Source organism: Syzygium oleosum, unplaced genomic scaffold (assembly GCF_021117445.2).
Source record: "Syzygium oleosum isolate NSW1041296 unplaced genomic scaffold, Sole_v2.1 Sole_v2.20, whole genome shotgun sequence".
NCBI classification, from domain to species: domain Eukaryota; kingdom Viridiplantae; phylum Streptophyta; class Magnoliopsida; order Myrtales; family Myrtaceae; genus Syzygium; species Syzygium oleosum.
The window spans coordinates 6,983,161-7,055,249 of NW_026607504.1; the positions used below are offsets into that span (position 1 = coordinate 6,983,161).

The 72,089-nt window shown below is 40.9% G+C and overlaps 2 protein-coding genes, 1 long non-coding RNA gene and 2 pseudogenes across 3 annotated transcripts; 4 read left to right on the forward strand and 1 right to left on the reverse strand.

Annotated features, from left to right (window-relative positions):
• The first annotated feature begins 4,026 nt into the window (after window positions 1-4,026).
• On the forward strand, window positions 4,027-9,963 carry LOC115670377 (AAA-ATPase ASD, mitochondrial-like). The gene is made up of 3 exons (XM_056320472.1): window positions 4,027-4,610; window positions 4,903-6,048; window positions 9,869-9,963. The coding sequence occupies exons 1-2, from the start codon at window positions 4,186-4,188 to the stop codon at window positions 5,999-6,001; spliced, it is 1,524 nt and encodes a 507-aa protein (XP_056176447.1). The 5' UTR covers window positions 4,027-4,185; the 3' UTR covers window positions 6,002-6,048; window positions 9,869-9,963.
• Window positions 7,310-8,829, reverse strand: LOC130140617 (uncharacterized). Its single transcript, XR_008818626.1, has 2 exons — window positions 8,634-8,829; window positions 7,310-8,551 (listed from the first exon to the last, which is right to left on the reverse strand). It is a non-coding gene; the product is annotated as an uncharacterized LOC130140617 (long non-coding RNA).
• Window positions 9,964-14,162: 4,199 nt separating the features above from the next.
• Window positions 14,163-16,199, forward strand: LOC115670493 (AAA-ATPase ASD, mitochondrial-like). The gene is made up of 2 exons (XM_030591793.2): window positions 14,163-14,692; window positions 14,977-16,199. The coding sequence occupies exons 1-2, from the start codon at window positions 14,268-14,270 to the stop codon at window positions 16,103-16,105; spliced, it is 1,554 nt and encodes a 517-aa protein (XP_030447653.2). The 5' UTR covers window positions 14,163-14,267; the 3' UTR covers window positions 16,106-16,199.
• A 2,255-nt stretch (window positions 16,200-18,454) lies between these two features.
• LOC115670494 (AAA-ATPase ASD, mitochondrial-like) lies at window positions 18,455-20,241 on the forward strand (annotated as a pseudogene).
• A 46,951-nt stretch (window positions 20,242-67,192) lies between these two features.
• LOC115664791 (AAA-ATPase At3g28580-like) lies at window positions 67,193-68,856 on the forward strand (annotated as a pseudogene).
• The last annotated feature ends 3,233 nt before the right edge of the window (window positions 68,857-72,089 follow it).

Sequence of the window (72,089 nt, forward strand, 5' to 3'; positions counted from 1 at the left end):
ACCATCATTGGAAAGGGTAGGCGAGAATAGCCGGGGCCTCGATGAGGGCTAGTGACCCTCGTTGACCATAGGCGAGGGCCCCGCGACCATCGTGCAGCCGAGCCCCATCGCGTGATCGATGGGTAGTACACGTAGCTTATGAATATGAGAGCGGACCTAATCGAGAAAGGAAAACGATTAGTACACCAAAGGAGATTGTCCGAATTTACAATGAATTAGATGCAACCATCAAAGTATCATTGGGCGAAATTACACACATGCCATTGTAAGGAGTTTGGCTTCTTAGGGACCTTGTTTTTCAGATGCTCTATCGCTTTCCTCGGGAGATTCTTTACTTTGTTTTTATAGGTCCTTCGAAAATGAAAATCGTATTTGAAAACGGAAAATTTTATAAAATATATAATAATATACGTCACACTATGAAATCAGACGTATCATCAGACGTGTTGCGTTATGCAGTTTGATGCGTGTTCAATTCGACTTTGCCTTCTATCGTAAAATATTTGCAAACTCTGAGCTGGAGATGAACGATGATTGGCATGGAATTGGAGCTTTTCGCATCAATGATTCTGATTTCTTGTTATTTTCCGATTCTATCACCATCAAATGGTGGTCATGATCTGAACCCTTTCTGTTGGCTTATATGCACAAGACGAGTGGGAATGAAAGACTTCGAATGCATGTGCAGCGGAGTAGTTGGCAACCAAGAAAGGAAACAGAACAAAACAAAGAAAAAGAAAACGTCACTTTCTCAGTGTTGTCCTCCGAATCTTGCTTTCACCGGGTCGATTGGATGTCTGAAAATGCAAGAAAAGACGGAAAGGCAACGATGGGAGGCGTGTGTTGAAAATGCTGTCTTAAATAGGAAAAATATCACAAAAAATTTCAAATTATATCGCTTGTGATAAATTTACCTTGAATTTTTTTTGTGACGCGAAAAACCCCACGAGAGGAACACCTGAATTTGTCACGAAAAAAAATTCAAGGTAAATTTATCACAAGTGGCATACATGAAAAAAAATTCAGTGTAAATTTGTCACAAATGGCATAGTTTGAGGTTTTTCGTGAGATTTTCCCTCTTAAATAAAGAAAAGAAAGAAAATAGGATTGATTGTTCACAATTAAAAAAAAATGAGAGAAATTTCTTCAAAAAGTCCTAAACATGTTACATTTTTACTAATTGAGTCATAAACATTTTAATTTTGTCAATTGAGTCCATCGGATCAACTTTAACTGGATGTTGCTGACGTGGACACTAACCAACCCACGTGACACGGCCGACATTGACGTTGATAATTTTTAATAATATATTTATAAAATTTTAATTTAATTTTTTATTCTTTTCTTTTATTCTTTGTTTTTTTCCAAACCTCGCTGGCCATAGGCGAGAGGATCGCGGCCCTTGCTCACACCAGGCGATGGCCTACACCCCCTCGCCAGCCAACAAGCAAGGGCCGCAATGCCCTCACCCAGCCTGGGTGAGGGTCGCCAGCCAGGGTTTGGAAAAAGAAAAGGAAGGAACGAAAAGAAAAAAGAAAAAAAGAAAAAGATAAATTCAAAATTCAAAAAAAAATTAAAATATTATTAAAAATATTCACGTTAGCGACGGCCGTGCCACGTAGGACGGCATACGGCCAACGTCCACGTCAGTGATCTCCTACCAAAATTGGCCAAATGGACTCGATTAGCAAAACGTAAAAATTTTTAGGACTCAATTGGTAAAATTGAAAGTTTAGGAATGAATTTACAAAAGTGCAACAGATTTAGAACTTTTTAGATAATTTTCCCTAAAAAGAGAGAGAGAAGAGCAATTTAATGTAGGTAAGAGGAAGAGGCGGAGCACATTCCTTCAAAGAGGAGAAGAGTCTGTCCATATTGGACGAATTTTGTCAAAATTGACCGAAATTTCAATATGTTGGTTGTGAGCCCAAGATCTACAATTTGATCAATTTTGTTCGATGAAATCATTCTCCAAATTTTATTTCAATTTTCTCTTGCAGCGGTTAGATCTTTCTTATTGCCATTTTGCCTATGTGAAGAGCCTTTAGGTGTGTGATTAGAGATGAACTTATTGTATATCATGTTATTCTTGGTGATTAGTGGAAAATTCTGAGCAGCCCCATGTTTTTTCCCGCATTGAATTTTCCACGGATAATTTGTGGGTGTTGTTTCTCTCTTACTATAACTTTCAGCACTATATTTACTATTTTGGGATTGATAATGCTGGAATATTGTGACTGTATGCTATTGGTGTTAATTTGATATTGGTTGATTGAGTTTTGGAGAAGATGTCTGGATAGGTATAAGCAGAAACTGTTGTCCTTTCTTCGCAACAGAAAAGGACAAAGTTTAGCAGCTTTTCCGAACATTCATATTAATGAAAATTATATGGTCCTAGCTCAAATCAGATAGTCCGTGACGGTTGTGGGACGGACCCCTTTATGATTAGGCTAAAAATGGGTTGCTAGCGCTCATCGTTCTTATGCATCCTTTGTTATGCATCCTTTCACCTATGAAAAGAAGAAGATTACATGGCCAACAAGTAAGGCTGCGAATGACAATCATTCTATTTCAAAAATTAATTTCTGATCAGAAATTGACTTTTCTATTTCTGTTCTTGGACGAGTTTTTGAGCAAAAAAACACGTTTAATAATGATACAAAATTTATGTTTATGAAACAAATATTTGTTTGATAATGACACAAAATTTCTCCCTCTTGGTGGTCGGCGAGTAGACGGCAGGCGGATGGCAGGCAGCGGACGGGGGTAGCGAATGGCAAGTGGCGGACTGCGAGGGGTGGTGGCGGCGGACGATGACGTGGCCAGTGTGGAGGACGGTGGCAGGAGGCGGCCGGCGACAAGAGGAGGGCAGCGGTGAGAGGAGGGCGGTCAGTGGCGGGAGACGGTGGCCGGTGGACGGCGGATGGCGAATGGTAGGAGGCAACGGGAAGGAGGGCGGTCGACGGCGGGAGATGGTGGCTGGCGGCCGGCGGGGGGAGGCGGGAGGAGGGCGGCTAGCGATGGAAGATGGTGGCCGATGGACGGCGGCCGACAGCCCACAACGGCGGGAGATGGCGAATGGAGGGAGGTGACGACCGGTAAGTGGGCGGCGATAGGTAGCGGGTGGGCGACCGGCTAGTAGCGTAGACGAACGATGAGAAGAATTTTAACTTCTTAATTATGTTCCAGAAATAGAAAAGTAGAAAATTTTAACTTCTCATTTCTGTTCTAAATCTATTTCTGAAATAAAAAATTATTCCAGAAATAGAAAAATGAAATTGCGTTACCAAATGAATTTCTGTTTCAAACTCGTTTCTATAATAGAAAAATAGAAACATAATAGTTATTATTCGCAGCCTAAGCATGTGATCGCCTATGATAGTGAAGAGTTTGATTTAAGAAATTGTTTAGTCGAGCTGCGTGAGCCTGTGAAGAGTGCATGGATCCAACGAAAATGTTCCGTTTTTGGTACGGAAACTGGAAGAAGATTAAGTTCCGTGATTGATTCGAGCTCTGTATAAAATAAAAGGGTTAATACCACGAAAAACCCCAAACTAGTACACCTGTGACAATTTTATCCCAAACTATTTTTTTGACCATGAAAAACCCCAAATTGGTACACCTGTGATAAATTTACTCCAAACTAATTTTTTGACCACCAAAAACCCCGAACTGGTACATTTGTGATAAATTCACCCTCCATTAATTTTCATTAAATTGAATTAATACCACAAAAAATCATAAATTGGTACGTATGTAATAAACGGAGGGTAAAACATAAAATTGATATATCCGTCAATTATCGCGTGTCATTTAACAAAGTAATTTGACAGTAAAATTTAACGGAAATAAACTGTGGGTAAATTTGTCATTGGTATACCAGTTTGGGATTTTTGGTGGTCAAAAAATTAATTTAGAGTAAAATTGTCATATGCGTATGAGTTTGGAATTTTTCGCGGTATTAACTCAAAATAAAATAGAATAGCTTCCGTTAAAGTTATCATCAGACCAGACCAGACCGTTAGGCAAAAGAACCTCCACTTTCACGTGCTGAGCAAAAAGCTGCAAGGTCACTCCATGTGAGTACAAGCCTCCACCTAACATTGAAGCATAAATTAACAAAGCTGCACTTGGAACTTCCTCTCCATCTTCAGCCCTGAGAAAAGAAGAAGAAGAAGCGAAACCATGACGACCGCATCAGAAATGTGGAGTAACCTCGGCTCGGTCATGGCCGCGCTGGTGTTCGCATGGGCCATGTTCAAGCAATACTTCCCTTCCCAGCTCCGCACGCACATCGAGGCCTATGCTCACAAGGCCGTCGGTCATATCTACCCGTACATCCACATCAAGTTCCCGGAGTTCGCAGGCGAGCGGCTCGAGCGGTGCGAGGTCTTCACCGCGATCCAGAACTACCTTAGCGGGAGCGCCTCCGCCAGGGCCAGGCGGCTCAAGGCCGAGTCCATTAAGGACAGCCGGTCACTCGTCCTCAGCATGGACGAGAACGAGGAGGTCGTCGACGAATTTGAAGGGGTCAAGCTCTGGTGGTCGTCGAACCTGATTGTCTCCCAGAAGCCCACGTTTTCCTGGTTCTCATCGTCTGAAGATAGAAGGTACACAAACTTGTGCGCGCGCGTGTGTTGGAATTACCAGTTTATTAACATCTGTCTCGCTACACTTTGGTTATTGTTAACACGTTAATTTCAGCAAATCGAAAGTCGGGATCACATCTCTTCCGGGTACATGCTCGTCAACACGGTTGAATCTAATCAAAGATTGACAAATCCGTTCACTTTGTTCATGTAGCGAAATTAGCATTGTTTCTCTGATGATGAAATTCTTGCCTACGCTCACCCGACTCAGATCTAACAAGCAAAACCAATGGGTCATTGCTTTTGCCACCAGGTTCTATACGCTGACCTTCCACCGAAGCCAGCGGGAGTTGATCATGGGCTCTTACATAAAGCACGTCCTGGAAAAGGGGAAGGTGGTGGCTGCCGAAAACCGGAAGCGGAAGCTCTTCACGAACAACCCGAGCTCAAACTGGGGCCACTACAAGGGGGGCAAGTGGAGCCACGTGGCATTCAAGCACCCCTCGACCTTCGACACCCTGGCGATGGAGCCGAGCAAGAAGAGGCAGATCATGAACGACCTCCTCAAGTTCCGGCGAGGGAAGGAGTACTATGAGCGGATCGGCAAGGCGTGGAAGCGTGGCTACCTCCTCTATGGCCCGCCTGGGACTGGCAAGTCCACGATGATTGCTGCTATGGCCAACTTCCTCAACTATGACGTGTACGACCTAGAGCTGACGACGGTCAAGGACAACACGGAGCTGAGGAAGCTGCTGATCGAGACGTCCGAGAAGTCGATCATAGTGATAGAGGACATCGACTGCTCGCTCGACCTGACCGGCCAGAGGAAGACGAAGAAGCAAGAGAAAGACGATGATGAAGAGAAAGCAGATCCTGTCAAGAAAATGGCGAAAGGCGGGGAAGAGAGCAAGGTCACGCTCTCAGGGCTCCTGAACTTCATCGACGGGCTGTGGTCAGCGTGCGGGGACGAAAAGATCATCGTGTTCACGACGAATTTCGTTGAGAAGCTCGACCCAGCCCTAATCAGGAGAGGGAGGATGGACAAGCGCATCGAGATGTCGTATTGCTGCTTCGAGTCATTCAAGGTGCTCGCAAGGAATTACTTGGGCATCGAGTCGCACCCGCTGTTCACGAGGGTGAAGCTGTTGCTGGAGGAGACGGAGATGACTCCGGCAGACGTGGCGGAGAACTTGATGCTCAAGTCGGACGACGAGAACGAGGAGGCTTGCTTGGAGGGATTGATCAAAGCGCTCGAAAAGGCGAAAGAGGACGCCCGGAAGAAATCAGAAGAAGAAGCAGCTGCAGCAAGAGTGATAGCTGAGGAAGAAGGGTTACAGAAATTGAGTGAGAGAGAGCATGAAAATGGTGGGAGTGGATGTGCTAAAGAAGTGAAAGAGAATGGTGTAGTTTGACCAATATTCTAGCAACAAATCCAATAAATCTTAGTGTAGTCCTTGGTGTATTCACTACAAAAAAACATGTTTTTTGCGACGGATTTTGCGACGAAAAAATCGCAAAAATCCGTCGCAAATCATTTTTGCGACGAATTTAGCGACGGAAAAAATTCCGTCGCTACTAGGTCGTCGCAAATTTTTGCGACGGAAAAAAAATTCGTCGTAAATAATTCGTCGCAAATTAGCCACGAACACTATCCGTCGCAAAATTCGTCGCAAATAATTCGTAGCAAAATTCGTCGCAAATTTCATCGCAAAATCCGTCGCAAAAATCGTCGCAAAATTCGTTGCAAATAATTCGTCGCAAATTCCGTTGCAAATGTAGTCGCAAAATTCGTCGCAAATATCGACGCAAATTTCGTCACAAATTTAGTCGCAAAATTCGTCGCAAATTTGGTCGCTAATTATTCGTCACAAAATTCGTCGCTAATTTGCCGCGAACCATATTCGTCGCTAATTTGCCAAAAAAAAATTTTGGTCAGTAATTTGCAGCGAACTTATTCATGGCAAAATTCGTCGCTAATTTGCCACTAAATTTTTTTACATTTGCCATCAACATTATTTATGATCGAATTTAGCGACGATTTTTTATTAATTCTTTAGCGACGAACTCTGCGACGATTATCGTTTAGGGACAAAATTAGCGACGAAATTTTATTTTTGCAACGAACTTTTGTAATTTGTGATCGTACGATAAAATAATTTATTTTATTTTTTGATTTTAAACCTAATTAAAAGCAAAATTAATTTTTGGAATTTATATTTAATATTGATTAAGTAATTAATAACATCAAAATATTATAATAATATGAAAATGAAATACATTCATCTACATTTTCCACAAGAATTGACATAAATATTTTTTTTATAGTACACATAATGAGAGAATAAATAATCTTGCACAATAAATAATGACGACAGATTTGAATCAAAAAAGAATATCCTGCTTTTAGCGACAATCCCCATCATATAAAATACTAACCAAAACTAAAGACACGGTCCATGTGAGATGCTCACTTCTTGCTCCAGTTTTAACAAATGCCGGTTGAAATGTTGTTGCAACCTCTCATTTGCATAACTTATGCAGAATAGCTCAAAGCTATTCTTCTACAAAACACAAATTGTCTGGAATTAGACACAGAATTAGTGACATTGTGTCCACATTAAATGTTAATATATTCAGCTTCTAAAGGATACATAATGACTGTGAAGCAAGCAATCTTAATTAAGTAAAGCAACGAAGGTAAATGAAATATAGAGGAAAAATGTTGAAGTTCACTTTCAGTGATAAATCTAATAGAAGTAAAGAAACAAAGGTGCAACGTACGTGTTCCAAATTGGTTCACTGTCCACAACTGCACACTTCCACCACAAAAAAAACATTTATGTAAGTGACATGAACAAAATAAAGAATGATATTGGATGCTATTTATCTTTTAGCTACCACAAAATACCTGACAACACTGCACACTTCCACCACAAGCAGCATAATGAAGTGGAGTGCTTCCAGCACCCGCAACGTGCAAAGAACAATACACATGACTTTCCACAAATGCATGATTCTAAGCAGGTATCACTGCATTCAAATAATCAATCATTTTGAATGAAGCCATAATTCTCCCACAGGGTATTTTCTAAAAAAGCAAATAACACCTGGTGCAACCCCCAAGACCAGAAGACAAAAGAGGGGTTTTGGACTCTTGATTGCCCCATTCATTCCCATCCTCAAAAACCCAAGCCCCACGACTAAAAGCAAGGAGAGGAAAAAGATGGAACCAATCACATCAGCTTTGACCCAGCTAAGCTATGTAGCCCAATACAATATGCCAATATAGGTTAACATACCAAATCACATTTGCTTCTTAGAATCTATTGCCTCTTTTCCTTTGCATTGCAAGAATACGAGTAAAATATATTCAGATGCTATGAGCTATAGTAGAGCCGAAAGGAGAACAGTCAAAAGAGAGAAAAAACAGAGACAACAAAACCAAACCAGCTTAAAGCAAACATGAGAAAACCAGGAGTAGCAATATTATCGAAGACTCCGACGGAGACAATGCAATGGGCTCAAACAAAGCCACGAGATCCTCCATTTTCGCGAATATCAAAACAACCAACAAAATCAGCCCTGAATCAGATCAAACAACAAAATCAAGCTAAAGCAACAAAAGCCAAGAACAAATCAGCCCCCAATGTACACGTGCACGGCATATAGTTGTAAATATCACTTTCTTGCGGTTCCTCTTCCAACAGAACAAATCATCAGGTAAGAGGAGTGCTACCACAAACAATCAGTTTCATTTAAAAGCAACAAACAAAAAATCAGCAAGAGAACTCATTGTCCTACTTTTACAGCCATGATATAGAAGTGCCAATGAACCGATATGTTGCTACTCTATTTGTTCCCTTTTTTTTTATGGGCAGCTATTTAGCTGCCGAAAATTTTTTCCTCACCTTGTGCATTTGAACATCTTCTTGAAAAGTAAGCCACAAGGTCTTTCTCAAGTACTGCAATTAAAAGTTACTGCCCATGAGTTGCACTATTTATGTAATCAGATTGCAAAAAAGAAAAAAAAAATCATAGTATAACCTTTAAAGGTTCAAAGGGGTATTGTCTTCGAATAGCTTCAAGTTCTTTCTTGCAACTCGCATTCAATGAGTCGAACATTGTAACGAACAACTTGTCCACAATGTCCAGTACCTGCACATAAACGTTTAGTTCGTTAAGCTAAACTGAAAATTCAGTTAAATGAAAAAGTATCCAATCTAACCTCACAATAGTGCTTCTTAATCTCCATTTCAACATCAAGGCCAGTAAATTCACACAAATGCCTATGTGTGAAGGAGTTTTCTGCCCTAAAAACAGGGCCAATCTCAAAAACACACCCAAAGTCACCCATTCCACGACACAACACTTCTCTGAGGCATTTTATTGAACAGCTCCCGAGCAGCTCTAAGATCCCCCATTCTAACATACCCATCGACCATCACATTCCACAAAACCACGTCCCCCTCTTGCCTCCTGAGATTCGTCTTCTTCCCCACTCCACTACTCTGAACAATTCTCTCATCAAACAAAACGTAAGCATCCTCCATGACACCGCAGAGCACATACATTCTGACAAGGTTACTAAGAACAAACTCGTCACCATCCAGACCACACTTAGCAACCATCCCATGAACCTGCCTCCCTTCCTTCACCATCCCCAACCTCGCACAAGCCTTCAACACCGGAGGGAACGTGAACCCGTTGGGCTCCACGTGGCCACTCCGGACCATCTCGCGGAACAGGGCCAGAGCTTCCAACTTTGTGGTGTCGTCGTCGCTCTCGGCAAGAGCCATAATGATGGAGTTCCAAGAAAAGCAATTGGGTCGGCGCATCTGGTGGAAGACCGCGCGCGCGTACCGGAGGCCGAGAGCACGTCGTCGATGTTGATCCTCTGCTTCCGATCCGTCGCCGCCGACCACCACCTCCTTGCCCTCGACGGGGGGAGGAGCCGCCGCCCCTTTGGGTTCCGCGGCCTCTAGGGCTCCGGAGGCCATGGCCGAGGAGTCGCGGGGGGAAGGGGGTACCAAAAACCCTTAGCGAGTGCGAGAGGTTTGGGGGTGTGGGGGAGAGGGAAGAAGCAGAAGCGAGAAGGAGAAGGAGAAGCGGAAGCAGATCTCATATGATCGAGAGAGAGAGAGAAATTGGGGGTGAGGGCGGGGCTTTGGGGCGCTCTTTTTTTAATTAAATTTGCGACGAATTTTACATTTCGTCGTAAATTTAGCGACGAAAAATTTCCGTCGCAGATTTCCGTGGCAAAATCCATGTTTTTTTTGTAGTGATTGATCTTTTATGGAAGGGGAGTGTGTGCACAAATAATTGGTTTACATTATGGAAGAAACAATGTATATGTGATGTTAGATAATGTCAGTTATCTATGAACTGAAATCATTTTAAAATATTTGATGATAGCCAAGTACAATCGACGTTTTCTTGAATTGCTGACAATTTTCTTAGCACTCCAAGAAAGCAGGCCATTCTAGTAATCCCGCTACACACAACACAATAGAAGTTATTATGAATAATCAACATAATAATTACACGATTCGTTAGGTTCAAGAACGTATTCTGAATATTTTAAAGAGAACGTTTTTTTTTATAGTAGGGTGCGTTTATTTCGCGAAAAATGAATGATTTGAAAAATATTTTCCTAAAAAATGATTATTCGTATTGATTACAGAAATGAATGAATGGAAAGTAGTTTCACCGTGCATCATATATTTAGACATAGATTGTTATCCACAATGATAATATTTTTTATCAACTAATTATTTCAAGCGATCATTTTAGAAAAATGTTTTCTAAATCATTCATTTTTTCACAAAATAAACATAGCTTTGATATCTTAAAATTCTATCGTTAAACTTAATCAAGCTGCTATAAGAAGTAATTATTTATATCATGCCAAAATATTGTGTTTCTATGAATTATTAAAGGCTCGTTGTTAGTCTATCGAAATATAACAATGATGAAAAGCTAACAACAGTTTAATGTTACACTTCATTAATGTCACTAAACTCTACCTATAAATGATATATATTTAACACTTTTAATTTTCTATTCGGTATTCATTTAGACCGCTCCTTTTGCAAATAGAATGGTTATTGTTCGCGCCCTTAGTCTAACCTGACAATTTGGCAGTCTCTAAAAATAACTTAGCATTACTTCGCAATGATAAATTTTTACTGGAAAAAAGATAAACGTTCTTTACGATCAGTGAGCCAACTAGGCATGAAACTAGTGACCAATAGGTTATTGTTACAGGCGTACTAGTTTGGGATTTTTTGTGATTAAAAAAATTATTTTGGGTAAATCTATCACAGGTGTACCAGTTTGAGGTTTTTCGTGGTATTAACCCATCTTTTATCAGCTCTAGTGTCAAAGGGAAATTTTTTTAAGGGAAAAAACCTCAAACTTTGCCCTCTGTGACACATTTACCCCAAATTTTTTTTTGTGACACCAAAAACCCCAAACTTTGCTATTTGTGACACATTTACCCCAATATACTGTAGCCTAGGGTATTTTAGTCTTTTTCCCTTTTTTCTATTTTTTTTTTCTTTTTTTTTTTTCAAGGCTGCCCTCGCCGGCGAGGTCTCCGGCGACCTCGCCGGCGCAGGCGAGGTCTCCGGCGCAGGCGAGGGCTGCCCTCGCCGGCGTTGGGCGAGGGCAGCTCTCGCCTCGCCGGCGTCGGGCGAAGGACCCTCGCCCCGCCCAGGCGAGGGCTTCCCTCGCCCCGCCCAAGCGAGGGCGGCCCTCGCCAGATCCGGCGAGGGCAGCCCTCGCTCGACGCCGGCGAGGGTCGCCCTCGCCGGATCTGGCGAGGGCCGCCCTCGCCCGACGCCGGCGAGGGTCGCCCTCGCCGGATCTGGCGAGGGCCGCCCTCGCTCGACGCCGGCGAGGCCCCCTCTCCAGATCCGGCGAGGGCGGCCCTCGCCTAGGCGAGCGAGGGCAGCCCTCGCCGACGCCGGGCGAGGGGCGAGGGCGTCGGCGAGGGCTGCCCTCGCTCGCCCAGGCGAGGGCGACCCTCGCCCGACGCCGGCGAGGGCCGCCCTCGCCGGATTTGGCGAGGGGGCCCTCGCCGGCGTCGAGCGAGGGCGGCCCTCGCCAGATCCGGCGAGGACGACCCTCGCCGGCGTCGAGCGAGGGTCGCCCTCACCGGATCCAGGCGAGGGCCTGGGCGGGGCGAGGGAAGCCCTCGCCCGACGCCGGCGGGCAGCCCTCGCCCCGCCCAGGCGAGGGCAGCCTTCACCTCGCCTGGGCGGGGCGAGGGTCCCTCGCCCGACGCCGGCGAGGCGAGGGCTGCCCTCGCCCAACGCCGGCGAGGGCAGCCCTCGCCTGGGCGGGGCGAGGGTCCTTCGCCCGACGCCGGCGAGGCGAGGGCTGCCCTCGCCCAACGCCGGCGAGGGCAGCCCTCGCCTGGGCGGGGCGAGGGCAGCCCTCGCCTGCGCCGGCGAGGTCGCCGGAGACCTCGCCGGCGAGGGCAGCCTTGCCGGAAAAAAGAAAAAAAAAACAGAAAAAAAATAGAAAAAGGGAAAAAGACTAAAATACCCTAGGCTACAGTATATTGGGGTAAATGTGTCACAAATAGCAAAGTTTGGGGTTTTTGGTGTCAGAAAAAAAAATTTGGGGTAAATGTGTCACAGATGGTAAAGTTTGGGGTTTTTGGTGGTTTTTTCCCTTTTTTTAATACAAACATTGTTAATGTCACACTCGTATAAAGAGATTATTACCATATTAACTAAGTTATCCTACACATCCTGTGCTAATAGAAATGCTTCGGAAAAGTTTTCTTTCGCAAGTAGTGAGTCCTAACTCAAAGCTATTGCACATAAGCAATCTTACAAGCCAACAGATACAATATATTCAAGTCAAAACACCATTTCGACTCAGCTTTTAAATTTCCCAAAATTACCTATTCGTTATATAATAGTATTTAAATAGGTCGCTCATAAGTCATAACCACCTACTTCATAAGTAATCATCCAATTTCCCCTCACGTCAAATTATACGTAGCGCGTGCCTTTGATATTCTGTTGTTGGTTAATAGAAAGAACGCGACTCCCAAATTTTACGGCTACTGCTTTTGAAATTTTTTTCTCTTGCATTGTCACTAAAATTTTCGATACACATTAATTTTTAGATTTGTAATGATCATTCCTTTTCATTTTCCAAAACCTATTGCATGATCCATTGATAGCACTCCTAACTTATGACTAGTGGCTCCGAAGGAGATTGTCCGAATTTACTCTGAATCAGACACAACCGCCAAGTGTCCCTATAATTTCATGCAATATTAAATGTATGCCATTGTGAGGAGTTCGGCTTCTTTCGGGGCCATGCTTTTTCGGATGCTCCATCACTTTCATCAGAAAACCCTTTTCATTGTTTTTAGCATAAAAAAGGTGTTTTTGCTTACTTTAAAAATGAAAAGAATATATTAAACTTTTAAGTTCGGGGAAAATGCCACAAAAAAACCTCAAACTTTATCCGCTGCGACACATTTATCATGAATTTTTTTTTATGACATCAAAATCCCCAAACTATATTCACCGTGATACATTTGCCCTAAACTTTTTCTTGTGATATAAAAAACCTCAAACTTGTACCGATATGACACATTTATCCCCCGTCAAGGTTCTGTTAGATAATTTTTCATCAAAAACAACATTATTTTTACTTCATACCATGTTAATATTGTTTGCTTTTCTGGCGTCTATGTGGGCAGATTTTTTTTTAACATTTCTCATTAATAGAATTTTGACGGAGGGAAGATGTGTCACACTTGTACAAGTTTGAGATTTTTGGTGTCATGGAAAAAAAATTAAGCACGGTTTAGGATTTGTGGTGGCTTTTGTGCAAAATACAACCAGCTATGTACGAAATATGTACGTATTTAGAAAGTAAACAACAAAAGTAGCTCCTCCCCCCCCCGCGCGTCAGCCAACCTTTCTATGACATCGGACGCATGACATCATCCGTGTTCATGCGATTTCGTCTTGGCCCACCTACATATCAGTCCTTAAATTTGTCATTGTTCGATGGTTTCATCCCAGCAACTGGTCGACCTATTCTGAATTTCATCTATTGACCTGTTGTTGAGAAGAAAGGGCAACAGTTTTACTGCTTAAAGCTGTCCAAGATCAACATCTTCCCCTGAATTCAACCAGGTAACATCAAATTAACTCCAGCAGCGACCGGTCACAATATTCCAGCAATATCAATCCCGAAGCAGTAAACAATACGTCGTCTCTAGTCACACAACTAGAGGCTCTCCGCATCAGCAATGGACAAGTGCGACTTCGATCGTGGGGTATGAAACACTTGAGCTGCCTGGTCCACCAGAGTTGTTGGCGTTGGCAACCCCATAGACACAAACACAAAACGAAGATGTTACCCACTTTCTCAGCGTGGTCCTCGGAATCTTTGGTTTGAAAGCGCTCGTGGGGACTAAATGCGACTACGGGCTTCGCTAAAGTCTGCCGCCGGGCAATCGTTGACTTGACGAGGAAATGGTGGGGAAGTTTCACATGAATGAGCAAGTAGCTTCAGATCACTCCATATAAGGCACATGCCTGCGCATACCAGTGGAGGAAAAATCAACCAAGCTCGGCTTTGGAACTTCCTGTCCATCTTCAGTCCACTAGAAAAACAAAGAGAAGAAGAAGAAGACGTGAAACCATGATGACTGCATTAGAAATGTGGAGCAACCTTGGCTCGGTCATGGCCGGGTTGATGTTCGCGTGGGCCATGTTCAAGCAATACTTCCCTCCCCCGCTCCGCAGGCACATCGAGGCCTATGCTCACAAGGCCGTGGGCTACGTATACCCGTACATCCACATCAAGTTCCCGGAGTTCGCCGGTGAGCGGCTCGAGCGGTGCGAGGCCTACACCGCGATCCAAAACTACCTGACCGCGAGCGCCACCGCCAGGGCCAGGCGGCTCAAGGCCGACTCCGTCAAGGACAGCCAGTCGCTGGTCCTCAGCATGGACGAGAGCGAGGAGGTGGTCGACGAATTTGAAGGGGTCAAGCTTCGATGGTCGTCGCGCCTGATAGCCTCCCAGAACTCCACGTTTTCCTTTTACAATTCTTCTATAGAAAGACGGTACGTATGAAAATATGTATATGTTGGAATTACCAGTTTATTAACACCTATCTCGCTAGGTTTGGTTATGGTATTGATGGTTGACGTACTAATTTCAGCAATTATCACGTCCTGGTATGTATGTTCGTCAACATCGTTTCATTTGATCAAAGATCTGAAAATGTTTACTTTGTACATCTAGTAGAACGAGTTTCTTTTTCCTAATGATGAAATTCTTGCCTACACTGGACCTGTCTCTGATCTGACAAGCCAAATCCATCACGGGTCATTGCCTTTGCCACCAGGTTTTATAGTCTGACCTTCCACCGGAGCCACCGGGACTTGATCACTGGACCTTACATAAAGCATGTCCTGGCGAAGGGAAAGGCGGTGGCGGCTGACAACCGGCAGCGGAAGCTCTTCACCAACAACCCGAGCTCGAACTGGCACTACTACAAGGCGACCAAGTGGAGCCACGTGGCATTCAATCACCCCTCGACCTTCGACACCCTGGCGATGGAGCCGAGCAAGAAGAGGGAGATCATGAACGACCTCCTCAAGTTCCGGCGAGGGAAGGAGTACTATGAGCGGATCGGCAAGGCGTGGAAGCGTGGCTACCTTCTCTATGGCCCGCCAGGGACCGGCAAGTCCACGATGATTGCCGCGATAGCCAACTTCCTCAACTACGACGTGTACGACCTCGAGCTGACGACGGTCAAGGACAACACGGAGCTGAGGAAGCTACTGATTGAGACATCCGAAAAGGCGATCATAGTAATCGAGGACATCGACTGCTCGCTCGACCTGACCGGCCAGAGGAAGAAGAAGAAGCAAGAGAAAGACGACGATGAAGAGAAAGCGGATCCTGTCAAGAGAATGGCGAAAGGCAGGGAAGAGAGCAACGACAGCAAGGTCACCCTCTCGGGGCTCCTGAACTTCATCGACGGGCTGTGGTCGGCCTGCGGGGGTGAGAGGATCATCGTGTTCACGACGAACTTCGTGGACAAGCTCGACCCCGCCCTAATCAGGAGAGGCAGGATGGACAAGCACATCGAGATGTCGTATTGCTGCTTCGCGGCATTCAAGGTACTCGCGAGGAATTACTTGGGCGTCGAGTCGCACCCGCTCTTCACGACGGTGAGGCAGTTGCTGGAGGAGACGAAGATTTCCCCGGCGGACGTGGCGGAGAACTTGATGCCCAAGTCGGATGACGAGAACGAGGAGACTTGCTTGGAGGGGTTGATCGAAGCGCTGGAAACCGCGAAAGAGGACGCCAGGAAGAAATCAGAAGAAGAAGCAGCAGCAGCAGAAGCGGAAGCAACTGCAGCTAGAGCAATGGCTGAGAAAGAAGGGCAAAAGAAATTGAGTGAAGGAGACCAAGAAAATGGTGGGAGCGGATGTTCTCAAGAAGTGAAAGAGAATGGCGTCCACTGACCAAATTGAAGAATGTGTCTTGTGATTCATGGATGACGTAATTTTCTCTATTACTATATAAAGAATAATTGTACGCTTCTATTGTTTCGAGCAATTTACAAGATTATATGTTTTATTCAGGGTTTAATCGGATAATAATTGAAAAATGTTGATGGTAAGGGACTTTATATTATATTTCTCTATCGAGAGGAAACCCATTGTAGACGGCTAAATTTTGGACTTACGAAATACTCGCCAAATCTCGTGGATCTAAAATCTTGACGTAAAGTGAAGTGATTATGTGATTTATACTTTCGATTATTTCTATCCATTGGCATAAAAAGTACACCGAGACCTATTATCCGACCATTAGCCCCATTCGATATACTAATATGGTTGAACTGTATCCCTATTATGATTTGTGTTCTTGAACATACATGTTTTAGAAATGCAACACCTAATGTCGGAGGGACAACGGCCTAAAATTAAATTCTAAAAAGCTGATGTAATTTGATACCTCCAAATTTCTAGATCTCTAATAATCATTCTTTTATCATTTTGCAAAACAAATCTCGTGATCCATTGATAGTGCTCCTAACTGTTGCGGAAAACTTATTTAGTTGCTAGCTTAAATCGAATATTTCGTAATAAACGTGAGAGGACTTCATGGGTCGCTATTATATATCGTCCTCCTATTTTTCCACCTATCAAACGAGGAAGAGTATATGGCTACCATTAAAGGACGCGTCACCTTTGATGTAGCAGAATTCACTTCAAGAAATTGACGAGTCTGCGACGAATGCATGGGCGACAATTGCATTGACCTGACGAAGAAGAAAAGGTTTCCGTGATTCATTCGGGCTCTATCTGTGACATCGAACATCGTCCGTTAAAGTTGCTACCGGACCAGACCGCAAGGCAAAAACAATCTTTGACCTGACGAGGAAATGGTGGGGGTGAAGTTTCACGTGCTGGGCAGGTAGCTTCCTGATCCTTTTATGTACGTACTGACGAGACTAACAAATATCATCTCGAACGGAGTGAATAGGTAATTTTAGTACTTTTTGACCAATTTAAAGCGAAAATAATTGATCACGGATAAAGTTTGAATAATTAATGTTCGGATTTTGAACAATCTTTGAATGGCAAATAAGTAAATGTGCAATTAACTAAATAAAAAGAGTTTTAGGGATGAGAAAAATTACACAGAGATATATAGTAGTTCAGCTTAGATCAAGCCTACGTTCACTCTCTTACGTTGATAGCCTACTAGCTAGATTTCACTTGATGATCAATCAAGAGATTACAAGTTGATATTCTTCTGTGAATGATGGATCACTCTATCTTGCTCAACCACTCTTACAACAAGTCTCTCGAGATCACCAATTTTAACTCAAGAAAGACAAGTAACACTAATCGGAGTTTGCTCAGACTTTGGAATGGATGATTTTGGATTTCGTCTCTCTACTTCTGCTCTTCGACAATTTGTCTCCTTTTATACTCCTCTACTTCCAAATTAGCTGTTGGACAGTCTTTAGAGGATCATTTTCCAATCTTAATCTTAGACAGATTTGTATAAAAAAGATTGAGTAGCTATTGAGTGACAAAATCTAAATCCCGCTGATTCTGGTCGCCCATACAACTAGAGCTTCTCCATTTAGAAATAAACTTGTCGTGGGGTTGATTGTCAATCAATTAAGGATATCTCGCAATTTTAATATTCCTTGCAAAATAGCCTTTTAAGATGGAATAAAAAATCTAAGCCAGATTACTAGCCGTTGTATTCATTCTGAGTTAGTATCAAAGTCTGGATAAAGTTTGATTCTTGACTCACCTTCAGAACTTAAGTCATGGTGAGTTGTCCTTTCGATTCCAATTATAAACTGAAATTCTTCAACTGCTATATACAAAGTTTGAACTTTGTTTATTGCCGTGTATAACTTAGACTTTTCCTTCTAAACCTTGTAAAGTTTGGACTTCCATAAAATGACTTTCTGGATTTAGAAAAACTTCAAAGGTATTTGTCAGATTTATAATAACTCTCGGACAGTCTTGTCAACTTCAAAATATATTAGGAGGTTTTCTCAACAAGTATAAGTCTTGAAACAAAAACCAACAGAGTTGGACTTTGGAACTTCCTCTCCATCTTCAGCCTGAAGAAGAAGAAGAAGAAGGAGGAGGAGGACGAGGAGGAGGAGAAGGAGTAGAAGAAGGAGGAGGAGGAGAAGCAAGAGAAGAAGGAGACGCAGGAAGAGGAGAAGAAGTAGAAGAAGAAGCAGGAGAAGCAGAAGGAGAAGAAGGAGAAGAAGGAGAAGGAGAAGAAGGAGAAGGAGCAGGAGAAGGGGAACAAGAAGAAGAAGTGAAACCGTGATGACTGCATTTGAAATGTGGACTCACCTTGGCTCTGCGGTGGCCGGGCTGATGTTCGCGTGGGCCGTGTTCAAGCAATACTTCCCTCCCCAGCTCCGTGTCATCGAGGCCTATGCTCACAAGGCCGTCAGCCACGTCTACCCATACATCCAGATCACGTTCCCGGAGTTCGCAGGCGAGCGGCTCGAGCGTTGCGAGGCCTACTCCGCGATCCAGAACTACCTGAGCGCGAGCGCTTCAGCTAGGGCCAAGCGGCTCAAGGCTGGGTCCGCCAAGGACAGCCAGTCGCTCATCCTCAGCTTGGACGAGAACGAGGAGGTCATCGACGAATTCGAAGGGGTCAAGCTCTGGTGGTCGTCGAACCTGGTCGTCTCCCGGAACTCCACATTTTCCTTGCACCCTCCGCCTGAAGATAAAAGGTACGTGCGCGCACACATGTATTTTAATTATAATTTATCAACATCTATCTTGCCACGCTTGGTTAGGGGATGTATTGTTAACGTGTTTATTTTAGCAATTCAACTCTTTCCGGGTATATGATCGTCAACACGGTTTAATTTAATCAGAGATTTACTTTCTTCATCTAGTGAAACAAGTACTTTTTCCCTAGTAATGAAATCGTTGCCTCCCCTCGATCTTCTCTGGTCTGACAGGCCAAATCAATGGGTCATTGCTTTTGCCTCCAGGCTTTATAGGCAGACCTTCCACCGGAGCCACCGGGACTTGATCACCGGTTCTTACATAAAGCACGTCCTGGAGAAGGGGAAGGCAGTGGTGGCCGACAACTGGCAGCGGAAGCTCTTCACCAACAACCCGAGCTCAAACTGGCACTACTACCAGGAGAGCAAGTGGAGCCACGTGGCGTTCGAGCACCCCGCGACGTTCAACACCCTGGCGATGGAGCCTAGCAAGAAGAGGCAGATCATGAACGACCTCCTCAAGTTCAGGCAAGCGAAGGAGTACTATGCGTGGATCGGCAAGGCGTGGAAGTGCGGCTACCTTCTCTACGGCCCACCAGGGACTGGCAAGTCCACGATGATTGCTGCGATGGCCAACTTGCTCAACTACTATGTGTATGACCTAGAGCTGACGACAGTCAAGGACAACACGGAGCTGAGGAAGCTGCTGATCGAGACGTCTACGAGGTCGATCATAGTGATCGAGGACATTGACTGCTCCCTCGACCTGACTGGCCAGAGGAAGACAAAGAAGCAAGAGAAAGACGACGATGAAGAGAAAGCAGATCCTGTCAAGAGAATGGCGAAAGGCGAGGAAGAGAGCAAGGACAACAATGTCATGCTCTCAGGGCTCCCGAACTTCATCGACAGGCTATGGTCGGCGTGTGGGGGCGAGAGGATCATCGTATTCACGATGAACTTCCTGGAGAAGCTCGACCCAGCGCTAATCAGGAGATGATGGACAAGCATATCGAGATGTTGTATTGCTGCTTCGAGTCATTCAAGGTGCTGGCGAGGAATTACTTGGGCGAAGAGTCGCACCCGCTGTTCGCGACGGTGAGGCGGTTGCTGGAGGAGACGGAGATGACTCTGGCGGACGTGGCGGAGAACTTGATGCCCAAGTCGGACGACGAGGACGGGGACGAGGAGGCTTGCTTGGAGGGATTGATCGAAGCGCTCGAGAAGGCGAAAGAGGACGCGAGGAAGAAATCACAAGAAGAAAAAAAAGCAGCAGCAGAAGCAGAAGCAGAAGCAACTGCAGCTAGAGCAATGACCGAGAAAGAAGGGCAATAGAAATTGAGTGAAGTGAAAGGGAATGGCTTACATTGACCAATTGGGGCCGGGTCATGTATTACCAATTCAAAGAGAGAAAAATGTCGGAACATGTATTACCAATTCAAAGGACCATGTGTCGCCACCTCATCTGACTTATGCTTTCACGAGATCCTTTATGATCACTATGACCTTGTTTAGTATCCCACTTGGAACGATTTACCAATTTAAATGGACTCGTTGCATCATGCTTCTGCATGGACAAGATCAGTGCGCCGGCCGAAGAAGGTTCGACCGGGGCCAAAGCATCGGTTAAGGACTACCCACAATCCCATCTTCTTAGCAATTTCTCAGTCCTTGTTTCGGAGTCACCGATTGTTTTGTCAATCTTCTTACTTTGTACTTCATATTCCATCAATGGCGATAAAGCGTTCCTTATATCAACATTGTCCGAAATAAAGTAACATCTACATTTGTCAAATAATAACGAAGAATAGATAGTTTTGTAAACTTCAAAGTATCATAAGAGGTTTTCTCGACAGAAATATCACTATGGAAGGATGGGGAAGGCGCAGAAGTGCAGTTTCTTGCTATACGGGCCACCAGGGACCGGCAAGTCCAGCACAATCGCTGCAATGGCTAATTTCCTCGAGCACGATGTTTATGATCCCGAGTTGATGGTGGTGAAGGATAATATAGATCTGAAGGAGCTATTGATGAGCACTTCGAGCGAGTCCATCGTTGTGATTGAGGACATTGTTTTGCTCTCTCGACATCACAGGTCAGCGCAACGCGAAGGAGACGAAGGAAAAGCATAAGACAAAAGTCACTAGCAAGGTGACACTTTCGGTGTTGATGAATGTCATCGACGGGATATGGTCAGTGTGCGCATGGGCGAGACTTGTTTGTGCTCACGATGAATTTTTTGGACAAACTCGACCAAAAGGAAGGATGGACAAGCACATCGAGTTGCCCAACTGTTGTTTCGAGGGCTTCAATGTTCTCGCCGTGAATTATCTGCAAATCGACTCGCTTGACCTGTTGGACACCGTCCGGGGCTTGATGGAAGAAGTCAAAATGACTACCAACAACGTGGCCTAGAACTTGATGCCTAAATCCGGGGCTGACAATGCCGAGACTTGCCTGGGAGGAACTTGATCAAAGCTCTGGAGACCACAAAGGTGGAAACGAGGAAAGTAAGTCCGCGGAAGAAGAGGAAAAGAGAGAGACGTCTGTCAAGGTAGAGCGACCAGATACTGAGAATGATCTGAAGGGCGGAGAATTGCATTTTGAAGACGCGACCAGTGACTCGGCATCATCTGAAGAGCGTGAAGCAGAGCCACGGCGAAGAAGGGGAACATCTGCAAGCAACCGGCATAGCGTCTCAAGGAACACAGCAAATTGCATTTACTTGTGATAGGTCCGTTGGTTTCTACCGTTCTATTATCTGATCTTATCGATGATGGTTTAAATATAGGACGTAACACTAACAGTTGCTTCTTACGATAGGAATCTTCTGTGTTATGCTGGTAATATACAAATTTGTATGGAACTTCATCAACCTTCTCTCAAGTCTCAACAATTTTTGTTCGTATCTTTCTTTCTTTTTTGCACTTCAGATCCCATTACTTATCAGATAGGACTTTATTTCCGACAAATCATCCGGATTTGGTTGCGATAGCCAAAAGTGTAAATAGCTCGGTCATAATGCGAATTGCACCGAGTGCAACAGAAGCTTTCCTAATGGCCATATTTACAACCTCTGAGAGTCGAAAGCCGAAACTGTTTCCAAGCCTGCAATTTGTCTCGGGGGTTTGAACCTGTTAAACAGTTTCGTTTTCGTCGATTCGAAATGGACTGGGGAGCTTGTGTTCGGGCATACACTCATCTCTCTTCTCGGTGCGCATCTCCTTTCTTTGTCGACTGCATTTCGGGGTACAACATCTGGTCCTGCCATTGGCATATCGGCCTGGCTTGTGCGATAGTTTAATCAGAAGCTTTGCCAATCTGAAAACGTCATCTAAAAACGTGGAGTCAGATGGGTTTTTCTATTTTTTTAGTATTTTTTATGGGTTAATTTAGTAAAGGGTAGTTTCGTAATTTTACGATTTGATGTTTCCTAATCCTAGTAGGGCTTGGTTTGGGGTTATATAAACTTGTTTTAGGGCTTCTTAAAGAGGGGAAGTCAAAGGTGGATCGCTGGGAGAAGATGAAAAAGTTATTGCAGAAAATTTTTTTGCCTACCCATTATAGGCAAGAGGCGTTTATCGAATATCATAACGTCAAGCAGTCGTTAGAAGAATGTTAAATGTTGCTGTAGCGGATGATGAATCGTGGCTTAGACATAATATTTTTCATACTAAGTGCACTAGTAGAGGAAAAGTATGCGTGTAGCAGATTTGTCACCTTACTACACCGAAGAGGAAGAAGACCCTTAAGAGATTGATGACAATGAAGACGAAGCGATTCGAGGATGAATCTTTCTCTAGTAGGGGAGGATGATGCACCAGGGGACCAAGCGGACCCGTTATGCGGCTGGACAAACCGCGAGGCTTGAAGTCAACGATGTCGGATTGAGCTCAAATTTGGTCGGCTAAAGCGAAACGGCGTGTTGATCAATACTCATAGCTTTTTGCTATGATTAACGATAGATTTTTGCGATTCGGGATCGTTTAGATGGTTTTTTTAATTATTTTAGTAATTTTCGAATTAAGGGTATTTTTGTAATTTTTGCATTTTTTTTGTCATTAGGTTAACACCCTTTATAAACTCGTTTTTAGGGTTTTGAGAGGCAGTAGTTTTTTTGGATGTTTTGAAAACTTATCGATTGTTAATCGATTGAGAGAAACTTTGTTCTCGTTATCGTTTCGATTCTTCCAATTTAGCCTAATTTCTATCGCGCTTCGGCATCACGTGGAGTCGAGCATTTATGTCTTTCGACTTATAATGACCTTTCGGTATAGCTTCTCGGTTTCTTGCGTGGTAGTACATCATCATTAAGGACCTTTCAGTGTAGTTTCAATTACAGTTTATCAAACAGTATTTGCTTTTCATGAAAACCTCATTTGCATTTTCCCAAAGACTTTCCCCAAAAGCGCAGCCATCGTCATAAATCACCGAGCAAGGTTCGAGACCTTGGCCATGGACCCGGCAAAGAAGCAGAAGATGGTCAAGAACCTCGTCATGTTCATCAAGGCGAACGACGCGAGGATCTGGAAGGCTTGGAAGCAGGGGTAAACACGCACAGAAGATCTACTTAATTTTTGTGCTTAAGAAGGATTTACAGAGAAGTCGACCAGATTGATTAGTGATAGTATAGACTTAATATGTTATTGGATATAGATTGCAGTTTCCTGCGATTTTAGTTTGTACTTGATTTTAATAAGTTTTCTCTTTTGTTGCTATTTGATCTTTGATTTTATTAACAAGCACACCGAGAGCACTAACCAAGCTAGCCAGAAAAGGAAAAAAGTACTTTTCGAGACATTTTGGAAATTGAAGAAGTACACAATATAATAAAACCAGTTATTTTAAGCAAACAAATTTATATTTCCAAGGCATACTTACTCTTTCTTTTTATTTTTTCATTTTGGTTGATTGCAATATCCAATGTCCAGCCTTTACTGTATTATAATAAAATCATTAATCCTTTCTGTAATATCTTATCCCTATACACTGAAATCTAGTGGAAACATACCAATTCGATGTTTTATTTTTTTTTCGTAACCATTTTCCGTTTTGTCACGCAATACCAATAGGATTCATGGTATATACGGCCTCCCAATCTAAAATAAAGCTTGCAATTGGGCCTGGATTGGGCCTTCCGCGACGCTCGAACTTAGGGGCAATTTTCAACTCCAAACTCCCATGTGAAATTACTATTAAATTGACAAAGAAAATTTTAGAAAAATCTCATTAAATTGTTCTTCATATTTTAGACTTAAATATCTTCTTTGTTCTATGGTTACTTAATTTCTGAAAAAGTTGAATGTTTCAAAACAGGATAGCGGGCATGGTCCTTATGATTATTCTGAATTAGAAGATGTTATGATCTGAACATGACAACTTCTGATTTCAACCAAGCATACCTTAACCACTCAATGACGATCATGTCTGTCCATGCTTTAAATCTCCAAAGCTATTTTGATGGGGAAAAAGTACTTCACCGAGGCGAAGGGAGGAATACGCATATTCTTTTAATGACGGAAATTTGTTTGGTTTCGCGGTCAGGTGGTTCTCTAAGCCACTTTTTGCAGATTTTGACTAGTTTACCTTCTCGAGCAATCTTAAGGTTGCACTCCCCACATTAGCCTGGTGCACTTAGGATTTTACTCCTGCATTGCTCCCACTAATTTGGACCCAAGATCATATGGAGAGGTGCAAACCCTATTGCTATTTAAGCCATTATCTTATTTGTGTTGAAACATCATTTGACGGCTATATCTCTTGTGAGTGGCCTCGAACGCTACCTGTTGACAAAAGTTCGATGTGAGTCGTACCGAATAGAGTGATTCTATGTAATTTAAAAAAATAATCACATATCAACAACATGGTCCTTAAGAGATCTTCATTTACATGACTTGGGTGACTCATTCTATAAATTAGCTAGCATCACTTATGTTAGTCTGTGATAAAGGACAATTCTTCAATATTAGAAGGAATTTCTATAAACCAATGCACTATTTTTTGCAATCGACACACTTGGTTGGAACCCGACCAATTTTCCTATGAACTCCTAACCTGGCAAGCACGTGGCCTATTTTCCAGCCACATCTACGTCACCAGCACATCGTCGAGATATCGACTGTATTCCAATCAAAGTACATCAATTGCAAGATATTGACAGTTTACGATATCGGATAATTAAAATCAGAACTCGATGAAGTCTCCCTAAGTTTAGTAACCATAGGTGCAATCTCAAGAAGTATAAGTCATGACTCATGGCTCAATGAGAAAAAGGAGTGTCTTCTCTTTTTGGCTAGTCTTCATTCTGTGGCTCGAAACGCCGACCCTTCTTTCATTTACTAGTAGAGAGCTCCACCACATCTCTTAGCCTTATACCACATGACTTCTACAAATTTAAGAAATAGACGCTGCTTGAACTTAAGAAGATCGAGCATATCATCTTCACTTCGAATTCAAATTACAAAAGTGATACTTATATGATATATGATATGATAAAAAAAAAAATGGCGGTCCAAAGGGGACCTCATGAAGTATTCTTTCATGGTTGATGTTTCCTAGCAAAAACCGAAAAAAAAAAACCCGAGGAAAAGTATTGCCTTTATATACCAACACTCCTCTCTCATTCGTTTCAACTTTATTACTTTTTTTTTAAGGATAAATGCATTGAAAGTTCTAAAACTTGTCACGAAAGTATAATCGAGTCCTAAAACTTTCAAAAATGACAATTAAGTCCTAAAACTTATCACGAAAGTACATTCGAGTCTTAAAACTTTCAAAAAATGCAATCAAGTTCTAAAACTTATCAAATTTGGTCCAATCAAGTCCTTCTATTGATTGAAATTTTTTAAAGTCTTAGGTCTCAATTGCACTTTTGTGATAAGTTTTAGGACTCGATTGCACTTTTTGAAAATTTTAAAACTCAATTGCACTTTCGTGATGATAAGTTTTAGGACTTCCAGTGCACTAATCCCCTTTCTTTTACGTACATAAGATGACACGTGAGTATAATCGAGCTCCGTTTATTTCGCAAAAAATGAATGACATGGAAAAGTATTTTCCTAAATATGATCGTCCGTATTTCTTGAAATAATTAATCAATGCAAAATGACTTCACTGTCGACAACAATTTATGTCTAAAAATTTTCGTAAATGATAATAACATTTTTCGTTCAGTTGTTTTTGTAAGCAATATAGGCGACAATTTTTAAGAAAATATGTTCCGAGATAATACATTTTTAGGAAAATATTATTTCTATCGCATTCGGTTCGAGGTTCAGTGTACTGACTCTTCACCTCTTCCCTTCCAATCAAAGGACATGCCTCCGAGACAAAGATGATTAGCTTTGGCATTTTGTCTACTCACATGATAAAAACTCAAAGAAGAAGACCGTGAGTAAAGCTGAGATAAAGCTGTGGGTCTTGGGTGGACTCTGTGAATGGGAAAGCTTTAGGTTAGGTTCGACATATGAATAAGAGAGAGGGGGCAAACTTCGCCGAACATTCTCTTTAGAAGTTGAGTGGTTAGCGCTAATTATGTGCTATGATTTAGCTAAACTCGTAGCAATTGACTTTATTCTAGAAAATTTCCAAAAAACAAATAGGTATATGTAGTTAATTTAGTGCCATGAGCTCAACAGCATTGCACCGACCAAGGAGGGAGCAAAACAAGGGGGTCAATGGAGTTAAAACTCTCAAGTTATTAGGTACTCAAAATGTTAGGGATGCAACCAGGATATAATATGATATGATGTAGTTTATCATACAAACCGAACTCGAATTCGAGAGTCAGTTTCTAAAAGTGGAGCTCGAGGTCAACGCGATAGAGTATTCAACATTCTTGAGCTTAAAGTCGAGTGATATCGAAATTTAGCGTAATCTCGAGCTCCATCTCAAGTTCTCATAAGACGATATGTATCAACATCCCACCCGACTAGAAAGCCGTATCATTAATTTGGTAATTTTGCAAAGTTATTTGATCATCTATTCAATTGGTGACTAGTGTATTAATCATTCTACTGCATCGGCATCAAAGTTGAAATGATGGAGGGAAAGACCCGGTTGAAACAATCTCAAAAGGTAGAAAGTCAAATGTTGTTCCGGTTTCTAAAAAGTCAAAAGTTTTGTCTTCCTATCGAAATTTTAAAGTATAATTAAATTTCAAAAATAACTTTGAATATTATTCTATATGGATCTACGAGTCAATAGTTATATATTGTGAAAATAAAAAACTAAGATTACAAAATTTCAAAGTAAGTGCACCACAAGATTTGAAAAATAAAAAGTAAATCAATTAGACATACCCTTTTTTTATAATCCAAGGGCACTAGCACAGAGGGCCATATATAATATTCTGCAAGCACCATCAATCGAGAAGTATGAAGTCTTTGATCTGTTTAGGTGGTCCCGACCGAAACAACTTTGCACGCTACCGGTACGGATTGATCAATGACATTCAATTTTTTAGCTGAAAAACCACGACACCCCCTATCAACTGCGTCAATTCGACTGTTTCTTAGACACACATGAAGTGCGCGGCAATATGAGAATTTCTCATAGACACTTCACGCAGCTTCAAAGACTTATTGTTACTAAATGATTGCTCCTAGGAAATTTCACATGCATCTAGAAGACGACTATCTACTTGAATAGTGGAGTATTTATTAATTGTGTTGTTTTGGTGCGTAATTCTTTGTGCGGACCAAGAGCTTTGTTTTGCCTATATAAAATGTTGGTCGGCAAGGGCCGAGCCACCTCAGAAATAAAGATTTTAATAGCGAGGTCGAATAAGTGTTTTGGCGACATTTCAAGATTTTAAAATAGAAATAGATGCCGTGCATGCTTAGGAAACCAATTGGCCACTAATGAGAAATTGAGTTGAATCTTCATTATTTGACAAAAAAAAAAAAGAGTTGACCCTTCTTTTATTTACAAAGTAGAGAGCTCCACCATGTCTCTTAGCCAATCGTACGTGGATTTACCTTAGTGCTACAAATTTTTTTTTTTAAAAAAAAGACAATGCTTGAAGTTGGGAAGATTGAGCGTATCTTCTTCACTTCGAATTCACATCTATAGGTTCACGAAGCGTGGGTCTTCGGTTGGGTTGACTTTGTGAAATTTCCTAATGTGAAAAGCTCAGATTGGGTTCAATTCAACATATGAATGGGAGACCCACGTGGCGCAATCTTCGCTGGACATTCTCTTTAGAAGTTGAGTAGGGCTCAGTGCTAATTATGTGCTATGATTAAGCTAACCTTGTACTGTTGACTTTGTTCTAGAAGATGTCAGAAAAACACATAGATATAGCTAGGTTGCATTACATATTTGTAGTTAATTTAGTCCTGCGGGCTCAACAGCATTCCACCGACCAAAGGACGGAGCTAATGTATATTGCCGGCAGGGTCAATGGAGTAAGAGCCGTAAGTTATTCGATAAAAAGAAAAAAAGAAATGATAGGAATGCAAGCAAGGTCGAATAAGTGTTTCGGCGACGTTTCAAATTTTTACGACAAAAGATATCCTGCATGCTTAGGGAACTAATTGATGATTGTTTTGGGAATTAGCCAAAGATAAAGCCGCGGCATCAAAAGCGCATCGTGAGATACCTATCCGTTTCGGATTTGAGATTTAAGGTTTTTATTCGACCTATTCCTTCACACTTGCGCCTAGTTAGTTTACCTTCCCATTGTTGTTTGCACCTATTGAGTGTCAAATCGACCTAAGTTTACCTAAATTGATTAGCAGCGACTGTAACATGGTATTCAAGTTCATGATCGTATCTTGATCCAATAACTTGCCTGAACCTACGATTTGGGAAAATCCTAGAGGCGGAAGGCGTCGCTAGAGAACATCCCAGCTGCCCAGCACAATTCCGAGGCGCCACAGCCACAACAAATAAGTGAGAAGATAATGGATCTCCTCGTCTCAAACCTCTTCCCCCTCTACAAAGCCCTCCAAGCCTCCATTTGAGAGAACTAGAAAAGTATAAAGATCTTATGCAAGTTATCCAAGAGACAAAGGACTTGGGAACTTGAATAGCCCTCAATGCATCAGAAAAAAAACTCCAATTGACTGAATCAAAGGCTTTCCATAGGATCAGCCTTAATTCTGGGAAAATAATTTGTTGGCTATCTAATGTTAATCGTCTTTGAAAATAAGGGTAGAGGTGTGATCTATGATCCTTTCAATTCGACTAATTTCGATCGATACGGATGAAGAAAATACGAGACGGTTGATGATCATTGATGGTGTCATATTCATCTTAACAAAGATCCTCGTTGTGTAACCAATATCTTAAGCTTAAATTAAAGTGATGAGCTAAAATGGTTCATGCACTCCGACATGAATGGATGTACATGAACCTACTTTATCTAGTAAATGTTATATCTACTTAAGTTGCATCAGTTAGACTAGGTAGCTGTGTGTGAATGAGTTGAAGTCTTCTAAGAACGGGAAGTTAAGGTTTGACAAGGAAAATACACTTCGAAGTTCAATGTATTTAAAGGGTCAATGTCCAAGGGTGTTCTCATGAACCTTAATTTGAAACATACCATTCTAACAATAATTAATCATTATGTGAAATACATCTCAATCGTTAAGAAAGTCCAACAAATTTGCATACTAGAATTTGAGGGTTTTGCCTTGTTTCTTCCTATCAAATCAATGTGCTATAGAAACAAAAATTAGGAGACTTGGGGGCTTGCTCAGATGACTTTTTATTTGTATTAGAAAGATATTAAGTAATCCTAGAAATTTATATCATCACCTAAGCATGTATAAATTACATATCGTCGTGTCTTAAATGATTTATTAGGCGGTCCATATTAAAACTCCATAGTAAGTCATAGTCACTTTGTCTTGGATAGACACTAAGTTCTCACAAAATATTGGATAGATTTTTTTTCTGGAAATTACAAAAGTAGTCCATTTACTGTCATCCAAATTTCACTCTCTGTCCATGTACTAGATTTTGTCGCAAACTCAGTCCATATAGCATTCTTCCTCAATATCAGTGGTTCATCGGAGACTTGGCCAGATTCCAATCAAAATGCATCAATTTGTAAAAGATCAAATCAACGTCTCGAATGATTGAAATTAAACTTCAGTAACGCCATTGCAAAATCTACTCATTTTTAGTGATGGTTGAGAGAATTTACACTTATGTCATGGACCACAAACATTTATACAGGGAATATGATTAGGTCTCATCTGGATAAATGACAAGATACATGTTGATGCTGCGTGCTGTGAAACATTAATTTGGCTGGCAATAGAGAATTGTTATTAAACCAAATAAATAAATAAACAAACAAACGTGCTAAGCACGTGCCAGGAAACATAGGAGAATTTCTAGAAGTGGTTGATTTGGGTCGCACAGGACGGGGCACCTGCTGCCTTTCTTGGGTCCACCCCATGAAACCAAAAGCAAAAAATATAAATAAAGTTAATGATAATCAATTATTTGGTCAAAAAAGGAAATAAGCAATAATTAGTGAGGAATTAGCCCGCCGCTCTCTTCCTCCTCCGACAAAATACGGTGATATGTGCCACTTCACATACCGGACAAACACGAGACTCAAGTAAAAGTTTGTAGTTTTTATGAGGAAAAAAAAAGATAAGGGTAGGACTGGGACTTGATCTAAAGTTTGTGAGTTTTTATGATGCGAAAATAAGTTTAAGGTAAAATTGGGATTGGAGTTAAAGATGAGGATCTTTTAAAGTATTATTAAGCCTTCTTTCTTATGCAAAGTAAATTTTTTACCACCCCACAAACTGGAATATCCTTACGGTATCAATCTCATCTTCAAGTCGTAATGCGAGTTCATAGAACCATTATTATTTTATCTTGGTTAAGAAATATAAAAAAAAGCAGCAATCAATGTGCTTAGGAAATGAAAACTGGTAAAGCATTAACCTTTTGTTTAATTAATTTTCAACATGAGTTTATTGTTATAAATCAATTTTCAATAAGCCAGAGCAATAACCTTATAACAATATCTCTTGAAGGATGCAAGATTCATATTCAAAGAAGTCGACGACATGGACAAGATCTATTAGCAGTGGAATTCATGCAGCGTTGAAAGGGGACACTCAACATCATGTGTTATCATCAATTAGTGGTCAAAATTCTGTGCTAGGCGGGTTCTTTACCCAGAACATTATGTAAGAGCACAATCGATTATAATTGGACTACCAAAAAGATTACATAATATTATAATCGGAATGCCAATTAGAATCGATTTCAACGAATATAACAGCTCTTTTTACATCTTCTTTTGCGCCGAAGAACCAAATCAATCGCATCATAGAAGATTTTTTTTTCGATGGAAGCACATGCTCAGACCCTGTAGAATCTCAATTGACATGATGACAGAACGTAAGTGGATTTTTAGATGAGTGAATCGCATTCAAAACTTACCATGCAATCGGGTCAGTCCCATCATTTAATATATTAATTTTGTAAACTTTTGGGTCCGTGTAGCATAAAAAATTGATCAATAAAGTGGAACAAGAGCCCACCAAGGACGATGTATGTTTGACTAAAATTCCCTTTTGACAACTTGTTCATTTATTCATTTGTAATTTCATGAAAATCATCATATGTTTATGTGCTAGCTGTTTGAACTCAACATCTACTTTTCCAAACTTCAGGTCCACGTCAACATGTGACACACGCCAAAGTGATCATCGTGCCCTTCTTTTACTTTGACCAAAAGGTTTGTCCCCCTCAACCTTTGGCAAGATGCGAGGTCATAGACTTAAGTCTCTCCAAACCAAACGTAATTGAAGCAAAACGACAATCAATACTTCGTGTCACATTCTTATTACTAATTTGATGATAAATTTGACCAGTCTCGACATATATAGAATAAATATGAGAATGTTCATATCTATTTAGCGAGCAAAAGTTTTGTAAGATTTTGTACATATGCATGTGTCTCTTTAGTTTGTTTGAAATTAGTTTTGATCTAGCTGAGCGAGTCACAACTACACTTGTCACTCGACACAAGATAAGAAAATCCGACACTCTATAATTATGATATATTCTAAAGGAATAATCTAGAGAGGTCATTTTCATTCTATCTTGACCTATCTGTCATGGTGACAAAAATGTAACTTGAGATCGCAGGTACGATACATGTGATGCTGGGCTCGAGAGTCAACTTATGCTATTCTTACAATCAGTAATCATTGTGCATGATAATTATGTGGAAATGGAAGGATCATGGATATGACTATAGCTTGACGTCTACTTTGTTTTTATTAACAATGAATTCAACAATGGGCCCCCCGCAAAGAATTTTTTCACTGATGAGAACGGGATGCTGATGGAAGCAACGTCGTCAAGAGCACAAGGTTCTCTCCCTCTTGGTTTCTTCGATCTTCATCCTCAAATTTAAAGAAGATAAGAGAAAAGGACGGAACTATCCTCCTGAACTCTATATAAGTGTGCATTTGGATGATTAAGGTGAGACAGATACAAATTGTGTTGTTGTAGAGATCAATACACCTGGAGAGTTGCTAGGAGTTTGTCCCCTCCAAAAAAAAAAGAGAGAAAGAAAGGAGAAGACTTAATTTGGAGCTTAATAGGAGCTCTTGTCGCAGGAAAGATGGCACTTAGAGCTATTGCTTTTGCATGCATTGGGATATTGCATATGCCTTTTGATGTGTTCGCATGTAATAGCTGCAAGTGCCATCTTTTCTCGACAAAAGTTCCTTTAACCTCGAGAAGTTATTGCATGGTCCATATCTCTCTCTCTCTCTCTCTCTCTCTCTCTCTCTCTCTCTCTCTCTCTCTCTCTCTCTCTCTCTCTCTCTCTCCCCATGCGCATGCGGGCGTTTCTGTGTTTGCACAACACGAGATGTTTTCTCGTATGGTCCGGCCTAAGTTTCTTTCTCTTTCTATGCATGCAAGAAATGCTTGTTCCCCATACTATTGATGCTTTTACTTGCTTTGGAATTACCAAGCTTGGTTCCGTTACGATCCATACGAGTCGTGTTCCATAAATATGATATCTATGTAGCGTGATGTGTAGGATAGATGATAAGTGTGGACTGTTTGATTATTTAATTGATATATTGTTGCAAACTTCTTCTTGCATCGTTCAGTCTTGGATTTTTTCAGGTAGGTATGTCTATTTCGAGGGTCATAATTAATTATGATTTGTTGTGCACGAGAATTTTGTTGAGAACGTAGCCAAGCTAGCAAGCTTTATTTTTTGCAATGTTTTAAGGGGCCATGCCTATGCCTGAACATGCTAACTTAAAATGCATGTCTAGTAAGTTATCTTTATTTTAAATCTAGACAGGCTAATTTCATACGTGATGCGAGATCAACATTTTGTAGTGAAGTACTGAAGAAGTTCCATTCATATATTCTCGTGTGCCACCTTTCCTCCAATCTGTTAAGGGCAAACATATGTAATTTAGCTTGATATGGACGAGGTATACGTTTTGGAATAGAAACTCCCATGATAAAATGGAACAGAAGAGATTATCCTTTTCATAATACACACACGCGCGCGCATATATATATATATATATATATATATATATATAATATATATATATATGCGTGTGTCTATATTAACCGATAAAAATAATTATCAATCTCATCATTAGGACTAAGAAAAAGAAAGAAAATAATCTAAAAAATCTTTCGTTAAATAAGTCGCTTTCTTATGAAAATATTGTACGTAATAAGTCCGATATCTTTTATTCATGAGCTTACAGATATGTACATTTGTAGATCGTACTATCCTTTCATCCCCATCGGATGTGGCATCAAAGCTAGTTTTAACCCTTTACATCCAATCTATTCTTTTCCAAACTTTTAATTCCAAATTGAACACGTGTGGTGCCAGGGATACAAAGATGGATATACGAAATTTGTTCACGAAGTGATATGTACCGAATAAATCCGACTGGTTTCTTGTTTCGAGAGTGAAGAGGTAATGTCATTTTACAGACAGTTTTACTGGGCGAGACATGTTTATCTATGAACTATAAAGTTTCATTAGCTTCGTCTTCTCCTTCGAGGACCGCAGAACCAGAGAGCTTTCGGGTCATAGGGAACTGCAATAGAGAAGGAGAAAGAACATAGAATTTAGGAACGTCAGAAGTTGAAACCTAAACAGCCTCCTCTTCCATGACATCAAGGTGATATGCCACTTTCCACTTTTGCCTCTCCTCATCTTATTTCGTACATGACTTGGTCTCTTTCTTGCTTTTGCCTGTCAAAATCCATCGTTTTTGACTCAGAGCTCGCAAATCCGTCCTTAAAAGAAGAGCCATGGCAAAAGGTACTTTGCTTGCTAAGCAGAGGAAAACGAAACAAAAGAAAGAAATCGAGGGAAAATTGTACTGTGTATTCGTCTTGCTTATTTAATGTCTAAATTCGGATCACCAAACATGCATATTGTCTTGGAGCCATTCTAAGGAGCAAGGATCAATGTACTCCGACCATTATTCATTGTAAATGAGATCAAAGAATTGTCACACTCTGTGAATACTAATCCGGATGTTCCAAAATTTCTCGTATATCCAAGGTGTGGTTTGGGCCCAATCTCGGGCTTCAGTGTAAGTGGCCTTTGTGGTAGTAATCTGCTGCATTCAATTTACATGGTGATGCCTTGCAGTGCTTTAATCATGTCCAGTTTCGTCTATTTTAGTTGCAAAAGCTGAAAATAATGAATTGGGAAGATGGAAAACATAAAGGATTTGCACGCTACAAATGAGCTTGGTTTGGTTTAAAGTTTTCTTCCCACCATGTTAAGGCAGTATGATTCGGCTTCATATCGTCGGCTTCATGTCAGTGTGCTCATCCCTAACCTCAAACGATCATGCACGAAAAAAATATGCGTATAAATCCGATACATGGGAAACCAAGTTAGTCAGGACCCTCACCAAAGGCCTTTGCACAGGTCTATGTGTGGATTAGATATGCCGAATGCACGCAATAATGCCTGAATCTTCGGAGAATGCTCTAACATCAATTTTTTGTTTTCCAGCAAATCTCTGGCATCAGGTTTCAATCCAAGAGATGATCATCACAAAAGGCTATCCAAGATTAATCACCTTCGCAGTGATTTTCACATAGGCCACTGAGAAATAATGCCAACGACCAGCATTTTGGAAGTCAGGACGATTCGCGTAATGCCGAAAAGAAAGTTTAAACAACAAAATTGTGAGAAGATGATTCCAATTTCTCCACGAATGTTTGATACACCATCAGCCCTCAAATAAGCTTCGATTTAGAATGGGGAAACAGATCGTGGTAAATTCAATTTGAAAAGGAGAAGCAAGATGGTAAAACGGGGTATATCGGCGAAAGCAAGTTAGTTTTTTTACTTTCCGAGCGGATTTCATGTCCTAACCGATGACCGAATTCTCATCTGTAGTACCCACCGCATGTACATTGTGATCCAAATACTTTCACCCGCCAATGAAATATGATCGATCACCTGATCATGACCTTTTGAGTTTCTGTTCCCTTTTGTATTGTCTTAAGCTCAATTCGAATGAACGCTGCATGAGTTGTCATTTCTTGCTACTTCCACTGTCTAGGTCAGAAAATTCTCCCTCGATAACAGAGTGCCGATCAGCTACTCAATCCTCCTTGCCCCTGGGCTTGGCCGGAGAATCGTGGGGTCACCGGCGACGGAGCACCGATCACTTCTGTTGTCTCTGCTCCCAACGCACCGACCACCAGGAACGAGCATGCCGGGCCCGCGAGACGACAGCTCGGAATCCATCTTCTCTTTGTGGCCGCTAATGATAATAGGAGTTGACTCTTCATTCTTTGAACTCGAAACGTCGACCCTTCTTTTATTGGCTAGTTGAGAGCTCCTCCATATCTCTTAGCCATTCACACGTGATTTACTACAAATCACTAAAATAGACAGCTGCTTGAAGTTGGGAAGATTGACCATATCTTTTTACCTTCGGATTCACATTTGTTGAATCAAGACATATATGATACATGATATGATAATTTCAATGGATACAGACAAATAAAATTTGGAAGATCGTTGACGTTGTCATATTGATCCCAACAAACATCCTCGTTTGTACAACCAATAGCTTGAGCTTAAATTCAAGTGACAAGCTAAAATGGTTCGTGCACTCTGACATGAATGGATGTGCATGAACCTAATTAATTTAAATGAACTTAATTTATCTGGTGAATGTTGAACCTACTTTAGTTACATCAATTAAACTAGCTAGAGTCTTCCAAGAACCAAAGTTTAGGTTCAACAAGGTAAACACAGTTCTAAGTTCAATGTATTTGAACGGTCAATGTTCAAATGTGTTCTCATGTACCTAATTTGAAACATACATTTCCTAACAATATTTAATGATTCTGTCCAATACATCTCAATCCTTAAAATAGTCCAGAACAAGCATGCTGGAATTTTAAGGTTTTGCCTTTCTTCTTTCTGTCAAATCAATTATAGCAACAAAAATTTGAAGACTTGGGGGATTGCACAGATGACTTCTGATATGTATAAATGTATAAATTATATATCGTCCTGTCTTCAATGATTTATAAGGTGATCCATATTAGATCTCCATAGTAAATCATAGTCACTTTGTCTTGGATAGACCCTAAAGTTATAAGTTCTCTCTAAATTATGTAATAGATTAATTTTTTTTATGAAATTACAAAAATAGTTCATGTACTGATGTCCAAATTTCACTCACTGTTCATAAATGATAATCAATCATTTGGTCAAAAAAGGAAATAGCAACAATTAGTATGGAATTGGCACGCCCTTCTCTTCCTCCTCTGACCATTTATGGTGCATCTCCTTTTCGGTACTTTGGGTGCCACTTTCATGCATTTCCTCTACTCCTTTTGAGTTTTCACACACGAGAAGAAAATAACTGTAATTATGACATCCCTTTGCTTATGTACCTGTGTATATATATATATGTCATAACATAACAACTATGATAGTAAATACGGTTGTATCGATGATATGGATGCCGTATTGACCAAAATAATTTTGGGTTTAGGATTATTTTTTTTAATGTATCATATAGTGTTATTGTGAACGGAATAGAATTAGTTGCTACTTGTCTGAGTCTCCATTAATAAACCATCGCCTTGAATGTAGGGATGAAGTATATATTTTTCCTTTAATTGAATAAAAATGACTCTCCGGCTTAATTCTGAAAGAAATTATCCATAAGTCCCCTTTTCTCGATATCATTAATTGTTAGTTAGTTGTAAATTGTAATGAACCTATAAATGTGTGCTCAATACCCTAAAGTTCGGGAAAAGTGCCAAAAAAGTCCTAAACCTTTTGCATTAATGCCAATTTAGTCCTAAACCTTTTTTTGGTGCCAATTCAGTCCTAAACCTTTTGCATTGGTGCCAATTTAGTCCTAAACCTTTTTTTGGTGCCAATTAAGTCCTAAACCTTTTAAATTTGTGCCAATTGAGTCCTAAACCTTTTGTTTTTGTGCAAATTTAGTCATTCCGATCAATTTTGACTGGAATTTGCCGACGTGGACACTTGCCGGCCGGCGGCCGGTCACCGGCGCCAACGTGGACAACTTTAATAATATTTTAATATTTTTTTGAATTTTTATTTTTTTCTTTTTTTTCTTTTTTTTTCCACTTTTTTTTTGTCTCTCTCCCTCCTTCCTCCGGCGACCGGCCAGAGGCCAGAGGCCGACGAGCTCAACCTCACCGCGGCCTCCGGCGAGGTCGGGGCGAGGCTCGAGCCCTTGCCGGAGGCTAGGCGAGGGCGAGCCTCACCATGGTGGCCCGACCTCGCCGGATCTGGCGAGGTCGAGCCCGCCCGCCGACCTCGCGCAGGAGGCCGCGGCGAGGGCGAGCCTCGCTTTGTCGGGCGAGGAAATGCAAACTTGTAAAGTGGTTTCAATTAATTTTTTTAAATTTATCGTGATAAATTAATTTTCAATAGTTGGAGAAATAACCTTCAAGGATGCAAGATTCATATTCGAGAAGCTTATGACATGCATAAGATCTCTTAGAAGTTGAATTCATGCAGCGTTGAAAGGGAACACTCATATCATATGTTATCATCAACTAGTGGTCAAGATTCGGTCCAAGTTGTTCTTTACCAAGAACATTATGCGAAGGCAATCGATTTTGGGAAATATAGCGGTTCTTTTTCCATTTTCTTTTGCGTCAAAGAACAAAATTGATTGCACCATAGAAGATATTTTTTTCGGTGGAAACGCATGATCAGATCTCTAAAATCTGATGATGGCTTTTCACAAAAAAAGAACAATTGGTCAAGAAATATTGACTACTTAGATACCTAAAATTATGGACATTGTAGCCGGATCATGCGTGCGAAAAACATATATAATCCGAGTAATGTTAGATATATTTATATTAGTCTACACGATTGGACATTTAGATGAGTGGATCATATTCAAGACTAACCATCGAATTGGATATGCCACATCACTTAGTTTATTAATTTTGTAAACTCCGTGTTGATATTATTTCGCATAATCTTTTTTTTAATCAAAAGGGTTGGAAATCGATCAATAAAGCGAAAACATGATCTCAACCCTTGATCCATAAAACAAATGCCCCCCACAAGAATCTAATGCATGCATCTTGATGAAAGTGAATTTGGCGAACAAGGGCCCACCAAGGACATTTTTTTGTTTGACTGAATTCCCTTTTTTACAACTTATTCATTCATTGATGTGTGATTTCATCAAAATCATCATACGCTTATTCGATAGCTGTTTGAATTCAACATCTACTTTTCCAAGCTTCTGGAACTCGTCAACATGTGACAGACAACAAAGGAAGTGATCATCATGCCCTTCTTTATACTTTGGCCAAAAGGTTTGTCCCCCTCATCCTTTGGCAAGATATTAGGTCGTAGTTTTAAGCCTCGTAATCCCGTCTCCAACCAAACACAAGTTCATGTCGCATTTTTATTACTGATTCGATACTAGATTTGACTAGTCACGACTTTATAAAGGATAAACATGAAAATTCTCGTATTTAGCTAGAGAATGTTCTGTTAGTTTCAATACACATGCACGTGTCTCTTTAGTTTGTTTGAATTAATGTTTCAATCGAGTTGAGCGAGTTGCGACCGAACTTGTCACTCGACGCAAGATACGCAAATCCAACGCTCTATAGTTATGAAATTTTCTAAAAGAACAATCTACATAGGTCATTTTCAGTTTATGTATTCTAATTTGACCTAACAATCATGGTGACTAAAATACAGATTGAACTCAGAGGCACGATACATGTGATGCTGCACTCAAGAGTCTACTTAAGCTATTCTTACAATGATTAATCATTGTGCATGTTGATTATCCGGAAATGTAAGGATTATGGATATGACTCCAGTTTGACGTCTACTTTGTTTGTAGTAACAATAAAAAAACAAAAATAGCGAAGGGCCCCACAAAGAGTCATTTTACTAATGAGAATTTAACGAGGGTCGAAGAGCATTGTCGAAAAGAGCACAAGATTCTCTCCCTCTTTCTTCTTTCGATCTCTATGATCAAAGTTTAAAAAAGAAAAAGGAAAGAAGATGAGGGAAAAGGACGGAACTATCCTCCTGAGAGCTCTATATAAGTGTGCATTTGGATGATTAAGGTGAGACAGATACAGATTGTGTTGTTGTAGAGTTTTTAGGAGTTTGGCCCCTTCCCAGAGAAAAGTGAGAGAAAGGAGAGCACTGATGTAGAGCTTAATAGGAGCTCTTGTCGCAGGAGAGATGGCACCCAGAGCTATTGCTTGCGCATGCATTGTTATATTGCCGGTGCCTTTTCATATATACTCGTGTAATAGCTACAGGTGCCATCTCTGCTCGACAAGAGTCCTTTTAACCTCGAGAAGTATTGCATGCTCCATCTTTTATCTGCTTAGTCCATCTCTCTCTCTCTCTCTCTCTCTCTCTCTCTCTCTCTCTCTCTCTCTCTCTCTCTCTCTCTCTCTCTCTCCGAGTCACGTGTGTGTCCGTGTTTGCATGGCACGAGATGTTTTCTCCCGTGTCCTGGCCTAAGTTTCTTCCCTTTTCTGTGTATGCAAGGAATGCTTCTTCGCCATACTACCGATGCTTTTACTTGCTTTGCTATGACCTATCATGTTACGATCCATAAAAGCTGTATTCAATCAATATGATAGTTATGCCGTGTGATATGTAGAATAGATGATGAGTGTGGATTGCTAAACTATTTTAATTCATCAATTGCGTGCGAGCTTTTTCTCATATTGTTTAGCCTTAATATTTTAGTGGGTATCTCAACTTCGAGAGTCAAAATTAATTTTGACTGTTATGCATGACAATTTCATTGAGCATGTAGCCTAGTTTTTTTTTTTCTTTTGGTCTCACTCTCTCTTATATTTTGTGTGCGATGCTCACGGGGACCGAATCCCGGACCTGATACTCTCTAGCTCCACTCCTCAATCCATTTATCAGCAGAGCAGCATGCCTATTGGCTCATGTAGCTTAGTTAGCTAGTTCGCTTTTTGCATGATTTTAATGGGTTATGCCTATGCATGAATAGGCCTCCTAACCTTTTCACACTAGAAGTTCCATTCATATATGTTCGTAAACCACCTATCCTCCAATCTGTACTTCAAAAATGTGTGGACTTGCATGGATGCACTCGTTGTTATTAAGTGCAACCACATGTAATTAAGCTTGATATGGACAAGGTGTATGTTTTGGAATAGAACTCCCATGATGAAATGGAGCAAAAGAGATCATCTTTTTCATATATATTGACCGATAATATAAAGACTGATTTAGTCATTAGGACGAAGGAAAAGAAAAGTATAATCTATCTCTCGTTAAATAAGTCGGTACTTCTTATCAAAAAATTTTACGTTAAAAGTCCAATATCTTTTGTTCACGAGCTTCTTATTATGTACATTTTTAGAATGTACCGTCCTTTCATCGTTATGGATGTGGCATAAGAGCTGGTTTTTAACTCTTTACATCCAACTTATTCTTTTGCAAAATTTAATTCCGAATTGAATGTGAGTGGCGCTAGGGATGCAAGGACCGATATAAAAAATTTGTTCACGAAGTGATGTGTACAGAAACAATAACTATCGGTTTTTATTTATTTATTTATTTCTGAAAATGAGGAGGTAATGTCATTACTACGACTATTTTACTCAGCCAGACATGTTGATCTATGAACTATAAATTTATATTAGCTTCGTCTTTCGCAGAACTAGAGAGCTTCAGGGTCCTGGGGAATGAGAAGGAGAAAGAGAGTTGTTCAATTCATCTTCAAAGGAAGAGCAGGGTAAAAGGTGCTTTACTTCTGCAACAAGCAAAATGCGCATATTTCTGCTAAGCAAGGGAAAAGGAAACAAAAGGAAAGTAAGCAATGGGGAAGAAAAAAGGGAACCGTAGACCTGCTCCATCTTGGGCTTCCGTGAAAGTAGCCTTGGTAATGATAATTTGCTGTCTTCAACCTACATGATGATGCTTTGCAGTGCTTTAATCATGTCCAGTTTCATCTGGTTTAGTTGCAAAAGCAGAACATAACGAATGGCGAAGATTGTAAACAGAACCGATTTACTCACTATAATTTACCTTGGTTTGGTTTAAATTTTTGTTCCCACCGTATGAACGCAGTATGATTCGACTTCACGTCATCGGCTTGCAAAAACAAGCGATCGAATAATGAAATAGACAAAATTCATACACCAAATTTATATGGTTCGATCGAGGTGACCTACGTTCACGGGAAAAGCAGTAAAGAATTATATTATAGATCAAGCGATGCAACGAAAATTACCGTTACAATTGAGTAACTCAAACGCTCTTGGTATTTCCCAATTCCAATTATATTTAATAACTAACACAGTATTTAATCCAACAATTCCTCATGAAAATAATCACTTAATCTCGCGAAGGAATTAAACAAATATTACCACAAGATTTAATTGGCTTCAACACGTGAATTATTTTTCATAGTTCCGCGAAGTAAAATCTTCACTACACATGAACTCTACGTAGAAGCTCTCTCTGCCCGCATTCATCAACAATAGCCGGCAATGGAAAAGGGATCTGTTATTGTCCATGCCCTAGCCGTTGCTTCCGCTGGATCAATGGTATCCCAATCTCGATTTCCTAGGCATGCTTGCCCTACTAAGAAACCGAAGCTACTCATCTCTTTCAATACACGAAACTCGGGAGCTTTCACCGAAACGCATAGAGTTGCTATTTATATGTGCTCAAGAGTTGACCGAATTATGGTCCAAATCAAAGTCCACGTTGGAGTTTCCTATTTCAAGCCAAAGACTCCAACACCCATAGGAAAATTTATTCGTTCTCCAACTTCAATACGGAAACAACCTTGATTATTTATCACGACTTGAACACGAAAACAATATCCCTAATCTGCAATGTTATGCTTCGAACTTTCTTGCACCGGGCTTAGACACAATTTAGTTCGAGTCGGGTTCGTTCAATGGGCTCAAACTCGAGACATATTTCAATAGTATGAGCATGCTCATCCCTACCATCAAACAATCAAACACGAAAAGTTCGCGTATAAGTCGGATACATGGGAACCCGAGCTAGTCAAGACTCTTAACAAAGGCCGTCGCATGGGCTTGTGGATCAATTAGATATGCCGAATGCACGTCCTCGAAGAATGCCCTTATCTCATATTTTTCTTTGGTTTGTTCCAGCAAATCTCTGGCATCAGGTTTCAATCCAAGAGATGATCATCACAAAAGGCTATCGAAGTTTCAGCACGCATTAACCAGAGAGAGAGAGAGAGAGAGAGAGAGAGAGAGAGAGAGAGAGAGCAGCGGAGGCTTCAGTCCTTTCCCTATTGTAACAAGAAATTCATCCAGCACTAGCACAAAGATTAATCACCTTATGGCGATGTTCACATAGGCCACCGAGCATCGATGCTCAATGACCAGCAGTTTCGAGGTCGGGACGGTTCGCGCAACTGCCGGAAAAAGAAGTTTAAATGACAAAATTGTGAGAAAATTTTATCAATTTCGATTCTTTGATATTCGTCCACGAATGTTTCATACACCATCAGCCCACAAATAAGCTTTGATTCAGAATCGGGACCGCGTTGTTAAGACACAATGCCCACCTTCACTCCAGGTCTCTTCTGCCAAAGATGGTGCCTTCAAAGGCCAGTGATGAGATTGCGAAGTCTACCTAAGTTTACTAACCATTGTTGCAAATTAGCCCATATCTCAGGAAGTGTTAGTCATAACTCATGAGATGGTGCCTTCAAAGCCCAAAGAGTTCCGTTTCTTTTAGGCCACTAATGAGAAAAGGAGTTGACTGTTCGTTCTTTGACTCGAAAAGTTGACCCTTCTTTTATTTACTAGTGGAGAGCTCCGCCATATCTCTTAACCAGTCACACGTTATTTCCGTCCATGACAAAAAAAATCGACCTTGCTTGATATGATTTGCCATGTTATGATGTTGCACGTGATTATTATCATGTCATATCATTTTATCGTTATGCCTCGCATCAGATTTGCTATACCAGGTTGCATGTGATTATTGTCATATCATGTCATTTTATCATCATATTTTGCATTCCATTTGTTATGTTTTACTACATGTGTTTCTTGCCATTTTCGTACAACATAATTGAATTTTGCATTTACACTTTGACGCACAAAGCGGAGTCACACCATTATATACGAGAGAACGGCCTCATTAATAAATAGCGAGGTCAATAAGTGTTTTCGCGACATTTCAAGATTTTAAAACAAATAATATCATGTGTGCTTACAATTAAGACCGGTTGATGAATTTTTAGAACTTAGCCAAAAATAGAGGTGCTGTATGGAAAGGACGTTGAAAGATGCTTATCGTCACACACATAACCGAACCCTCTAAATTTGGGATCTCAAGTTTTCGTTTGACCAGTTATCTCACACATGCACCTGGTTAGTTGACCTTCACATCAATATCTAGGCCCTTTGAGTGACCAACCGACATAGGTTTGCCTAAATTGATTTGTGACGACTCTAATTCACTAATTAATTGTATGATCGTATCTTGCTCCCATAGTTTGCACAATCATAGAATTTGGGAAGATCCTAGAGGCCGAGGGCATCGCTATAGACTGCTCGATTATGAGTCTCCATCAAGAGAAATGGAAAAATATGGAGAAATTATGCAAGTCTCAATCTAAGAGAAAAGGAATCGGGACATGAATAACCCTCAAAACATCAACAAAAAACTCCAATGTATTGAGTCAAAGGCTTTCATAAGATCAGCCTTAATCCTGAGGAAATACCTTGTTGGATATCCGAAGTTAATCGACTTTGAAAATAATTAAGAAGAGTTAGAGGTGCATGTGAGTATGCATATTTAATCTCTGATACTTCCGATTCGACTACTTCGATGGTGATGGAACAAGAAAATTTGAGACAGTTGAAGATCATTAATGTTGTCATACTATATCTCAACAAAGATCCTCATTGTATAATCAATATCTCGAGCTCAAATTCTTGTGACTAGCTAAAGTGGTTCATGCACTCGACATGAATGGATGTACATGAACCTAATCAAGTTAAATGAACTTAATTTACCAATTAGATGTCGAACCTACTTTAGTTACATCAATTAAAACTAGCTAGCCGAGTGTGAATGAGCTGAAGTCTTCCAAGAACTAAACTTTTGGTTCGACAAGGTTTCGGTTCGACAAGGCAAAAAAACTTCTAAGTTCAATGCATTTAAACGGTCAATGTCAAAACGTGTTCTCATTTTGTAAACATCTCAATCCTTAAGAAAGTCCAGATCTAGCATCCAAGAATCGGAGCGCCTTGCTTTGCTTCTTCCTGTCAAATCGATGTGTTGTAGCAACAAAAGTTAGGAGACTTAGGGGGCTTGCTCAGATGACTTTAAAGGAATCCTAGAAATTTATATCGTCACATAAGCATGTATGAATTATTTATCGTCGTGTCTTGAATGATTTATTAGGTGGTCCATACTGGATCTCCATAGTCAATCATGGTCACTTTGTCTTGGATAGACCCTAAGTTCTCTCCATAAGTTGAATAGATTTCATTTTCGAGAAATTACAAAATTTAGTCGATGTACTAACATCCAAATTTCACTCTCTGCCCTTGGTGCTCTTGGTCCCTACGGTATTCTTCGGCGACATCAGTATTTCATTGGAGATTTGACCGGATCACAATCAAAATGCATCGATTTGCATGAGAACGAAAGTTCAATATGCCTTGAATGATTGAGACCATAATTCAAGAATACGATTGCAAGATGTACCGATCTTCATCGACCATCTTGAAAATTTACCTGCAAAAATACTATGTACGCATATGATCAGACACTTGTCTAATGCGCCACAAACATTATATAGAGAATACGATAAGGTCTCAACTGGATACACGACAAGATACACGTTGATGTCGCGAGCTATGAAATAATAAAAAAATTGCTGGCAATGGAGAATTTCGATTGAACCCAAAGTCGGGGAAAGATGGGAGAATTTCTAGAAGGGGAAGACTTGTGTCGCCGTACGGGGCACCGGCCTTGTTTCCTGGGTCTACCCTTTGAAAGCGAAAGCATAAAATAAATAAATCAACAAATTAATATAAATTATCTGGTCAAAAAAGGAAACAGCAATAATTTGGGTGCGTTTATCACGCCGTTCCATTCCACGCATGAGAAGAAAATCACGCAACTATGACGTCACTTTGCTTATGTATGTGCGCACGTATATTTCATCGCATGACGACTGTGATAGTAAATATGGTTGTGTTGTTAAAATGTGTCATTGCACATTAGAAATCTCGAGGGCCAGAGCCAATTGCAATTAGAAATTGGACAATCACAATTCTCAGACGTAGTAATTTTTTTTCAATCGGAGAAAAGTTAGTAACACTCTAATTTAAAAAGAGTTGACGATTTTTTAGAAGTTGGCAAGCAACGTGGTAACTTGATAGAAAATATGATGAATTAGAAAATATCTTGATAAGTAACTCAAATTAGAGTTGGCAACCCGAGATTAATTAGTAGCTTAATTGGAGAAAAGTTGGTAAGTCACTAAAATAAGAGTTGGTAATTTCAAACAATAGTAAACTTTCTTTTTGGTTTAACTATAGTTGGTAAATTTAAGCAATTGGTCAAAAGGTAAACAAATTTTTAGAAAAGATAAGAGAAGGTTTTATTATTTAAAGATAAGAGAAATTGGTAATTTAAAAAGACAAATAAGGATTAACAACTAACTCAATTAAGAGTTGATAACCTTAAGTTAATGGGTGACTTAATCGGAAAAAAGTTGGTAATCACTCTAAATAGGGTCGGTAATTTCTAAATTGGTAAATTTAACATGGTATTAAGTAAGGCAAATAAAAGTTAGTAAATCAATAGAAAATTTTGTAAACTTGTAAAAATAAAAAAAAACCAAATGAATATTGGTCAACTAACTTCTCGGTGTCCTAATGGGACAAAAGCTGGTAAGTCACACAAACAATTGTTGGCAAATTCATGTAAGATTTGAAAATTTTAAGGCAGTATAAAAAAAAAAACAAACAAAAGTTGATAATTTTTTTTCTTACAAAAAACCCAAATAAATGTTGAGAAGTAACTCAAATGAAGTTGGTAAACCAATACTAGTTAATAATTTAACTAGAAAAAAAATTGTAAAGTCACTCAACTAAGGATTAGTAAATTCATCTAATCTGTAATAGCACACTATCTCATATCATAATAATCGCCTTGAATAGGGGCGAAAAGTATATTTTTCCTTTAATTAAACAAAAATGACTCTCCTAAATTGTGATTGACTGAGTTTTACTAGGTCAAACCTTTCTCTCTCTCTTATATCATAATAATCGCCTTGAATATAGGGGCGAAAAGTATATTTTTCTAAATTGTGATTGACTTGAGTTTTACTAGGTCAAACCTAACTCTCTCTCTCTCTCTCTCTCTCTCTCTCTCTCTCTCTCTCTCTCTCTCTCTCTCTCTCTCTCTCTCTCTCTCTCTCTCTCTCTCAAGTATTTTTTTTTCCTTATGCAAAGTGAGTTCTTTATTACCCCACAAACTAGAATATGCTTAAGGTACCAATCCCGTCTTCAAGTAGTAATGTGACTTTATAGTACCATAAATAATTTATCTTGATGCAAAGTTTCTTTCACCTATTGATCTGTGTGCGTGGATTTAGTTAATTCACATGGCCTTTTTCTCCATTAGTGCAATCTACGAGTCTGCCACTAAGCTTCCATCTTACTTTGAGACATTTCATGGATTATTTTCCTTTACTTACCGGCAGAATTAACAATGATGGTAATTTTTTTTAACAAGTTCTATCAACAAACTTTTCAAAAAATAAATAGACAAAAGCAGCAATCAATGTGCTTGGGAAATGCAAGCTAGTAAAGTGGTAAATTTTTTGTTTATTTAATTATCTTTATAAAATTATTGTGATAAATTAATTGCTAACTAACCGGAACAATGACCTCATAGCAATATCTCTTGATGATGCAAGATTTATATTCGAAGAAGTCTGCGACATGGATAATATCTTCTAGAAGTGGAATTGATGTAGTGTTGAACGGGGACACTAATGTTATCATCATTAAGAGGTCTAGATTCTGTCCAAAGTGGCTCTTTACCGAGAACATAAGTTAGAAGCATAATCGATTATAATTGGACGACCGAAAAGATTACTTAAAAGTATAATCAAAATGTTAATTAGAATCAAATGTAGCAGCTCTTTTTTCCATCTTCTTTTGCTCCGAAGAACAAAATCGATTGCACCATAGAAGATATTCTTTTCATTGGAAGCGCATGATCAGACCCCATAGAATTTCATTTGAGACGATGGCTTTTCACAAAAAAAAAAAAGAATTAAGATAATGTCTGCTTAGATACCGAAAATTACGGATTTTGCAGCCAATCATGCGCACTAAAAAATTATATAATCCTACTAACGTTGGGTTTCGTTCAGATTAATTTATCAAATGATTTGATAAAATGCAAGTGGACATTTAGACGGGTGAATCACGTTCAAAACTCACCATTTAATCGGGTCTGCCACATTACTTAATATATTAATTTTGTAAACTCGGTGTCGATATTATTCCAAGCAACTAAAGCGTAGGAAATCGATCGATAAAGTGGAAACATGATCCTTAAAACAAATGCCCCACGCAAGCATCTTAGCAGGCATTTTTTTGACAGTGAATTTGGCTGACAGGGGACCATCAAGGACACTATATTTTTCACTAATATTCCTTTTCGATAGCTTGTTCATCTATTCATTTGTAATTTCATGAAGGTCATCACATGCTTATGCGCTAGCTGTTCGCATTCGACATATTCCAAAATTCAGGAACTCGTCAGCATGTGACGCACGACGAAATGATCATCCTGCCCTTCTTTTACTTTGTCCAAAAGATTTGTTCCCCTCTTGAGAATGTGAATTCAATACTAGAATAAATTCAATCCTTTGGCAAGACACTAGGTCGTACATCTCCGACCAAAACACAAGTTCGCGTCACATCTTCATTACTAATTTGACAATAGATCACGACTTCTAAAGAATAAACATGAGAATTCTCATATATGTTTAGCTGGGAAAATTACCAAAAAAAGCCTTAAACCTATTATACATATGTCAATTCAGTCATAACCCTTTCAATTTAGTTAATTTAGTCATAAACATTTTGATCAATTACCAATTTAGTCCTTTTGGCCAATTTTGACCGGAAATTGGTAACATAGACACTGGCCGTCCTACGTGGCACGGTCGGCATTGACATGAACAATTTTTTGCAATTTTTTTAAATTTTTATGAAACTTTTATATATTTTTTCTTCTTTTCTGTTCTATTCTTTTGCCTTTTTCTTTTTTCTTCTCTTTTTCTTTCTTTGCTTTCTTTTTCACTGTAGTAGGCGAGGGTTGCCAGGGCATCGGCCATGGCTAGCAACCCTCCCAGCCACTAGGTTAGGCAAGCCTCGCTAAAGAAAAATAAAAAATATATAAACAATTCGAAAAAATTAAAAATTTTGCAAAAACTGTCCACTTCGATGCTGACCGTGTACGACCGGCGTCCACGTCAGCGATTTCCGACCAAAATTGATCAAAAGGATTACATTAGTAAATGACCAAAAGGTTTATGATTATATTGATCAAATTGGAAGGTTTATGACTAAATTGGCATCCGTACAATATATTTATGACCTTTTTGGGTAATTATCCCCTTTTTAGCTAGCGAGCATTTGTTAATTTTTATACGTGCATGCAAGTGTCTCTCTAGCTTGTTTGAATTTAGTTTCAATCTGGCTGCGTGAGTTGCGCCCGAACTTGTCACTTGACACAAGACAAGAAAATCCGAGCCTCTATAATTATGAATTAATTAAGCTCTGAAAGAATCATCTAGATGGATCATTTTCATTTTACGCATTCAATCTCGACCTAATAGTAATGTTGACTAAAATGTAACTCGAGATTCGCAGGTACAGCACATGTGATGCCAGGCTAGAGAGTCAACATAAGCTATTCCTACGATGATTAATCACCACGCATGTTGATTACGTGGAAGTGAAAGGATTATGGACATGACTCCACTTCGACGTCTTACGTTGGGAACATAAATAGTGAAGGGGCCCCCAAAGAGTCTTTTAACTAATGAGAATTCAACGAGGGTAGAAGAGCATTGTCGCCAAGAGCACAGGGTTCCCCTCCTCTTTCTTTCTTCCATCTCTGTCGCCAAATTTAAAATTGAGAAAAAGACGAAAAGAAGATAAGAGAAAAAGGACGGAACTATCCTCCTCGGCTCTATTTAAGTGTGCATTCGGCTGATTAAGGTGAGACAGATACAGCTTGTGTTGTTGCAGAGATCGATGCATCAGGAGGAGAGTTTTAAAGAGTTTTTCCCCTCCCCAGAGTAAAGTGAGAGAAAGGAGAGCACTGACTTAGAGCTTAATAGGAGCTCTTGTCGTAGGAAAGATGGCACTTAGAGCTATTGCTATTGCATGCATTGTTATGTTGCATATTCCTCGTGACATGTTCGCGTGTAATAGCAGTAAGTGCCATCTTTTCTCGACAAGAGCCCCTTTAATCCTCGAGAAGTTATTGTGTGATCCATCTCTCTCCTACTCGGTCCATCTCTCTCTCTCTCTCTCTCTCTCTCTCTCTCTCTCTCTCTCTCTCCCCATGCACACGCGGGCATGTCTATGTTTGCACAACACGAGATGTTTTCTCTTATGGTCGGTGCTAAGTTTCTTTCTCTTTCTATGTATGCGAGAAATGCTTGTTCCCTGTATTGTTGATGCCTTTTCTTGCTCTACTTAACCAAGCTTGCTTCCGTTCCATAAAAGTCGTGTTCCTTAAATATGATATATGTGCAGTGTGAATGATGTGTAGGATAGATGATAAGCGTGGATTGTTCGAGTAATTTAATTGATATATAGTGGCGAGTTTCTTTTTGCATCGTCCAGTCTCGGATTTTTTAGTAGGTATCTCAATTTCGAGGATCGTTATAAATTATGATTGTCATGCGGGATAATTTTGTTGAGCAAGTAGCCAAGCTAGCTATCTTAATTTGTGCATCGTTTTAGGGGGCTATGCCTATGCATGAACAGGCCAACTTAAAACGCATCTCTATTAGTTTATCTTTATTTTTAATCTGGATAGGCTAAATCCATACGTGGCGTGAGGTCAACATCTTGTAGTGACTTGGTATCAAGGTCACATGCCACTTTCCACGTTTGTCTCTCCTTCTCTTTGTTCGTACATGACTCGGAATCTTTCTTGCTTTTCTATGTGAAATTCATCTTTTTTTTTACTCAGAACTCACGAATCCCTGCTTAACAGAAGAGCATGGCAAAAGGTGCTTTGCTTTTACCACGAGAAAAATGCATAGATTCTTGCTAAGCAGAGGAAAAAGGAAAAAAGGGGAAGGAAACCGAGGGAAAGATAAAGGGGAACCGTAGACCTGCTCGAGTATTGTCAATGTTAGTAAGTTAGGTGGTCACAAAATTGTATTGAGTATATTTCTTTCATATTTATAGTCTGAATTCGAATCGCCAAACATGCATATTATCTTGGAGCCATTCGAAGGAGCGAGGATCGATATACTCCAACCATTCTTCGTTGTAAATGGGACGAGAGAACTGTCACGCTTTGGGAATACTAATCCGGATGTTCCAAAAATCTCATATATTCAAGGTGCGATGTATTCAATTTACATAGTGATGCTTTCCAGTTTTATCTGATTTTGTTGCAAAAGAAGAAAATTATGAATTGCGAAGATGGAAAACGAAATGGATTTACACGCTACAATTGAGCTTGGTTTGGTTTGAAGTTTTCTTCCCACTGCATTAATGCGGGTATGATTCGGCTGCATATTGTCGGCTTCGTGTCAGCAAATGCTCACCCCTAACCTCAAACGATCATGCACAAAAATAATCGCGTATAAATCTGACACATTCAAACCCAAATAAGTCGGGACCCTTACCAAAGGCCTTTCCACCGGTCTATGTGTGAATTAGTTATGCCAAATGCACGCGATAACGCCCGAATCTTCAGAGAATGCTCTAACATCAAGTTTTCGTTTTCTAGAAAAGCTATCCAAGATTATTCACCGTCGTAGTGATTTTCACATAGGCCGCTGTGCATCGATGCAAAGGACCAGAATTTTGGGAAGTCGGGACGATTCGCATAATATGCCGAAAAGAAAGTTTTAAACAACAAAATTGTGAGAAGATGATATCAATTTCCATTCTTTCATATTGGTCCACGAATGTGTTTCATGCACCATCAGCCCACAGATAAGCCTCGATTCAGAATGGGGAAACAGATCGCAGTAAATTCAATATGAAAACGAGAAGCAAAACGCGGTCTCCAGCTACGGTTTCAGCCTCGTTGCCGTCGTGCCGCCCCGCGTATGCGTGACTTCTGCTGCCTAACTTCGACTTCTCATCAATTTTACGAAGCTCCCGCTTTGACCTTTGTTTAGTCGAAATACTCGAGCGTCCGGAAAACATTTAAATATATATAGAATCGTATATAATTTTTCTTTTATAATATCTAAATGGGGTCTCTTTTACGAATTTGAATGGAAAGTTTGTAAGCAAAAATCCAAACTAATTGATAACTACTAGCAAAGAGCTTGACCGGGAACGGATATCTTGCACAGACTTTGTTTAAGCTTTTGACACGAACACCCGAGTAGCTAGAGGTGACAAACAATCTTTTAGGTGTTTCAAGTTCAAATTGAAAACGTTTGACCTCAACATTACCTAGTTTTGAGCACCCCGACCTCTCTCTCCCCGTGCCTGTTATAGATGAAGACTGAAATATGGAAGCAGATTGAAGAAAGCTTGACAAGGCGTAAGTTTCAAGAGAGTTCCCTTCCTAATACCTTAGAAAAAAAAAAGAAAAAAAAAAGCAAAACATGAACTTGATTTCACATTCACTCCATGCATATATTGAGTAATATGTGGGTGTGGAGATCGTTAAGTCTTGTACTTTTTTTTTTTTACTTTTTAAATTTTATGAGTCGTGAGTATTTGCAACAACTAAAATGATTAACATAACGAAGCATTTCTGGAATTGATGAAATTAAGAGCAAGGGCACATGGCTACCGGAAAAATACAAGCATTTGCAGAAGTGCGTGGAGAGGAGTAAGGCAGCTACTAGTATTTAAAGATATATTTTTGTTTATGATTACTGCATATATAATATGGGATTTCCTCGTCAATGTGCCAGTGTTGTGTTTTTATCATTAAGAACAAAATACTGGCACACTAACAAGGATAATCCCATATCATACTGCAGTAATTAAGAACAAAATACATTTTCAATCTCTAGTAGCTACCTTATTCTGCAACTGCGTGTAATTCTTTGGTAGTCAATGTCCAGTTGCTCGCATTTTCATCAACTTTACAGATGCCACATTATATTATCATTTTAGTTGTCGCGAATATTTACGAGACTCATAAAATGAAAAAAAAGAGTAAAAATATAAAACTACGGATCTAACTATCACCATATCTACAGATAACTCAATATAGCAAATGATCGAGAAAGCTTGTGACAGTGAGAGGAATTCACTCACAAACGTGTGATTTGGAAAGTTCAAGCATGGCATCCACTCCATGTCCATTCCTCACCAGTGACCATTGTAAGGAAGGGATTCCGATCAAGAACGTACGTCAAACTGAGTGTAGCCGGTGAGGATGAGCGCTGGAAACGGAGCTTCTGGCAGGATTGGTTCACTTCGAGCCTTCTCCGCCAGAGGCATAGCAGAACAGAGCCCTCTTGATGCTTCGCGAAATCGAGGTCGAACGAGAAACCGTCACACGGAATACGCCAGTTACAATGATTGACGTCTCTCGTGCGCAGCGAAGATAAAAACGGGGGTAGAACCGGGAAGCATTCAGCAATGGTCAAGGAGCGAGTGCTCATGGGCGATTGACGAAGAGCATCTCACAGATAACCCACCTCTCCGAATATATTCCCCTTCTCCTCCTGAGAAAAAGCGAAACCTCCCCTGTTGGTCTAGCGATGCCGCATCCCCCAATCTCCTTGAGCAAGCTGTCACAGAGGGACAGGTTCCCTCCACGGTAAGCCGCGTGTCTCCCCTCTAGAGAAGGTCGTTCAGGAACGGCTTCTTCGATTTCCATTCATCCTCAGACGACCTATTCACGCGCGCCTCCCCTCCACCTTCCCGAACGATCTTAAGGGCGCACTCCCCCGTGTCGGTCCAGTCAATTCTAGATTTTACCGCTCGTGTGCTTCGAGTAAAGTTTGAATTCAAGATCATAAGAAGAGAAGCAAACTCCATTGCCATCTAAGCCAACACCTTATTAGTGCTCGGACATCACCTGACTGCAATATGGGAAACAAACATGCATTTGTTTTTTAGATCTAAACTCCAACGCCCACAAATATTTATCGCGAGCGGCCTCCAACACCACATGTTGACAAAAGCTCGATGTGAACTATGACAGAGCAGAGCGATTTAAAAATATAGTCACATATCAGCTACATGGTCCTCAAGAGAACTTCATTTATATGACTTGGGTAATTTATTCTTCAAAATTATCTAGCATTAGGGGTGTCAAAACCAAACACAATACCCGAACCGAAACACGAATCGACCCGACCCGAACACAAAATTTTCTTATTGGGTCGGGTTGGGTCTCAACTTGTTTGGGTAACAATAAAAAGAATTGGGTATTGTTTGGATCTATTGGGCTTGGGTACCCAAGCCCAACCCAAACAATAAGCCAACTCAAACAATAACCAAAATCCTTAAAATCTCTCCTCCTCCCAGGACCTGCCGCCGACTTCTTCTTCCCCGGGTTCTGCCGCGCCGCCTTCGTCGTTGTAGAGGGAGACGGAAAGGGACCGACCTCTCTCTCGTTGTACATTGGGATTTGGACCAGGACCATGGGATAGGCCGAGTTGCCCAGCTCGACGTCGTCCTTCATGGGCTCCCACCTGTACCGCTTCTCCGGCTTCCGGCCGAAGAGCTTCACCAGGAGGATGACAACGGCCATGTACACCCTCTCGATGAACAGCATCAGCGACATGGCCAAGCACAGGACCACCGCGATCCTGAGCATCGGGACGAGCAGCGGCGCTTTGATCTGAGCCCAAATCAAGGACAGTTGCATGGAGATGTCGTCTCTTGCTCCTTCGAACGTGTCGGGAAGGAGACTAGTTGCGGAGAGCCGGTCCATTTCGATGGAGACTCGCTTGCTCTGTTTTTCGATCTCGAAACAGAGCAATGGGAGAGAAGAAGAATGTGATGCTAGGGAGTAGAGCTGATGAAAGCAAGTAGATCTCTGTGATCTGGTAATCGAGTTATCTGAAGAAAACAGAGAATTTGAGAGAGAATATTTGCTTTGCGATATTGTTTCGGGTCAAGCAAAGCGAAGGCAAGAAAAAAGAAATGGGAGGCGAGCTGGAAATGTCGGTGAACCGTTCGCTCAAAGATCACTCCTCTTGATGCATTGCAGAAGAGACCCACCAAAAAGAACGACACGAAAAATGGAAAAGAGAAGACGAATCAGTAATCGACGAAGACGGACGGACAAACTCTGTCAAGAAAAATCGGAGGGGTGGTCGCCGAGCTTTCAGACGACGGCGTAGTCCCAGGCCAGGGAGTCGACGACAGGCCTCAGCCATTCCACGGATCTCTGAAGAGCTCTCATGGCGGAAGTACTGCCGACGCCTGCGGCGACGGCGGTTCCCAGGACAATGAGGCCGAAGCTGACGCCTGCGGCGGCGGGCTCGTTGACGACGCGGAGTCCTCCTGCTGCGGCAGCAACAATGCCGGGACGGCAGGCGCAAAAGGCGGTGATGGCGCGGCGGCGGTTGAATCGCTGAGGCCGGGGCGGTGATGCACAGGGTGTTGCTGGGAAGATGATGAATTCGGGATCCGCAATAATGGCGTCTCTCTCGCTATCTCTATCTCTGAATTCATTGTTTGAAACACAAAACTCGACCCGACCAAACCCAACATGACCCGGCCCGATCATGGAGCTTTATCTTGTTCGGGTCTTGTTTCGGGCCGGGTCGAACACATATGTCCAATATTTGGGTCGGGTCGGGTATCACGAAAATCCGACCCGACCCGACCCATTGACACCCCTATCTAGCATCACTTGAGTTAGTCCATGAAAAAGAACGATTCTTCAAAATTAGAAGTGAATACTATCAACCGATGCACTAATTTTTTCAGCCCATACTCTTTGGTTGAAGTGCGAACCGTCGAACTGGTGACCTAGCGAGCACATGGCTAGTTTTGCATGCCACATCAACGCCATCAGCAGTTCGCCGAGAAATCAGGGGAAAATTACCAAAAAAGTCTTAAACTTTTTGCAATTATGTCAATTCAGTCCTAAACCTTTTTTTTTGCCAATTCAGTCCTAAACCTTTTGCAATTGTGCCAATTCAATCCATCCGGCCACTTTTGGCCGGCCGGCTTGACGTGGCAATTTTTAATAAATTTATTATTATTTTTCAATTTTTATTTTATTTTTTTCTCTTTCTTTTTTTTTCCCTATCTTCTTCCCCGGTCGCCGGTCCGGCGAGAGGCTGAGGCCGGCGAGATCCACCTCGCCGGCCATGGGCGAGGCTGGCCCTCGCCGGCACTGGAGAGGCCTCGCCGTCGCTAGGCGAGCTCGACCTTGCCCGGCAACGGCGAGGTCTCGCCAAATCTGGGCGGCCTCACCGTCGCCGAGCGAGGCCTCGCCCGGTCATGGCGAGGTCGGCCTCACCCGGCGACGGCGAGGCCGCCTAGATCTGGCGAGGTGGACCTCGCCGTCGTCGGGCGAGGTCGAGCCTCGACATGGCCAGGCGAGGTCGAGCTCGCCAAGCGACAGCGAGGTATCGCCAGATCTGGGCGACCTCGCCGTCGCTGGGCGAGGTCGACCTCGCCTAGCGACGACGAGGCTGGCCCTCGCCAGTGCCAGAGAGGGCCAGCCTCGCCCATGGCCGGCGAGGTCCACCTCGCCGGCCTCAGCCTCTCGTCGGTCACCGGACTGGCGATCGGGGAAGAAGATAGGGGAAAAAAAATAAAATAAAATTCGAAAAATTGTTAAAAATTGCCACGTCAGCCGCCCGGCGTTCACGTCAGCGCCGGCCGGCCAAAAGTGGCCGAATGGACTGAATTGGCACAATTGCAAAATGTTTAGGACTGAATTGGCCAAAAAAAAAATTTAGGACTGAATTGGTACAATTGCAAAAAAGGTTTAGGATTTTGTTGGTAATTTTCCCAGAAATCGGTCATATTCCAACCAAAGTACATCAATTACAACATATTGATAGTTTAGTGTATTAGAAAAATTAAAATCAAAATTCAAAGATAAGATTGCGAAGTCTGCCTAAGTTTAGTAACCATGAATGCAAATCACTGCGGGAAAAGTATGAAAAAAGTTTTAAACCTTTTACATTGGTGTGAATTCAATCCTAAACCTTTTAATATAGTGTCAATTTAGTCCTTCCGACTAATTTTGGCTAGATACTATTGACGTGGACGCCGGGGGGCCTACGTGGCACCGCCGGCGCTAACATTAACAATTTTAAGTAATATTTTTTGAATTTTTTATTCTTTTTTCTTTTTTTTTCTTTTTTTTCTTTTTTTCTTTCTTTTCCTTTTTCCTTTCTTCTTCTTCTTCCTTTTCTGGGGACTGGCCATAGGCCATGGCCATGGCTAGGCGGGCTAGCCTCACCTGAGCGAGGGTCGCCTCGCCCGGCCAGGTGAGGGCAAGGCCTGGCCAGGCGAGGGCTCCCCTCGCCTGATCTGGCCTAGGTGAGGCCGACCCTCGTTGGGCCTATTCAACCACATCGCTCATCGCGCCACCTTCATCCTGCCCCTATTTGCTAGTCTTCACGTCGTCATCGTTGCACAGTCGGTCCAAGCTCCTATTCGTTGCTTGCTGCGTTATCATCCCTCTCGCCCGACGCCATTGCAATGCCACTTGTCGTCTCACCACCATCCAGCCAACACTAACAGCTTCAACAAGGTCCCAACACTATCAGATCAGACACTCCACTGCTGACTCGCTGCCTAGTTGCCTTCGCCGTTGCTCGTCGCCCAGGCCAGGGCGGCCTTGCCGGGCGTCTCCTTCGCCCGAGCGAAGCCCGACGAGGTCGCCCTGGCCTGGGCAAGGGCCGGCCTCGCCAGATCTGGCGAGGGGAGCCCTTGCCTAGCCATGGTCGGTGGCCAGTCACCGGAAAAGGAAGAAGAAGAAGAAAAAAGAAAAAAAGAAAAAAGAAAAAAATCAGAAATAATAATAACAAATTAGATAAAATATTTAAATATTATTAAATCGACCAAGTCATCGCCGGTGGTGCCACGTAAGCCGGCCGGCATCCATGTCAGCAAAATCAGGCCAAAATTAATCGAAAGAACTAAATTGGCATCAAGACAATAGGTTTATGAATTTTTTGAAACTTTTCTCAAATCACCCCATATCTCAAGAAGTGCAAGTCATGATTCATGAGATAAGTGCCTTCAAAACCCAAACCCAATCGGGAGAGTACTCAACGAGAAAAAAAAAAAAAGAGTTTCTTCTGTTTATCTCTTAGCCAGTCAGACGTGATTTACTACAGTTTAAAAAATAGACAGCTGCTTGAAATTGGGAAGTTCGACCATATCTTCTTCACTCGGCATTCAGATTTATTGAATCAAAGACTTATATGATACATGATATGACAAAATGTGGGTCTTGGGTTGACTTAGTAAATTTCCTAATGGGAAAGCTTAGATTGGGTTCAACATGTGAATAGGAGACCCACGTGGGGCAGTCTTCGCTGAACATTCTCTTAAGAAGTTGAGTGCTAATTATGTGCTATGATTTAGCTAACCTCGTACAAATCACCTTGTTCTAGAAAATTTATTAAAAAAAACAAATCGATATGGCTATTTGTAGCTGCTTTGGTGCCATGAGCTCAACAGCATTCCACCGACCAAGGACGAAATTAAATGAGTTCGTCAGGTATCGCATCTTGATTTGTTACGTCATATTGCAAATGAGTATTGCCCTGTCAAGTTATTTTCTCGTTATGTTCTTCGTATGATTTGCCATATTCTGCTGCACGTGATTATTCTTATTTTATGTCATTTTATCGTTATGTCTTACATCAGATCTGTCATGTCGGGTTGCATGTAATTATTGCTATAACATGTCATTTCCATCATCATTCACATTCGATTTGTTTTGTCTCACTACGTGTGTTTATTGCCAATTTCGTACGATATAATTGAATTTTGCATTTTGATTGACATTCGCATGAACATTTTCACACACAAAGCGGAATCACGCCATCATACATGGAAAAACAGCCTCATAAAATAATAGCATGGTCAATAAGAGTGTTTTCGCGACATTTCCAACTTTTAGAACTTAGCCAAAAATAAGAGCCACGGTATCATGCATGCTTAGGAAACCAGTTGATGAATTTTTAGAACTTAGCCAAAAATAAGAGCCGCGGTATCCGTTAACGGCTAGATTTTGGCTATTCCAAATAATCGTTGGTTGCGTAAAAAAAAAACAATCAAAGATCGACCCCTAAACAAAAATACCATTGTCATAGTTTGCTCCCGCATTTCATTTAAGACCACGCATCTCGCATGCCGATCTCGTGGCCTCTCCAAAATGTTATCACGGAGAAGCACACGTAATGTCGGAGCTCCTAGATTGAATAGACGAGGATCAATTATGAAATTCAAAACATGACCAAAAGTTGAGGATTTTCATAAGATGACAAAAAGTTTAAGGTAAAATTGGGTCTGAAGTTAAAATTGAGAATTATTTAGGGTATTAGGCCTTCTTTCTTATGCAAAGTAAGTTCTTTACTACCCCACAAACTGGAATATGCTTCCGGTATCAATTTGTGAGTTTATAGAACCATTATTAATTAATCTTAGAAGCAAAGTTTCTTCTACCTCTTGATCTGTGTGTGAAATGGATGGTTTCATCGCCTTTTTCTCCATTAGTGCAATCTACCGGTCTGCCACTAAGCTTCCATCTTATTTTGAGGCCTTTTATGGATTATCTTCCTTTTACTTACCAGAAAAATTAACAACAATACTATTCTTTTTAACAAGTTCTCTCAGCAAACTGGTTAAGAAATATATATATATATATATATATATAAAGCAGCAATCAATGTGCTCAGGAAATGCAAACTAGTAAAGTATAAATTTTTTTGTTTATTTGATTGTCAATATGAATTTATTGTTATAAATCAATTTTCAATAAACCGGAGCAATAACTTCATAACAATATCTATTGAATAATGCAAGATTCATATTTAAAGAAGTCTACGACATGGAAAAGGTATCTTAGCAGTGGAATTCATGTAGCGTTGAAAGGGGACACTCAACATCATATGTTATCATCAACTAGTGTTCAAGATTCTGTGCAAGGCGGTTCTTTACCAAGAACATTATGTAAGAGTATAATCGATTACAATTGGGCGACCGAAAAGATTACATAATATTATAATTGAAATGTCAATTAGAAACGATTTCAACGAATATAGCAGCTCTTTTTCCATCTTCTTTTGCGCCAAAGAACCAAATCAATTGCACCATAGAAGATTTTTTTTTCAGTGAAAGCGCATGCTCAAACCTTGTAGAATCTCAAATGACATGATGGCTTTTCACTGAAAAAGAAGAATTAATTAAGATAATGTCAATTTAGATACCAAGCATTATGGATGTTGAAGCCAAATCGTGCGCATTAAAAACTTATATAATCCGAGTAATGTTAAGTATATTAAGATTAGTCTATCCGATTAATATATTGAATGACTTAACAAAATGTAAGTGGATATTTAGATGAGTGAATCACATACAAAACTCACCATTCAATTGGGTCTATCTCATCATTTAATATATTAATTTTGTAAACTTTGTATTCGTGTAGCGTAGGAAATCGATCAACAAAATGCAACAAGGCCCCACCAAGGACAATGTATGTTTGACTAAATACCCTTTTGACAACTTGTCATTTATCCATTTGTAATTTCACGAAAATCATAATATGTTTATGTCCTAGCTGTTTGAATTCAACATCCACTTTTCCAAACTTCTGGACCTCGTTAACATGTGACAGACAAAAAAGTGATCATCATGCCCCTCTTTTACTTTGGTCAAAAGGTTTGTCCCCCTCAACCTTTGGCAAGATATGGGATCATAGATTTAAATATCTCCAAACCAAACGTAAGAGAAGCAAAACGACAGTCGATGGTTTGTTTTGCACTCTTATTACTAATTTGATGATCAATTTGACCAGTCACGACATATAAAGAATAAACATGAGAATGTTATATCCGTTTAGCAAAGGAAACTTGCATGTGTCTCTTTAGTTTGTTTGAATTTATGTTTCAATCTAGCTAATTGAGTTACGACCAAACTTGTCACTCGACACAAGATAAGATAATCCGACACTCTATAATTACCAAATATGTTCTGAAAGAATCATCTAGATAGGCATTTTACGTATTCTATCTTGACTTAACAGTCTTCGGTGACTAAAATATAACTTGAGATCGCAGGTACAATACATGTGATGCTGGGCTCGAGAGTCAACTTAAGCAATTCTTAGAATGATTAATCATTATGCATGTTAATTATGTGGAAATGGAAGCATCATGGATATGACTATAGTTGGACGTCTACTTTGTTTGTAGTAACAATGAATTCAACAAGGGGCCCCCGCAAAGAATCTTTTCACAGATGAGAACGGGATGCTGATGGAAGCATTGTCGCCACCAGCACAAGTTCTCTCCCTCTTTCTTTTCTGTCTTTATCCCCAAATTTAAAGAAGATAAGAGAAATGGACGGAACTATCCTGCCGAGAGCTCTATCTAAGTGTGCATTGGGTTGATTAAGGTGAGGCAGATACAGATTGTGTTGTTGTAGAGATCGATACATCTGGAGAGTTTTTAGTAGTTTGTCCCCTCCAAAAAAAGAAAGAGAAAGAAAGGAGAAGACTTGATTTGGAGCTTAGTAGGAGCTCTTGTCGCAGGAAAGATGGCACTTAGACCTATTGCTTTTGCATGCATTGCTATATTGCATATGCCTTCTGATATGGTCGCGTGTAATAGCTGCAAGTGCCATCTTTTCTCGACAAGAGTGCCTTTAACCTCGAGAAGTTATTGCATGGTCCATCTTTCTTCTACTTGGTCCATCTCTCTCTCCCTCCCTCCCTCCATGTGCACGCCGGCGTGTCTATGTTTGCACGACACGAGATGTTTTCTCCTATGGTCCGGCCTAAGTTTCTTTCTCTTTCTATGTATGCGAGAAATGCTTGTTCCCCATATTATTGATGCTTTACTTGTTCTGCTCTGACCAAGCTCCATTCCGTTGTGATCGATAAAAGCCATGTTCCTTATACGTGATATCTATGCAGCGTGATGTGTAAGATAGATGATAAGTGTGGATTGTTTGAGAAATTTAATTGATATATTGCTGCGAGTTTCTTCTTGAATCGTTTAGTCTCGGGTTTTTTTTTATAGGTATCTCAATTTCGAGGGTCATAATTAATTGTGATTGTTATACACTGACAATTTTGTTGAGCATGTAGCCAACCTAGCTCGCTTACTTTTTGCATGGTTTTAAGGGGCTATGCCTATGCATGAACAGGCTAACTTAAAACATTTTGTAGTGAACCAAGTGAAGTACTGAAGAAATTTCATTCATATATTCCCGTATACCACCTTTCCTTCAATCTTTACTTCAAAAAAGTGTGGACTCACATGAACCCACTTATTATTTTTAAGAGCAAACAGATGTGATTTAACTTGATATGAACAAGGTATATGTTTTGGAATAAAAACTCCCATGATAAAATGGATGTATATACCGAGAAAAATAATCATCGATCTCGACATTAGGATGAAGAAAAAGAAATCACATAATCTAAAAAATCTCTCGTTAAGTAAGTCGGTTTCTTATGAAAATATTGTATGTAATAAGTTCATCTTTTGTCCTCGAGCTTATAGTTATATACATTTTAGATCATATTATACTTTCATCAACATGGGATGTGGCCTTAGAGCTACTTTTAACCCTTTACATCCAATCTATTCTTTTCCAAGCTCAAATTCCGAATTGAACATGAGTGGTGCTAAGGATACAAAGATGGACGTACAAAACTTGTTCACGAAGCGATATGTACCGAACAAACCCAATTGGTTTCCTGTTTCGAAAGTGAAGATGTTGGGTCATTATTACAGGCAGTTTAACCGGGCCAGACATGTTTATACATAAACTATAGAGTTTCATTAGCTTCGTCTGCCGCAGAACCAGAGAGCTTCTGGGTCATAGGGAACTGGAATAGAGAAGGAGAAAGAACATAGAATTTAGGCGCGTCAAAAGGAGAAATCTAAACAGCTTCCTCTTCCACGACATCAAGGTGATGGTGCCACTTTCCACTTTTGTCTCTCCTTCTCTTATTTCGTACATGACGTGAGATCTTTCTTGCTTTTCCCTGTGAAAATTCATCTTTTTTGACTCAGAACTCACGAATCCCTAATTAAAAGAAGAGTGGCAAAAGGTGCTTTGCCTTTACTACCAGAAAAATGCAGAGATTCTTGCTAAGCAAACGAAAAGTAAACAAAAGGAGCCGTAGACCTGCTCGAGTATTGTGTGTTCATTAGGTGTTATGATCCAAGCGAATATTAGCAAGTTATGTGGTCACATAAATGTATTGCGTATTCCTCTTTCTTATTTAGGTTCTGCCAATTTTGCGAAAAATGAATGACTTGGAAAACATATTCCTAAAATGATCTTTTGTTTCGCTATAAGTAATTAGTCAATAAAAAATATTTTCATTATCGATAACAACTTACGTCTAAATATTTTCGTGGGCGATAAGTATATTTTTCATCACCGTTCACTCATTTTTATAAGCGATACAATCGATCATTTTTATGAAAGTGTTTTTCAAGTTATTCATTTTCCCCGAAACAAATGAAGCATGTTGGAGCCATTCTAAGGAGCGAGGATCATTATACTCCAACCAGTATACATTGTAAATGAGATGATGAAAGAACCGTCCCACTGGGTGAATGCCAATCTCGTATATCCAAGGTGTGGTCTGGGCCCAATCTTGGGCTACAGTGTAAGTGACCTTTGTGATAGTAATTTGCTGTGATCAATTCACATGATGATGCTTTGGAGTGCTTTAGCCACGTCCAGTTTCATCTGATTTAGTTGCAAAAGCAGAAAATAATGAATTACGAAGATGGGAAAGAGAACAAATTTACACACTTGCAAATGTGCTTGGTTTGGTTTATAGTTTTCTTCGCACCATATCAAGATGGTAAGAATCGGCTTCACGTGCTCGCCCTTAACCTCAAACGATCATGCACGGAAAAACCGAAAAAGAAAAAGACAAATGATAGAGCCGCAGTACACACTTACAAATAATATCATGCATGGTTAGGAAATCAGTTGATGAATTTTTAGAACTTAGCCAAAAATAGAGCTGCGGTATCTATTAACACCTAGATTTTGGCTATTCCATATAATCATTGATTGCATAAAAATTAGAGATCAACCCCTAAACAAAAATATCCATATACATAGTTTGCTTTTGCATTTCATTTAAGACCATGCATCGCGCATGCCGATCACGTGGCCTCTCCATAATGTTGTCACGGACAAGCGCACATAACTTTGGAGCTCCTAGATTGAATAGATAAGCATCAATTATGAAATTCAAAACAGAAGAGAGAGCATCCGCCGTGGATTGACTGTCTTTTTGAATGCGAAGTTGGAAATCAAAACCCAAGAGAATTGAACTTGCTAAAATCACGATCGACCAGAGACAAAACTAAACCGCATGAGAAGGTGGGGTTTGAAAACGAGATGAGATTTTTTTGGGTAAATATCATTAACCACCTCAAAGTCCTGCTCTTCATCAGATCTCCCTATATACCATCATCACTTCATCTCTCCCAGTTGGTCTCACATTATCACTGAGGGAATCCACTCTCTCAGCAACATCGATTGATCTACACAATGAGAGGAAACAAGGCAGCAACTAGAGATTGAAGTAGAGGTATAATATTTTGTTCCTGTGTGCTCGAGCCTCAAGAACTAGTAGAATGCCTCGTATCCCTCTCATTGTGCGCTTCAGGCTCCTCCAACTCCTCTCCACGCACTACTGCAAATGCTTGTATTTCTCTATATCTCCGAGGAATGCGTGCATATCTCATTTGACTATGTATATTTAGATTGATTAGAATTGATATTGTGATATCTCGTTGCATTAGATAGTCTCTTATATAGTTGCTTGTTGTACTCATCTCTTATAGTATAATTTTGCGGATCATATTATTATGGGTGCGCCTTTTCCACTTCTCATTTGGTTTAAACACTTCATTTTTTGTATTTTGACCATACCATCCATTGTGTGGCCCACCACTTCTGTTACAACTTTACAAAAGCTGTCCATCAACTCTTTTTATTTTTTTTCTTTTTTTTTCTTGTGGGTCTACTTTTCTTCTTCTTCTTTCTTTCCGTGCCTGTGAGCTCTTGCAAATCGTCTCTCTATTTTCTGTCTTTGCTGGCCATTCTCTTCTTTCATCTTGAGAAGAGAGGATCTTAGTGGGTCTCATTCCGAATAATGTTCTGACTTTAGGTTTTCATATCTAGGTGGATTACAGTAACACCTCGTTGTGAACTATGACAATGAGACCAGCCAAAAACACCAGTCTTCAGCTTTCAATCACAAGCATCTTTAGAGGGTCAAAAGGGACAATCGAGAGCTTAAGTCCGAAATCTCGAGAATGAGAATGCGGCTCGGCGAGCTGGAGAAGAAGCAGATGTTTATGAAGCAGGGGATGATGGTCAGGCTGGAGGAAAGAAACAGAAATTGGGTAGAAAATCCATAGGGTCGGAAGGGAATCCCGGTAGATTTAGGAGATATTCAGCTTCTAGCTGATAAAGATATGCATACACTAGCAATCTTTTCAGACAACATGACCATTCATGGGTCCATCTCTTGCTTTTCGTATTACAACCACCCAAATTTTACGGCATAAGTTTGAGAAAATAGTAAAATGGAAACACGAATTGTTATTCGCTATTACATGGAAGCAAAGCGAACAATGCAATCATGTTTTGGAGGTGAAAAGAACAGAAAAATACGGTAAGAACCATTTCAAAGATGATTTAAAGATTCGCATATAGGATCCAAAATGTCGAATGAAGGCCTTGACTAAACTTCTCTGGTTTTTGCTCAATCATGTCTGCATATTCCCAAGATCTGCATTCACCAAAAAGGAAACAGGAATTCAGAAGGCATATTGCTACTGATCTCATAATCAATCCACCCTGAAACCAATTCCCCTAATCCTCACGTTCCGTGTACATTCGACTTTGCCTTGCCTCCCAAAATATTTTCAAACTCTGAGCTGGAGATGAACGAACTTTCGCACTGAAGTAGAGCTTTTCGCATCGATCATATAATTTGTCATTGTTTTACGATTTGATCACCATCAAATAGTCGTCATAATCTGAACTTTTTCTATAGACTTATATGGATATTCAAGTGTGAATGTTACAGAAAAGGTGCAGAAGCTGGCTGTGCTTTGCAAGCACAAAGAAAAAAACACAGAAAAGAGAGTCAGAGAGAAGAGAGTGTACACCCGTAAGAAAAATGCTTACTGCATTCATGCGTAATAATTGAATAACAACTTAGCCTTTTAGATAGGCCATACACCAACAGAAAATCCCAGAAAAGTAGCCACAACAATTGACCCACTATGCTGAACTATCTACCCACTATCCTGAACAAGTGTGCAGCAACAAACATGCTGCAACAGATTCCTATAAACTAGGACAACCAACTAGGCTTTATTATAAAAAAAACAAACAAATACTTTGACTAATTCAACAGTGAATTCGATCATGGGGACTGAAAGACTTCAAAGCATGCCCATCAGAGTCGTTGGCAACACCATGAACCCAAAAAAAGAAGGGAAATAATAAAGATGTCATTTTCTCGGTGTGGTCGTCTGAGTCTTATTAATATGTTCTTGTCAATTGGAAGTTTGAAAATGCAAGAAAAGACAAAAAGGCAACGATGGACTTGTCATTGCTGCAGGACACGTACGTAGAAATATCCCACTATGACATGGACAAAAGTTAGCTGCTTCTCCGAACATTCATTTGAAAGATGATTGTTAATTCAAATAGAACGTCAGACAACGAATGTGAGACGGACTATTATTATAAGAGTTAGAGGAGGCGGCTAGCGCCTATCATCCCTCTTCTTCTTGTCACCTATCAAGTGAAGAAGATTGCCAACAGTCATGCGGCCCTAAAGGGATTCGAGGATAGAGCCTGAGAGTATCAGGTCCGGGATTCGATCCTTGCGAGCATTGCACACACATATACATAGAAGAGATGAGTGAAACTAAAAGAAATAAAAATAAAAAAAATGAAGAAGGTTATATAGCTACCAATTGAGAAAGTGTTCATTATGATATTGCAGAATTTGATTCAAAGCAATTGATGAGCCAAGCAATGTGAGTGTCTATGACCAACGAATGGTTGAAAATTGCATAAATTGTTGGGTGATTTTGGGGTTTCTCTTACCCTTAAAGCTAACTTAAAGGACGAGACTTTTCCCGCGCTTATAAATCAATCGTCAGTTCCTTTCATAATCGATGTGAAATAACCATGACTTGACGAGAAAATGGTGGGGAAGTTACCCGCGGATGAGCTAGTAGCTTCCTGATCGCTCCATATATAAGCACAAGCCTCCGCATAAAGTTGGAGCCAAAATCAACAAAGCTGGACTTGGAACTTCCTCACATCCTTCAACCAAAGGGGCGAAAAAAGAAGTGAAACCATGATGACTGCATCAGATATATGGACTCACCTCGGCTCGGTCGTGGCCGGGCTGATATTCGCGTGGGCCGTGCCCCAGCTCCGCATGCACGTCGAGGACTATGCTCACAAGGCCGTGGGCCACTTCTATCCGTTCATCGAGATCACGTTTCCGGAGTTCGCGGGTGAGCGGCTGGAGCGGTCTGAGGCCTACATTGCGATCCAGAACTACCTGAACGCGAGCGCCTCTGCCCAAGCCAAGCGGCTCAAGGTCGAGTCCGTCAAGGACAGCCAGTCCCTCGTCCTCAGCATGGACGACAACGAGGAGGTCGTCCACGAATTTGAAGGGGTCAAGCTTTGGTGGTCGTCGTCCCAGATCATCTCCCGGAACTCCACGATTTCCTTACCTTATAGAAGGTAGATAAGATATACATATAATATATAGTGGAATTACCAATTTATTGAAATCTGTGTCGTTATGCTTAATTACTGGTTTATCTGCTCTTTCTGTGTGTCCACGTGGTTGTTAGAAAGTAAACATTGTAAGTGTTTTTTTCCTGATGATGAAATTCTGGACTACCCTCAGACCTGTCTCTGATCGAACAAGCCCAAATCAATGGGTCGTTGCATTTGCCACCAGGTTTTATAGGCTGACCTTCCACCGGAGACATCGGGACTTGATCACCGGCTCTTACATAAAGCACGTCCTGGCTAAGGGGAAGGCTGTGGCCGCCGACAACCGGCAGCGGAAGCTCTTCACCAACAACCCAAGCTCGAACTGGGATTCGAGCAAGTGGAGCCACGTGACATTCGAGCACCCCGCAACGTTCGACACCCTGGCGATGGAGCCAAGCAAGAAGATGGTGATCATGAACGACCTCCTCAAGTTCAAGCGAGGGAAGGAATACTATGCGCGGATCGGCAAGGCGTGGAAGCGTGGCTACCTTCTCTACGGCCCACCAGGGACTGGCAAGTCGACCTTGATTGCCGCGATGGCCAACTTCCTCAACTACGACATGTATGACCTTGAGCTGACGACGGTCAAGGACAACACGGAGCTGAGGAAGCTGCTGATTGAGACGTCTGCGAAGTCGCTCATAGTGATCGAGGACATCGACTGCTCGCTTGACCTGACTGGTCAGAGAAAGACGAAGAAGCAAGAGAAAGACGGCGACGAAGAGAAAGCAGATCCTATCAAGAGAATGACCAAAGGCGGGGAAGAGAGCAAGGTCACGCTCTCAGGGCTCCTGAACTTCATCGACGGACTATGGTCCTCGTGCAGGGGCGAGAGAATCATCGTGCTGACAACAAACTTCATCGAGAAGCTCGACCCAGCCCTAATCAGGAGAGGCAGGATGGACATGCATATCGAGATGTCTTATTGCTGCTTCGAGTCGTTCAAGCTGCTTGCGAGGAATTACTTGGGCATAGAGTCGCACCCGCTGTTCGCGACAGTGAGGCGGCTGCTGGAGGAGACGAAGATGACTCCGGCAGACGTGGCGGAGAACTTGATTCCCAAGTCGGATGATGAGGACGAGGAGGCTTGCTTGGTGGGATTGATTGAAGCGCTCGAGAAGGCGAAAGAGGACGCCAGGAAGAAATTAGGAGGAGGAAAAGCAGCAGCAGCAGCTACAGCAACGGCTGAGAAAGCAGCAGCAGCAAAAGCAAGGTCGTTCATTGCATTAACTTTTAACAAATTGAGAAACTGGGGTTAAATTGGTTCCCAATCTTTCTCCAATATTGATCCTTACATTGATCAAATAGATGTGATTCATTTCCACGAGGCACCAAACTTTGTTGTTCAATCTCAAAACAGAGTGAGGTGGGAGAAGAAACCCGTGCTAAGTCACGTGAGTTGAAGAAAATATTAATTACTTGGAGGAATGTTTGCATCTTTGTATTTTAGATAAAATTACTTGGAGAAATGTTTGCATCGCCACTCTGCTTTTGAGTCTAAAAAACCAAAAACAAAAAATAGTGGCAAAATTAGAATATTTGCTTTGTGATTTTTGCTTTTGGTTTATGTTGTCATTTTGTCAAATTTCTAATTTTAAAAATTTTAGATCAAAACAATTAATACATCATCAATTTAGCGATAAAATGTTCATTTAATAGCCAAACTTATTCGGTGAGGGTAAGTATGTATCAAGGACTAATAAGAGGTCAAGCATTGCCGTTGAAATTGGTTAGCAACATGCTTCATTTACATTGTGGGTCCGTATTTTAAGATTTTGAGAACAATGATTTGTCTAACGTGGTACCAAAGCACAAGCTAAGGGTTCAAATCCTCGCACTAGTTTTCTCTTGCCTTCTATTCTTGCTATCCTGTTTGTTTTCCAATCTCAATTAGCGAGGACCGTCAGCCCCTGGCCAAGGCTCGGCCACCCCTGCATGCCATTCTTCACTCTCGCTGGCCCTTCTCGGCGATGGTGGGACGGCGGCAACGAGGGCTTGTAGCCCTTCCCGCCTAGTTTCTTCCCTTTTTATAAATTTAGCTTATTTTAAATATAATTTGTATTAAAAATCATATTTGAACTAAAATGATGTCGTTTTAGTTTTATGTTTCATTATTTAGCTATGTCATCGCTACATAGGAGAGCGAAATATTATAAAAAGCCACATCAGCATTTTTCGTTAGTCAAGTTGGACGGAGTTAATAAAAGGACTCAATCACCAATTTGATAAAATTTAGGACTTGATTGCATTTTTTGTAAGGTTTAGGACTCAATTGTACATTTGTGATAAGTCTTAGGACTTATAATGTACTTATCCCTTATTTTTATTATTATTTTTTTATTCTTTCTTTTCTTTTTTTTTCCGGCGATCCTCGCCTAGATCTCGGCAAAGGTTGAAGCCCTCGTCAGCCCAGGATTAAAAAAAAAAGGAAAGTAAAAAGAAAAAATTCATAAAAAATTAAAATATTGTCAACGTCAGCAATATATAACTAAAATTAGCCAGAATGACCAAATTTGCAAATCATTGAAAATGTTAGGAGTAAATTGACACAATTAAAATATTTATGACTAGGGTAGCACAAGCGCAATAAGTTTAGTGTTTAATTGATCAAATTAAAAAGTTTAAGACTAACTTGATACAAATACAATAAATTTATGACTTTTTTTTATAATTTTCCCTATTCACATCCATAGAATCATAAAGCATGGGTCTTGGGCTGGGTTGACTTTGTGAAATTTCCTAATATGAAAAGCTTAGATTGGGTTCAACATATGAATAGGAGACCCACTCCATCCCCGCCGAACATTTTCTTTAGAAGTTGAGGCGAGCTGTAATCACAACATATCACCGCCCTCTGTACTTCAGTCAAAAGCCCATTGTGAAATGTGGATCCCGACCAAACTTTTTTCTATTTCTTTTTCTTTTCTTTTGGGCACGTGCACATATAATAAACTGAGGGGCAACTCATTGGCCTAATTCCACAAAAAATCCTAAACTTTAGGTTTAGTCCCAATTATACTCTGAACTTTTTTTTGTCTCAAGAAAAATCTCCAATTTTTATCCGAGTCCCAAATCTGCCTCGCCGTTATAACTCCGTCCAAGAAACTGTTATTATCTGACGTGGGGTACATATCATAAAACAAAATAAAATAAAAACTGAGGGAGAACAGAAAGAGGAAAACTCTTCATCCCTGCTCCCCCTCGTCCCACCTTGGCGCCTCACTCCTTTGTGACCCGTGCCACGCTACGGATTCTATCGAGAAAAACTGAAAGAGAGGCGGCCATGGCCGCTCAAGCTCTAAGCTTGCGGTGGCCATGGCTGCTCGAGCTTCGGGCTTGCGGGGTGGCCATGGCCACTGGAGTTTCGAGCCACGAAGCTCGCGGTGGCCATGGCTGCTAGAGCTTCGGGCGCGACGGCCGCAACGGCCATGACCACCACGAGCTTCAAATCAATTTTTGGGTCGACTTCAATAACCTCAAGGCCCTCCTCTAGCCATCGCCCCTCCATCTCTCCCCGTTCTCATCTCCATCTCTGTTTGCTCGTCGAACAAAAGGGGCAAAGCGCAGGGACGTTGACTACGGATAGCGATCAAACTAGGTAACTAATGTTCAAGAGGGGTCGTCAAGTTGCTGCACCGAAGAAATATGGTCTGAATGTGGTCTAGTTTGATCGCTATCCGTAGTCAACGTCCCTGCGTTTTGCCTTATTATTAAGTATAGTTTGAGACTTTTGGTATCACAAAAGAAAAGTTTAAGGTAAACACAGTAATTATGGTTTGTGGTAAACCATAATTACTGTGTTTACCTTAAACTTTTCTTTTGTGATACCAAAAGTCTCAAACTATACTTAATAATAAGGCAAAACGCAGGGACGTTGACTACGGATAGCGATCAAACTAGACCACATTCAGACCATATTTCTTCGGTGCAGCAACTTGACGACCCCTCTTGAACATTAGTTACCTAGTTTGATCGCTATCCGTAGTCAACGTCCCTGCGCTTTGCCCCTTTTGTTCGACGAGCAAACAGAGATGGAGATGAGAACGGAGACAGATGGAGGGGCGATGGCTAGAGGAGGGCCTTGAGGTTATTGAAGTCGACCCAAAAATTGATTTCAAGCTCGTGGTATTCATGGCCGTTGCGGCCGTCGCACCCGAAGCTCTAGCAGCCATGGCCACCGCGAGCTTCGTGGGTCGAAACTCCAGTGGCCATGGCCACCCCGCAAGCCCGAAGCTCGAGCAGCCATGGCCACCGCAAGCTTAGAGCTTGAGCGGCCATGGCCGCCTCTTCAGTTTTTCTCGATAGAACTGTAGCGTGGCACGGGTCACAAAGGAGTGAGGCGCTAAGGTGGGACGAGGGGGAGCAGGATGAAGAGTTTTCCCTTTCTCGTTCTCCTCGCTTTTATTTTATTTTGTTTTATGATATGTACCCCACGTCAGATAATAACAGTTTCTTGGACGGAG

What these genes read in the sequence shown, in the direction of transcription:
- LOC115670377 (XM_056320472.1), top strand. Translation starts at nt 4,186, where the DNA reads ATGACGACCGCATCAGAAATGTGGAGTAACCTCGGCTCGGTCATGGCC. An exon ending in TCATCGTCTGAAGATAGAAG is followed by an intron (nt 4,611 to 4,902) that starts GTACACAAACTT and finishes TTTTGCCACCAG; the next exon opens with GTTCTATACGCTGACCTTCC.
- LOC115670493 (XM_030591793.2), top strand. Translation starts at nt 14,268, where the DNA reads ATGATGACTGCATTAGAAATGTGGAGCAACCTTGGCTCGGTCATGGCC. An exon ending in AATTCTTCTATAGAAAGACG is followed by an intron (nt 14,693 to 14,976) that starts GTACGTATGAAA and finishes CTTTGCCACCAG; the next exon opens with GTTTTATAGTCTGACCTTCC.